Source organism: Lithobates pipiens, unplaced genomic scaffold (assembly GCF_037356315.1).
Source record: "Lithobates pipiens isolate NorthernLeopardFrog02 unplaced genomic scaffold, aLitPip1_a1.2 Scaffold_18, whole genome shotgun sequence".
Taxonomy (NCBI): Eukaryota; Metazoa; Chordata; class Amphibia; order Anura; family Ranidae; genus Lithobates; species Lithobates pipiens.
This window is the reverse complement of record NW_027507758.1, coordinates 521,896,533-521,968,621: the sequence shown is the minus strand read 5'-3', so window position 1 is coordinate 521,968,621 and position 72,089 is coordinate 521,896,533. Positions and strand designations below refer to the sequence as shown.

Genomic DNA, 72,089 nt, shown 5'->3' with positions numbered 1-72,089 from the left:
TAGTTACAGGGTCGTTTTAAGGGCATTGTACACTTTCAAATGTTTTTGTAATTGGGTATTAATGTAGTTATATTACCTGTGTCATTTGTTTGCCTTGCCTTGTAATGATGAGCTCACATGATGTGGATGTGGCTCCAGTTTGTAGTGTCATGGCTGTATTATTCCCTTATGCCAGGCATGTCCAAAGTCTGGCCCGTGGGCCAATCACAGCCCACGGTCCGGTTTTGAATGACCCGCCTGGTTATTCAAACATGTATATCTTTTGTGGCCCTCGCCGATCTCCCAGCCCCGGGGCCACAAAAGATATATAAGCTGGCTGCCTCGGAGGACGGAGACGGGACGAGCGCCGTGCACACAGGAGGAGTATTTCCTGTTTACACGGGAGCCTCTGTAATAGGAAGTCCTGTCTCAGGCACTGCCATTGGATGACTGTTCTGTCCATCAAAAGAGGGGGGACTTTCTCTTAAAGAGGCCGCTGTGTAAACAGGAGATTCTCCTGTAGGATGTCTTTGGTGCTCGTCCTGCCCCCTCCATGTCCCCTCCAGGACTGCACTAATGGTAATGGTGAGTGCATTCCTGGCAATTGTGGGGCTACATTCCTGGCAATGGTGAGCTAATTCCTAGCAATGATGGCTGCATTCCTGGCAAAGGTGAGTGAATTCCTAGCAATGGTGGGTGCATTCCTGACAATGGTGGGTGTATTCCTGGCAATGGTGAGTGAATTCCTAGCAATGGTGGGTGCATTCCTGGCAATGGAGAGTGAATTCCTAGCAATGGTGGGTGCATTCCTGACAATGGTGGGTGCATTCCTGGCAATGGTGAGTGAATTCCTGTCAATGGTGGGTGCATTCCTGGCAATGGTGGGTGTATTCCTGGCAATGGTGAGTGCATTCCTAGCAATGGTGGGTGCATTCCTGGCAATGCTGGGTGCATTCCTGGCAATGCTGGGTGCATTCCTGGCAATGGTGAGTGCATTCCTGGCAATGGTGGGGCTGCATTCCTGGCAATGGTGGGGCTGCATTCCTGGCAATGGTGGGGCTGCATTCCTGGCAATGGTGGGGCTGCATTCCAGGCAATGGTGAGTGCATTCCTGGCAATGTTGGCTGCATTCCTGGCAATGCCGAGTGAATTCCTGGCAATGGCGAGTGAATTCCTGGCATTGGTGGGGCTGCATTCCTGGCAATGGTGAGTACATTCCTGGCAATGGTGGGCGCTGCATTCCTGGCAATGGTGGGCGCTGCATTCCTGGCAATGGTGGGCGCTGCATTCCTGGCAATGGTGAGAGCTGCATTCCTAGCAATGGTGAGCAATGCATTCCTGGCAATTGTGGGTCTGCAGGTGGGCACTGACCCTTATTTTGCTTTACAGTTCTTTATTTCAAATTTTAAGGGTTTTTTTCCTGAAACGTCCCTCTTAAAGTGAAGGTGCGTGCTATATGCCAATAAATACGGTATATCCAAATAATACACCTGAGTTCATCTCTTCACCACACACAGCCACAAAGGCAAGAGAATTCTTGTTGGGCAGTGTATTAGTGCTCAAACGAACACACTTAGACTGAATTTTAATGGTTCAAAGAATGTCAGGCAAAATGGTCGACCCTCGCGCATGTTCACTTCATCAAATCTAGCCCTCTTTGAAAAAAGTTGGAAACACCCCTGCCCTATGCCCATGTATTCATTGTATCGATGAGTGACCTGGTCAGGTCACGCATCATCCAATTCATGCCTCACCATACCTCCCAACATTTTAAGATGGGAATTAGGGATACCTACTAGCAAATGTATGTAGGCATAGGACACGCCCCCTGTCACACCCCCTTAAAGGAGAATTAACCAAAAAAAAGATTAATTAAATCCACAAGGGCTTCTTTTTACCACTACTATTCCGGTATATTGGCTTTTAAAATTTACAAATGCAGACATTTAGAAATTGGATGAAAGGTTGAGCTCTGGGAAACCCTTTTTGAAAGATAAAAAGTGCATTTTATATACAAATATATAGATCAGACCAAAATGGGGGACAAATGAGGGGGAAAGAGGGACAGAGGGACATTGCTCCAAATGGGGGACAGTCCCTCCAAATCAGGGACAGTTGGGAGCTATGCCTCACCATTTTCTATATGCACATTGTAAATGTAGGAGTGCTAAGGTGATCAAAGCACATCTCTTTCAGCAAGTTGATCTCTTTGTGAATGCTCTGCCTGCAGGTGGCTGTGTTCGATCTAATTACATTGCACCAGTGCTAGACTGAGAGACCAAGGGATTGTGGGATATGTAGTGTGTTCACAGGGAGTGTTAGTTCTTAGACTACAGACAGGGGTCATGCATTAACCTGTGCTATGTCAAGTTGCAGACATCATGTTTGAACACAAGCAGAAACTTCTAAAGCCGTAATGTGAAGATTTAGGCCGCGTACACACGGGCGGACTATCCGTCCAACTAAGTCCGTCAGACAATCCGACAGACAGTCCGTCCTACTTTTGAATGAACGGACTTGACCACACACGACGAACAGACAGTCCGCTGAAAGCTTGCGCGATGACGTGTACAGCACGTACGACGGGACTAGAAATACGACGTCCAATACACTGCAATGCAACCTTCGGCCGTGTAAATCCTTTCTGAGCATGCGCCATACTTAGTCCGTCGAACTAGCCTACTCACGAGCGGACTGTCCGCTGAAACCAAGTTTGGACGGACAATATTACGGAAATTCCAAAAGACTTAGTCCGCCAGACTGTCCGCTGAAGCCCACACACGAGCGGATTGTCCGCTGAAACACGTTTCAGCGGACCAAGTCCGTCAGACAGTCCGCCCGTGTGTACGCAGCCTTACTCTACTATAGGCTGTGCGAGCAGGGGGAACAATTGACACTACGTACAGTGCCTTGAAAAAGTATTCATACACACTTTTTTCATGTTACAACCAAAAATGGAAATGTATTTTATTGGGATTTTATGTGATAGATCAACACAAAGTGGCACATAATTGTGAAGTGGAAGGAAAATGATAAATGTTTTTCAAAATTGTTTACAAATAAATTTGTCAAAAGTGTGGCGTGCATTTGTATTCAGCCCCCCTGAGTCAATACTTCGTAGAACCATCTTTCACTGCAATTACAGCTTCAAGTCTTTTTGGGAATGTCTCTACCAGCTTTGCACATCTAGAGAGTGACATTTTTGCCCATTCTTCTTTGCAAGATAGCTCAAGCTCTGTCAGATTGGATGGAGAGCATCTGTGAACAGCAATTTTCAAGTCTTGCCACAGATTCTCAATTGGATTTAGGTCTGGACTTTGACTGGGCCATTCTAACACATGAATATGCTTTGAACTAAACCATGCCATTGTAGCTCTGGCTTTATGTTTAGGGTCATTGCCCTGCTGGAAGGTGAACCTCCACCCCAGTCTCAACAGTTTTTCGTCTAAGATTGCCCTGTATTTGGCTCCATCCACCTTCCCATCAACTCTGACCAGCTTCCCTGTCCCAGAGCCATCTTTAAGGCAGGGCAAAAGGGGCAGCTGCCCTGGGCCTCACCATTTGTTGCGGGGCCCAGGGCAGCTGCCTTATACTTGCCAACTATGCCAGTTTAAATTCCCTTGTCCCTTGAAGTTTTAGTCTCAAGCTGTGTCCCAATATCTCAGTGTGAAATTCTGTTACTAATGCTGCCCAACTCTGCCCTATTGCCGTTTACAGTTGACTCACCTGCAGACCCTGTGTTTACCAGTAAATAACCTGCATTGACCTTTGTTAAAAAAATAAAAATAACCTGCATTGATATGTAAATAGCGGTAGCATTAATATGTAAATTGCCACGGAACAGCAGCCTTGATATATCATGCCCCCTTAGGTCAAATCTACCTTTACTTCTGCTGAATGCTGCCCACTAGGGAGTTAAAGGGGCATGCTTGAAAGTACTGCCTACAAATGTGGTCATTAATTATAACATAAGACTGTTCTGCAAAGGTAAGCAAATTGGAGGTGAAACCCTTTTTTTAAAATAACACGGTGCAACAGCACCGTGAATTTTGGTACATGTGAATACGCACATCTCAGCAGATGCGTGAGGGTGTCATTAACAATTAATGCCACTGTTGTGTATCTGCTAAAGGGTAGTACACTTCTGCAGTGCCAAGAAAGCAATTTTGCATGTATTCCCGACACAAAGAAATGTGAATGCAGGCTAAATGTCTCAATTACATTGGTGGTCAGTATAACTCTTCTCATTACATTGGGGCTTGGTGTCCTTTCATTCACACTAGTGGCCAGTGTGAAGGTCCCCCTTACATTGGCGGTCAGTGAAAATTCTTCATTAAATTGGTGATCAGTGTACATTTCCCTTTACAGCGGTGGTCAGTGGTGGTCAGTGTAAATCCCCGTTTACATTAGTGGCCAGTGTAAATCACCCATAACATTGGTGGTCGGTGTAGAAGTGTCACCTTGTATTGGTGGTCAGTACACATCTCCTTGACAATGGTTGTCAGTGTAAATTCCCCCTTACATGGAGGTCATTGTATATCCCCCCTTACACTGGTGGTTGGTGTAAATTTACATTGGTGTCAGTGTATAAATCTCTTATTTTTGGGGGGTGGTGTAAAATCCATCATTACAAGGTGGTCAGTGCAAATTTTGCCTCACATTGGTGGTCAGGGTAAAACCCCCCACTATATACTTGCCAAAGATTTCCAGCTTTACTCTACATGATTCAGAATTTGCCACAGTGTACTGCCTTCTAACTAATCCCATCCTCCCCACCACTGCCACTGATCCCATCAACCCCCCAGCATTTTCACTGATCACACTCTCCTCCCCCAGGATTGCCACTGATCCCAGAAGTCCTAGGATCCATAGGAGTTTTCTGTCTATTGATGGGTTCCCTCATCTCCCCAGTCCATGATGTGCAGGCAGTGAGGAGATTATGTACTGTTACCTTTGCAAACCAATCAGTGAGCAGTAATGATGTGCACTAACCTCTTGCAACCAATCATTGAGCAAATATTCTGTGTACAGAACATCTACAGGTAGCCATATTGCATTTTACAAAAAATTACAGCGCTGCAGATTGAAAAAAAAAAGTAAATTTTTAATAACATTTAATTACAATATAACTTGTGTCACAATTGTATATGCTATATCTTTATTTTGTATTTGCTATTTTTTTCCCCACGGTTACCCTTTAACCACTTGACGACTGTATACAGTAAATATATGGTGGCAAGGCGGCTCTCCTGCGCAAGATCACGTACCTAGTATGTGATCCGCACGCCAAGGTAGGGAGCGTACCCTGGCTGTGCTGCGATTGGCTGCAGCAGAATCCAATCAGCGGGTGCCGGCCACTGATAGGTTGCCGGGACTCGGCAATTGGCTCTGGACATTACTGAAGAGAGCCTGTGTATGTAAACAGCGGGCTCTCTTCCGACAGCAGCAATGTGCACATTGTTTAGTAAAAACAGCACACACAGTAAAACATGTTGGTAACACATTTAACCCCTTGATCGCCCTATATGGTAACCCCCTTCCCTGACAGTGTCTTTAGTACAGTGACAGTGCATATTTGTAGCACTGATCACTGTATTGGTGTTACTGGTTCCCAAAAAAGTGTCAAAAGTGTCAGATTTGTCCACCGCAATATCTCGCTCCTGCTATAAGTCACTGATCACCACCATTACTAGTAAAAAAAATCATTGTATTTGGATGCTATAACTTTTGTGCAAATCAATCAATATACGCTTATTGGGATTTTTTTTTACCAAAAATATGTAGCAGAATACATATTGGCCTAAACTGATGAAGAAATTAGATTTTTTTATTTTATTTTATTGGATGTGTTTTATAGCAGAATGTAAAAAATATTGCATTTATTTTTCAAAATTGTCAGTCTATTTTTGTTTATAGCGCCAAAAATAAAAACCGCAGAGGTGATCAAATACCACCAAAAGAAAGCTCTATTTGTGGGAAAAAAGGGCATAGATTTTATTTGGGTACAGTGTCGCACAACCATGCAATTGTCAGTTAAAGTAACGCAGTGCCATATCGCAAAAAATGGCCTGGTCAGGAAGGGGGTGAAACCCTCCGGAGCTGAAGTGGTTAAAACAAGTTCCATGGAGACAGCATCTGAAGCAGGCATCCTCAAACCACAGCCCATTCCTGCATTTTATACAGCCCAGGGCTAAATGAGCGAGTTCCGCAACAGCTCCAGTGCCGGTTAGCACTTGTGCGATGCGATTCCGATGCAAATTATTGCTATTCGACAGTGCGAGATTCCATTGCGTTATTTTGTTATTAACAGCGCGATTGTAATGCGAGTTTAATGCGCTTACCATGTTAATTAGGCTAATATGTGATTTGTGCTCAGGCCAATCAAAAATACAAGCAAAAAATTGGTGTTAACTTCCTGTGCATTTGCCTTTTTTTGTGGGGAGAGTAATGTTGGTGAGGAGTGTGTTTTTTTGTGAGCTGTCGGTGAGGAGTGTGATTTCTGGTGATTATGTTTCATCATATGCCTTTGGTCATGGTAGCAGTTGTTACTGCTACCACTGCAGTCCTCTATGGACAACGCCAGGAGGAGGAGTAGGAGGAGACCGATGAGAACACAAAGATATTGGGTCCATCCAATTATTTAAAATAGAGAAGAGAGAGGCCAGTTCAGGACCCTCTATAACAGCCTTTCTCAACCTTTTCAACACAGAGGAACCCTTGAAATTGTTCTCCAGTCCCAGGGAACCCCTGCTAAAAATTAAAAACTCATGATACATTAGTGTGATGGTCAGTGGGAAGAATGGTCCTTACACTTGTAGTCATTGGGAAGAATTACCTCCTTACAGATAGCTAAAAAGATCAATGGTGTCAGTAGGAACTTATCTGAGAGGCAGAAATTGCCCAATGCTGAAGGAACCCCCAGCAACCTCTGGAGGAACCCTGGTTGAGAATCACGGCTCTATAATGATCTGTTCTCTGGCAACATGAAGAGAAGTTTTTCCACTATTCCTGGATTTCAGTAAATAGGTTAGTACCTGTACCCCTCTTCCTTCCCCCCCTTCCTCTCATCATCAACCTCCTTCCCACTCTCCCTTCTATCTCTTTTCTCCTCTCACTAGCACTCTTACCATTCTTTGAACACATTTCACCCTTAGCCTGTCACTTACGTTGGTTTTATGTTTTTATTTCTTAGTTTTGATGAATTACTTGAACTACTTGGTACCCGTTTGGAGCATCAAAACACCACCTTCTGGAATAGTGTGGAGCCAGCTGAAAGATTGCTTGTTACATTGAGGTAAATTTCATTTATTTACTTTGTGAAATTTCATGTTTTGCACCATAGTAAGCAATACAAGGAATGCAGACAGATATCACACCAAAGTTGTCTTCCAAAAATTATTTATTAATTTTTTTTTTTTTAACTTGTAATCTGCATATAATTACATACTTTTCAGAAATATCGGGGAAACAATCAAATGTCTTACATAACAAGAACATCATAATGAGGAGACAACACTCTTCTTCTCCTTTTATATTTCCCTTTCTCTCAACTTTCATGCTCTTTCTTCCCCTCATCCTCCCACTCCATCTCTTCCTTCACTCTCCAACTTCCTCTGGCCCTCTAACTTCCTCTGGCCCTCTAACTTCCTCTGGCCCTCTAACTTCCTCTGGCCCTCTAACTTCCTCTGTCCTTCTAACTTCCTCCCTTTGACCCTCTTCTTCCCTTTGACCCTCTAACTTACTCTGACTCTCTAACTTGCCACCTTTTCTTCAAGCCAAACCGGAACACTTTAGCCACGCACAACATGGCACCCCAACCGCGGCATGATTTTGCCACGATTGTCACCTGACAAATCGCTGCAAAATCACGTTAACCGAATCATGGGATGCCTGTTTCCCAAAAGAAGTTTTGCTTTGTTTTTGGGGTGCCATTATCCCCATCCCCTCCTATTACAAATCTTCTTCCCCTACCAACACAAATCCTCCTCCAGCCAATACCACAGGGCCCCAGCACACAGGGGGGCCCAGACAACAGGGAGATCGAAGCAGTAGGCGGGGGGCAATTACAGAGGAGTCAAAACATAAGTGAAAGCGAGAGGCGACAGGTAGCTGCTGGTGCAGTCGTTTTTAATAAATTAAATGTTTAAAAACAATCCACTCATTTGGTGGGCATGTCTGTGTATTCTGTGTATTCTGCTGTTCCCCTCCAATCCACGCTGCTGTGATCACTGAATTGCTGGCGGAAACAGAGAGCCGTGGGAAACGCATGTGAACTGTCAGCCTCTGATGATGGAGGAGTGGTTAAGCATCCGGAACGTTTTGATTGGTCACAGCGTCCCAGGCTATCTGACAGCTCACTGCAGTTTTCCCACAGCTCTGAGTCCTTGGCTTCCTCCAGCGATTCAGTGAAACAGCAGCATGGATCGGGAGAATGGGGCAGTGGACTTCACAGACTGACATGCCAACAGCTTTGACATGGAGAGTGTGTGGATTGTTTTTAAACTGTAATTTATTAAAAACCTCCACAGCAGCAGTTGCGGATTTTGATTGCGGTTGCGGTGATTTTGCTCTCTCTCTTCCTTATGTTTTGACTCCTCTGTAATTGCCCCCCTGCCTACCACTCCGATCCCCCTGCTGTCTGGGCCCTCTACAGGAGGCTCTGTGGTATCCCGTCAGTGACTGGTGTCTGGCTGTCAGGCAGAGGGAAACCCAGCCACAGCATTCTAAACCCGTACTGTCCAGGTCAAAACTGGACAGGTGGCAACCCTACTCTGACTCTCTAACTTACTCTAACTCTCTAACTTATGCCCTCTCTCTACCTCTCTGTCTCTCACCCACTAGCACTATGGAACAGCACAAACCAATAATTCCAAATCATTATCCATACTGAAATCGATCGCTTGAAGTTGCCTCAGCCATGCCTCCACCCTATCCACAATATGGGATCTGGGGGTCTTATACATGCTAGAGTGTTCCTCAAAAATAGAGGGATAAGGGTTTGACGGAGTGTTTGAGGCTGAAGAAACGGGAGTAAATATTTGGGTACTAGGACTCTCGTGCATTGGCACTGAAACATGGTGTGGCACAGTGAAGGGATGTATGCAATATGTTGTACTGCAATCCTCATATCAAAGTAAAGGTCTGACAAGACCTCTTTGAGAAGGCAAACATTGTATGAGGACATTGATTTGTTCACTGATCCCTGTCACTATGTGGAGTAATTTATTTGTCTGGTCTAGGTCTCCAACCTGTTCTGCTGACCTAATGCTTTCCTTCCTGTGGGAAGTAGATGCTTGCCTTCGCCTTCTGCTGGAAGGTGTAGAAACTAGAAACATCAGTATCCTCATTATCTGGCTCCTGAGCAGATGACTCATTCTAGGCCTGTACCTCGATCGCCTCACCCTGTACCTCCATAGATGAATCCTCTTGATTTATGCAAGCAAATGATACTCCTTTTTCAACGTCAACAGTAGCAGCATGTTCCTCCTTCTCCTCCTCCTAACTTGCTTCAGTGCTGCAATACAAAAAATGTGAAATTGTAACTGCAAGGTATGAAGATGATAGGGGGAGAAGTGAAGGTTAGGGGGAGGACAGGTTAATGAGAGAGAGTTGGCAGAGTGACCGATTCTTGTATGATAACTTAATTCCTCAATTCTAGAACTGGCTTCAGAAAAAACATGTATCTGGTGAAGGCATAGGAATGCTTTGGGGGGGGGGGGGCACTAGACCCACTTCTTGCTTCACGTCCAGTCTCTGGTGTCCTTGAAGTGTGTCCTTGAGGCCCCGCAACCTAGTATGTGTGAGTCCTGTAATAAAAAATACAAAAACAACAAATTAATTTTCTATTTTTTTTTCAGGTACTTAGCAAATGGAAATACATTTGCCAGCTTCCATTATGAGTTTAAATTGGGAAAATCTACTGTGAGCACAATTGTGCGAACACCTGTATAGCCATCTGGGAGGTCCTAAAAGATGTGATCATGAAAAACACAAAGAGGAATGGAACACTAAAGCGGAGTTGTTTTGGGAGCGCTGCAACTTCCCTAACTGTGTTGGTGCCATAGATGGCAAGCACATCAGGATTGTGAGGCCAGTAAAATATTTTTCATTCGTTCTGCTGGCAGTGGCTGATGCAAATTACTCCTTCGCCTACATCGATATTGGTTCATATAGGAGCAGTTCTGACTCCAGCATTTGGAAAAATGATTCGGAGAACACACTCGACCTCCCAAATGAATGACCACTCCCTGGAACATCTCAACCCTCTCTCCCATTTCTCTTTGTTGGTGATGAGGCTTTTTCGCTCTCTGAAAACATGCTCTGTCCATATGTTAATTGGTCACTGTCTGTGGAAAAAAGTGTTTTTAATTATTGGCTAACAAGAGCACAATGAGTTGTCCAGTATAGTTTTGGAATCCTGGCAAACAAATGGTGATTTCTTTATACCCCAATAACTCTAACCATGAATAACGCCATAATTGCTGTCAAAGCTGCCTGTCCACTCCACAATTTTATTGGGGCTAGAGATGGATACCTGTTCGAGGACTCGTTGATAGATGACATGGAAGGTGTAGAGTTGACCAGCACAAGGGGCAATTATAGAGGGGCCAGCATTCATGAGGAATTAACAGACTACTTTAGTCCTGCCGGTCAGGTATCATGGCAGCTTGATGCCATGGAAAAAGACAAAGATCATCTTTTTTGCGGTCAATGCTGCATGATTTATTATCTGTTACTTTTTTCAATAAATTTTCTAAAGTTATATTGTTCAATAGTGTGTCATGTATTTTTTGCGCTTTCTGTGCTTGGTGCTGGTGGTCAGTGGGGAAAATACTCCTTCCATTGGTGGTCAGTGGTATGCATGCCCTTACATTGGTGGTCAGTGGGAACAATGCTCCTTACATTGGTGGTCAGTGGGAAGAATGCTCCTTATATTGGTGCCAAGTGGTATTGGTGGTCAGTGGGATGCATGCCCTGACATTGGGGGTCAGTGGGAACAATGCTCCTTACATTGGTGGTCAGTGGGATGCATGCCCTTACATACTTACGTTTACGAACTTGTAAAGGTGTCAGGTCACCTTGAGGTGAGGTGACAGGTGCACACCGTAGGGATCAAGAGTGCACCGCAAGGTCGTGAACCCTACGGCTGACTGCTGCAGACGGGGGACAGATCCCACTGGGGTTAGAGCGTAAGATTCCCTGGGGTGCGGAGTCTAAGAGCCAGCAGGTGTTCACCAGCACCTCTGGTGGTGAGGATGGACTTGGCTGCAACTGGCTCCAGGTCGCAACCCCCAGGGTCCCCCAGCTCAAACCCACAGTAGGCAAAAGGAGGATAGGGATGGTGAGGGACAAAGCCAAGGTCGGGGCCACAAGCAGACAAGAATAGTCGGGTACACACCAAAAGGTCAGGATCACAGGCAAACAAGGATAGTCAAGACACGCCAAAGTCGGTAACGGAAAACAGTAGCAGAGCACACGGCAGGAAGCAGGAAGCTAATACACAATGGTTGATCAGCACTGTTGGCTTGCAGTGCACAGGTTAATATAGGGCTCCCTGATAGGGCCTGGGGTGGAGCCATGCTTAGAGGAGAGGTTATAAAAACCACCAGGTGGAAGTGGCTGGTCTCTTAGTCTGAAGACATGAGGGGAGGTAAGCAAACACAGGAAGATCACTGCATAACCATGACAAAAGGCTTCCCAGTCTGCATACAAACTTTTACAAAGTTCATTATTTTTAGATTCTGGTATACGGCTGTCCCATATATATGGCTTGGCAAGAACAAGTATGGTGAGCTCCTCCTTGCTGATGCTAGTGTTCCAACGCCTGGGGCTATGATCTTGTCCGTTTGCAGATGGACACAGGAAACAGGAAGTGAAGGGGCAGAACTGGGAGGAGGAGCAGGAGATGAAGAATTTGCACATATCTTAACCAACAATGCGATTCCAGAACGATTTACATTGATGTCTATGAATACTAAATTCGCAACACAGTGCTGTAAACTCACACAGGACCCTTTTTATTGTCGCATCGCATTCGTAGAGGAATTGCAACGCGTATATGTGAACAATGGCCATTGAAAACAATAACTTTTTGAATGACATGCAAATCTAGGTTTTTTGTGATGCATCACATTCATTAACCGAGTGTGAAACGGCACTCACAAGAAAAACACGAAGAGCTTACTAAGGACTAGAGATGAGCTTAGGCAACCTCGGATCTCAGAAGAAACAAAGTTACTAGAGCGCAGGAATTACTAAAAACATTGTAACATTTATATAAAAAAACATATCCACACTTACAGTAAAACAGAAGAACAGCAGCTTAAATGTAAAGGGAATGGTGAAGTAGACAGATGGAAAGCCTGCAGTTGCTAATGGAGGACCGCTAATGGTACTGTGTAGCCAGACCCATTAAAGTCACCAGCTAACGGTGAGGTCTATGGCTGTCCTCTATGTTCATGGCAGCACCAGAAACAAGGAATGAATGGGCCCTACACTTTTTAGGGGCTCTGCCCCCTTTGTCAACTTAACCTTACCTCTGTTCAAGCTGCACTTCTGTTTCACTGAACGTGTGCATATGTTTTTTAAAATAAACGTTACAACTTTTTTACTAAGTCCTCTTGTCATGGCATCTTTGCTTCTTCTGCATGCTGTGGATCTCTCCCTGATCTGATGTACTAAGTAGCTGTGGATTTAAACCATCTAACCCATAACCCATGATCCATCCATCCATCTGTCCTCATCTCACCACATCAGTCCCATCCGATGGACTACTATAGGAGTCTGTTCTATGGAGTAAAGTACTATGAGCTATACATTCCTATCTGGCATTTTACCTTTTCAGCAGATCACCTGTTGCTTTTAGCTACCATTTCCTTTTTATCACTGTGGACTTTCATTTCATTACATATAGATTAGACTGTGAGCACTGAGAATCTTGACTTTTTTAATTTACGATCTCATCTCTATCCCAAGTCAGACTTTTTTTTTTTTTTACTCCCATCAGCTGAGCGGAGCAAACTGATTGTTGCTACAACCTGACGCTGTCATTGTTTATTATCACTGGTGTTCTGCTACACATTCAGTGTCCGGCCATGGCAGAAGTCCAATGGAGAGCACAGGTCACACAGATATGTGTGCTATAGGCCAGGAGTTCTCCAAGTCTGCAGTCACAGGTGTAGGGCAGGTGCCAGTGAAAGTTGCTGTGTGCCAAGCACATACAAAACAGGGCAACCTGCACATATAAAACAGAGCAACTTGCATACATGAAACAGGGCAATTTGCAACTGTTGCAAGCTATATAAAAGCCACGAGTTCTGCCATTTTCTTGCCTGTGTATCCAGCCTCCATTTTTCATGGGCTGGCATTTTGCTTACAAAATTAAAAGGATAAGTCCACCTTTTGCAAAATTATAATAAATGCACATATATTCACAGGAGAAAAAGGTTTGCATTCATGATTTTTTTTTTTTTTTTTTCAAATGAGCTGCATGCAAAGCATTGCAATGTGATCAGTGGATTGTGGATCCAATTTCAGGCTCTTGCAGACACTTTCTCCAACTTTCTGTCAGTACCAACAGACTTTCAGTTAAAAAGCTGGAGGGGACTTTCAGTTAAAGAGATGTGCAGTCCGGACTTGTAGTTTAATCAATCACAGATTACTGTGAATAAATGTCATGGCTGTGTGGGCATTAATTTCAAACCTGAGAGCTGCTGCGGGGAAGAAAATCCCCTGCACACTGCGGGGGGTCATTTTGGGTGGGGTGTAACATGGTCTTACAGGTTGAGTTAGCCTTTAAAGAGGAAGTAAAGGCAAAAAATAATTAAAAAAACAAAAAAAACACACCCTGTAAGGCAAAGGCATAATGAGCTAGTATGCATAGCATACTAGCTCATTATGAATAACTTACCTGAGAACGAAGCCCCCAAAGCGGTCCTCCGTCTTCCTCTTCACCGCTGCCATGTATCCCGGAGCCACTTCCGGGTCTCACTGCTCCGGCGCTGTGATTCGCCGGAGCAGCGATGACATCACTCCTGCACATGCGCACGGGAGCCGGCACTCACGGCATATCGCCACGATCTGCGGCTTGCCCAGTGCGCCTGCGCGCCGATGTCTACGGGTAAATATCTCCTAAACTGTATAGGTTTAGGAGATATTTCTTTGACCTACAGGTAAGCCTTAATCTTGGCTTACCTGTAGGTCAAAGTGGTTTGTAAGGGTTTACAACCACTTTAAAAGACCCCTGATCTATAGTGAAGGAATCCTTTACTGGTGGCTGGTGGCCATGAGCGTGAAAATTCATAGTATTGGGTATAAGCTCCAGTTCACACTGGTCTGATATGTCAAAATCAGTGGTTCCCTATAAGAGCCATCCTAACTGGTCCAGCTTTGAAAATGCTTCCTGCACTACTTTGGTCCGACTTGGGCATGATTTCAGCCCACTGATTTGAATGGAAGTCGGGATCATCATCTTAACTGATGTGTCTGAGAACCTTGAGGGAGAACCCCGCGCCAAAATTTTTAAAAATGACATAGGCAGTTCCCTGTTCTGCCTCTGTACACCGTGATCGCAGGTTGCCAGCAGACATTGAGTCTGTGGAGCCACGGGCACGCTCCCGCTAGCCTCCCTGCAAAGACCGACGTACACCTATGGCGGTTTGCGCAGGAGAGTCGACCTGCTGCAGTATAATGAAGGCAGCTGGTTGGCAAGAGGTTAAAAAGTACTTTTCAAAAACCATCTCTTGTTTTTTTGTAATACTACACTTCTATTTTTTGTGAATGGGTAGGGGTACGATGCCATACGAGGACGAGGCGTACGACCCCATACTCATTCACATGGGGGGGGGGGGCAGGATCTGGAGGACCCTTTGTTAAAGGGGGCTTCCATATTCCCATAAGCCTGCTGCCTGCAGACCCCCCACAACCATCGCCCAGGGTTGTCAGGAAGAGGTCCTTGTCCCCCAGATCCCTCCCCCTGCCCCAAGGCACCACACCCCCATGTTGAGAGCATGTGACCTGGTATGGTCCAGGAGGAGGGGGGGCCCCGCTCCCTTTCCTGACCTGCCAGGCTGTATGCTCGGATAAGGGTCTGGTATGCATTTTAGAGTGGGACCCCATATATATATATTATATATATATTATATATATATTTATATTTATTTATTTTTATGTTGGCATGAGGAGTTCCCCCTCTAAATCTATACCAGACTGAAGGGTCTGGTGTGGATCTCGGGGGGCGGACGCACGCCATTTTTCTTTTGATAAATTTGGTGTGAGGTTTCCTCCATGCCAGAAGCAAAGGAATCGTTTTAATTGGTCAAAGGACAAGTTGTATTCATCTCAAAGCTGAATCAAAGTTGGATCCTGTTCATTAAAGCGGGAGTCCGCCGTTTTTTTTTTTTTAAAACCAAGCAGCTACAAATACTGTAGCTGCTGACTTTTAAAATAATGACACTTAGGCCGCGTACACACGGGCGGACTGTCCGCCCAACTAGGTTCGTCAAACAGTTTGACAAACAGTCCGTTCAAAATTAGCATGAACGGACTTGACCACACACGACGAACAAACAGTCCGCTGAAAACTTGCGCGATGACGTGAACGGCACGTACGACGGGACTCGAAAAACGACGTCCTATACACTGCAATGCAACCTTCGGCGTGTAAATCCTTTCTGAGCATGCGCGGAACTTAGTTTGACGAGCAAGCCTACACACGAGCGGACTGTCCGCTCAAACCAAGTTTCAGCGGACAGTCTTACGGAAATTCCGAAAAACTTTGTTCGTCAGACTGTCCGCTGAAACTGTCCGCCCACACACGAGCGGACTGTCCGCTGAAACACTGTTCAGCGGACAAAGTTGGGCGAACAGTCCCCCCGTGTGTACGCGGCCTTACCCGCCCAGCGCGCCCGCGATGTCGTCACCCGAAGCCGATCTCTCGATCGTCTCTCAGGTGCTGCCACCGCCATCTTGGGTATGGGAATCAGGAAGTGGAGCCTTTCGGCTTCATTTCCCGGTTCCCTACTGCGCATGCGTGAGTCACGCTGCGCAATAAGGATGGTCCCCGCTGTCTCTGGGATCCATGTGTTTCCCAGCAGGCAGCGGGGGACTTTCGGAAAGGGGCGTAGATTCTGCGGAAAGGGGCGTACCTTCTGCAGAATCTACGCTGGAAGTGGGTGCAGATACCTGTACTGTACAGGTACCTGCACCCCCCTCCCCCCTGAAAGGTGCCAATTGTGGCGCCAGAGGGGGGGGAGGATTCCAATGAGCGGAAGGTCCACTTTAGGGTGGACCTCCGCTTTAAAGTCGATTAGAAGTCGGACCTGAAGTACCAGGGCAAAGTGGGATCGGAAGTCGAATGACTTTTGTGTTGGAGCAGTGTGAACATAGCCTAATGGAAGAATTAAATCCAAATGGTATGATCCATCAAAGCTCATGAGACCACCTAAAGTGTTACTAAAGTAAAAAAAAAAAAAGTTTTATTAAAACAACAAACAAACTTACTTGCTCTGTACAGTGGTATTGCACAGTGTGCCCCTGGTCCTCCTCTTCTGGGATCCCCGGCAGTGATCTTGGCTCCTCCTCTTTTTCTTGGGACTACTATAGCCAGCCACTGGCTATGGGGAGAGCATAGTATGCGCGTTCCCGACCTGTGTGTCTATGGAGCCATGCTCCATAGAATCACACAGCAGGACTTAGGCCTGCCCCCTCCTCACTGCATCTGCTTGACTCGAGTCCTGTGTAAAGAGGAAAAGAGGGGGGAATGGATACAGCCATGCACGGCGCTGATCTCTTCTCTCCTCTCTTCCCCTTCACACAGGGAAAAGGGGGGGGGGGGCACAGAGAAAATTAAAGTTTCTTATCTTAATGAAAAAAATGCATTAAGGTTAAAACCTTTTTTAGGTTTAGTAACACTGATTACTAAACAAAGTGATTGTAAAGTCTCAATTTTTTTTTCTTTAAAAATAACAAACATGTTATGCTCACCTGCTGTGTGCAGTGGTTTTGCACAGAGCAGCACAGATCCTCCTCTTCTCGGGTCCCTCAATGGTTCTCTTGGCCCCTCCATCCTGTCGAGTGCTCCCACAGCAAGCAGTTTGCTATGGGGGCACCCGAGCCGCAGCTCTGTGTGTCCATTCAGACATGGAGCTGAAGTTCAGCCCTGCTCCCTCTCTCTCCTGATTGGCTAAATTACCTAAATTACTAGCAGCAGGAGTCAATGGCAGCACTGCTGTGTCTCAGCTAATTAGGAGGGAGAGGCCCGGACAGCCAAGGCACTTTTCGTATAGAATGCATTAAGATTAAATAAATCTTCTGCCTTTACAATCCCTTTAATCGGAGCAACACAAACCAAAAATGCTATTTAATTCGTTTTTATTATTCAAAGCAAACTTGCCCATCCATTCATGTCTCTGTGCTTTATGTTGTTGAGAAATCACATAAAAAAAACATATCCTAGCATTTCTGGGTAGTTTTGAGTAGGGGCAGATGATTCATGTGCATTTACTTCCTGAAATCCACCTACCCTTAGCTCAGGAATGCTTAAATAAGAGCCTCCTACCCCACTGAAGACCTCTGGGATGTATGGAAACCAAGAAGTAATTGAAGAAATGTGAAAAAAAAAAAGTTAAAACTGGCAAATATGATATACTTTCCTATCCATTAGCAGGGTAAGGATTGGAAATAGTCAATGTTGATTCAGAGAGTAAAATTCTGCTTTAAGACTCTTATAAAAACACTTCTAAGACCCTGTTCAACACCTTTATGTTTTAAAAATGCATGTGTTTTAGTGTGCACTTTAATGTATGTTGACCCATGGTTTATATGCATCGTGCATCAAAGTACACAAAGAAGCATAAAAACACATAAAACACATCAAGGTACACCAACATTCAAATTGGAGCTCAACAAATCACATTTTTGTCTAATATAACGAACAGGTAATTATACTAATAAAAGTAAAATCACATAGAACAAAGAAATCTACATTCTATTAGGAACGCTCACAAGTCCTAAGTCTGCTCGTCCTCTTTTGATTTGCTGTGGGATGGCATTTTGTGTTTCTAGCCGGACCTGTTTCACCTGTAGTTTGTCTGTGGTTGCATTCCATTTCTCTACAAGGAGAGACAACTGTCTGAGGAAGTGCTTATTCAGCAAAATGTTACTTACAATTGGCACTGCTTCTAACTAAAAAAGATGGAGTATAGAGTATGTCTTATGCCGCGTACACACGAGCGGACTGTATGGCGTACTTAGTCCGTCATACAATCCGACGGACAGTCCGTCATACTTTCGACTGAACGGACTTGACCACACACGGATACCCAAACAGTCCGTCGAAAGCTTGTGCGATGACGTGTACAGCACGTACGACGGGACTAGAAATAGGAAGTCCAATACACAGCAAAGCAACCTTCCGCCGTGTAAATCCTTTCTGGGCATGCGCCATTCTTAGTCCGTCGAACTAGCCTACTGACGAGCGGATTGTCCGCTGAAACCAAAGTACGACGGACAGAATTTCGAAAAATCCGAAATACTTAGTACGCCAGACTGCACGCTGAAAAAGTCCGCTGAAGCCCACACACGAGCGGACTGTCCGCTGAAATGTGTTTCGACGGACTAAGTACGCCATACAGTCCGCCCGTGTGTACGCGGCATTAGATGCCTTTGCTAATTACCAATTTGCCTTCAGTATTTTATGTTGCTTAACCACTTGCCGACCAGCCGCCGCAGTTATACTGCGGCAGAATGGCTCAGGTGGGCGGAAAGACGTTATGTAACGTCGTTTCGCGCTGTGTCCACTAGGGGAGTGCTCGCGAGTGCCCCCTGCTCGCCCCCCGCGGTATAAATCACCGACGGGCCCCCGAGAGCGCTCAGGGCACATGGAGATCCGGGATCTGTGTGTGCAAACACACAGTTTCCAGTTTTCTGAGGGGAGAAATGACAGATTGTCTGTTCATACAGAGTATGAACAGTGATCTATCTCTTCCCCTACACAGTCCCCTCCCCCCTTCAGTTAGAATACACAATAGGGAACACATTAATCCCCTGATCCCCCCCTAGTGTTAACCCCCTTCCCTGCCAGTGATGTTTTTACAGTAATCAATGCATTTTTATAGCACTGATCGCTGTAAAAATCCCAATGGTCCCAAAAATCTATCAAAATTGTCCAACGTGTCCGCCGTAAAAATAAATAAATAATAATAATAAAAACGGTACCCTAATTTGTACACACTATAACTCACTAACCAATCAATATATGCTTATTGCATTTTTTTTTACCAAAAATATGTAGAAGAATACATATTGGCCTAAACTAAGGGGAACATTTTTTTTTATATATATTTTTGGGGGATATTTATTATAGCAAAAAGTAAAAGCAGTTGCGTGTTTTTTCAAAATTGTCTATAGCGCAAAAAATAAAAACCGCAGAGGTGATCAAATACCACCAAAAGAAAGCTCTATTTTTGGGGGAAAAAAGGACATCATTTTTGTTTGGGTGTAACGTCGCATGACCGCGCAATTGCCAGTTAAAGCGACGCAGTGCCGAATCGCAAAAAGTGCTCTGAACAGGAAGGGGGTAAAATCTTCCGGGGCTGAAGCGGTTAAAGAGACACTTGTCATCTTGTGCATGCAGATCAAGGTAACAGAGTCTATAGAAGGAGCTTCTCCTAACCCCCATGTACTTACCTTACCTATATTCCCTTGCAGCTCCTGAAGCTTCACCTATTTATGGACTTCCTAGCCTAAAACTAGTTTAGAAAAATTGAATTATTAGAACAAGAATTTCTGTGGGAGAAGATATTTGTACTGTTTGAAACCTTAAAATGGGCCTATAAGCTGAAGTTTTCTTTACTTCCATGCATTCTATGAATGAAAAAAAAACCTTCAATGTGCAGCCCGCCCCTCAGCTCCCCTAATACTTACCTGAGCCCCATTGTGATCCAGAGCTGTGCATGGGAGCCTCAACTCTCCTGGGTCTCCCTCATTGGCTGAAACACAGCAGCAGGAGCTGCTGCTGTCAATCACAGCCGAGTAGGAGTGAGGGAAGGGGGCAGGACTAAGCCACGCTCTGCATCCCATAGACAGACAGAGGCAGCTTGGGAGTGAGTACACGTGAGTGCCCCCAGAACAAGCAGTTTGCTCTGGGGGCTCTCGGCAAGGGGTATGGGACAGAAGCGTGGGCGGGGGGCCCTAAGAAGAGGAGGATCTGAACTGCTCTGTGAAAAACACAGAGCAGGTAATTATGACATGTTTGTTATTTTTTTTTCAATTGGAATTTTTCAAATCACTTTATATCACATGATACCCAAATCTAAGCATGCAGTCCAAGAGCTGAACTGATGCCTTGCTATCAACATCTGAATCCGATAAGTGCTGACTATGTACCTTACACTCAATTTGCCAATTTTCATTGACCCACTGCAGAGCAAGGGCCAGCCTGAGTGCATACAAATTGAGACGATTACCGATTTTTAAAATGCCTTATTTAAAATGCCTCTTACTAAATATCTTGGAATGTCTTCTTTCCAAAAAGGGGTAATTTGGGGGGTATTTGTACTTTTCTGGCATGTTAGGGTCTCAAGAAATGAAATAGGCCATCAGTATTTCAGGTGTGATCAATTTTCATATATTGGCACCATAGCTTGTGGACGCTATAACTTTCACAAAGACCAAATAATATACACCAATTTGTACTTATTTTTACCAAAGATATGTAGCAGTATAAATTTTGGCAAAAATTTATGAAGAAAAATTACTAATTTGCTAAAAAAAATTTTAACAGAATTTTCGGTCTTTTTTCTTCATAGCGCAAAAAATAAAAAACCCAGCAGTGATTAACACCAAAATAAAGCTCTATTTGTGTGGAAAAAAAAGGACAAAAATTTCATATAGCTACAGTGTTGCATGACTGAGTAATTGTCATTCAAAATGTGAGAACGCCGAAAGATGAAAATTGGTCTGGTTGGGAAGGGGGTTTAGGTGCCCAGTGGTCAAGTGGTTAATGGGACGTCCCATAGCAATGGTACTTGAGGGGAAGGAGACACAACCCATAGGGCAACCCCAGACCTAAGGAAGCGATATCCTCATTCCTCCTTACATCCACAAATTTTGTGAATGTTTGCACTGAATACTAAGTTGTGGCCTTGCAAAGCTGAGCCATGGAGGCCTGGTGACGCACTGCCCAAGAAGCACTAACCAACCTGGTAGATTGCACCTTAACTTGAAACGGGGGAATTTTACCCTTTAAATCATAACCTTGAATTATCACCTGTCGGATCCACCTAACGACAGTGGATTTCGACGCTGCCTGTCCTTTCTTAGGACCCTATGGCAGAATAAAAAAAGACATCAGTCTTATGAATCTGAGCAGTTGTCTTTAAATAAATTTTCACTGCTCTCACCACATCAATACAATGTAGTGAATTTTCTTCCCTGGAACATGGTTTTGGAAAAAACGATGGCAGGACAATATCTTGGTTCAGGTGAAACCCTGAAACCACCTTTGGCAAAAAAACCTGGACGAGGGTGTAACACCACTCTGTCCTTATTAATAATCAAATACAGCTCCTTACAAGAAAGAGCAACCAATTCTGAAACCCTCCTTGCTAAGGATATAGCAACCAAAAATAACAGCTTCCTAGTCAGAAGGACTAAGGTAATATGCTGTATCGGTTCAATTGGCTGTTTTTGTAACACTGACAAAATTAAATTCAAGTTCCAGGGGCTTAAAGGTGATTTAACTGGCAGATTAATCCGCATCACCCCTTGCATAAAAACCCAGACTAAAGAATGTGTAGCAAGCGGTCTTTGAAATGAAATAGATAAGGCTGAGACTTGGTCCTTAATAGAGATGGCCGAACGGTTCACCCGGCAGTCGTTTCGCTGCGAATTTCGGCTGTTCGACGTCCACCCGATCGGCGGACTATTGCCGCCGTTCGCCCGGCGGACTTCCGTGTTTACTGTGTAAAAGAACTTTGACCTATGATGACACATCCATCATAGGGCACAGGACAGCCAATTGAGACATTACAGCACATGGACACTTGGACATTCCCCCTAACTTATAAATAGACCCGATCCGGCGGCCATTTTACATTCTTTCTACTGTCACTATAGGGAGAGGTTGCTGTGTGGAGCAGGGAGAGACTTCAGTGACCCAAATCGCTAGCTATTAGGTCCACAAAAGTTCGTTTAAGGACTGGTATCATGGTATAGGTGTTAGGTGTAATTCAGGATATAGGTTTGAGGCAGTGCTGTGCTAGTGATTGTTGCAGCAGCCTGAGTGTCTTTTGTCAGTGTAGAGAAAGGGACAGGACGCTGTGTGCAGCAGGGACAGTCAGTTTAATCATTAGCTGTTACTATTAGGTCCACAAAGGTTCTTTTCAGGACTGGTATGGTAATAGGCTTGTACACGTATAATATTCTTTCTTCCAAATAAAGAAAGAATATTATACTTGACTGCTGCCCTTCTGCTGCAGTAGTCCTTTATGAGTATAGGGACTGAGGTACAGTCTGCTAATCATTCACAACCTACTAGTTCCACAAAGGTCCTTATAAGGACTGGTAAGGTCTAGGGTACTACAGTACATAGGGTTGAGTGAGGTACAGTCTGCTATTCCTTAAGGACTGGTATAGGTCCACAATATATAGGGTTGAGGTGCACTACTGCTGACTGCTGCCCTATACTGCAGAAGTCCTTTATCAGTATAGGGACTGAGGTACAGTCTGCTAATCATTCACAACCTACTAGTTCCACAAAGGTCCTTATAAGGACTGGTAAGGTCTAGGGTACTACAGTACATAGGGTTGAGTGAGGTACAGTCTGCTATTCCTTAAGGACTGGTATAGGTCCACAATATATACGGTTGAGGTGCACTACTGCTGACTGCTGCCCTATACTGCAGCAGTCATTTATCAGTATAGGGACTGAGGTACAGTCTGCTAATCATTCACAACCTACTAGTTCCACAAAGGTCCTTATAAGGACTGGTAAGGTCTAGGGTACTACAGTACATAGGGTTGAGTGAGGTACAGTCTGCTATTCCTTAAGGACTGGTATAGGTCCACAATATATAGGGTTGAGGTGCACTACTGCTGACTGCTGCCCTATACTGCAGCAGTCATTTATCAGTATAGGGACTGAGGTACAGTCTGCTAATCATTCACAACCTACTAGTTCCACAAAGGTCCTTATAAGGACTGGTAAGGTCTAGGGTACTACAGTACATAGGGTTGAGTGAGGTACAGTCTGCTATTCCTTAAGGACTGGTATAGGTCCACAATATATAGGGTTGAGGTGCACTACTGCTGACTGCTGCCTTATACTGCAGAAGTCCTTTATCAGTATAGGGACTGAGGTACAGTCTGCTAATCATTCACAACCTACTAGTTCCACAAAGGTCCTTATAAGGACTGGTAAGGTATAGGGTACTACAGTACATAGGGTTGAGTGAGGTACAGTCTGCTATTCCTTAAGGGCTGGTATAGGTCCACAATATATAGGGTTGAGGTGCACTACTGCTGACTGCTGCCCTATACTGTAGCAGTCCTTTATCAGTATAGGGACTGAGGTACAGTCTGCTAATCATTCACAACCTACTAGTTCCACAAAGGTCCTTATAAGGACTGGTAAGGTATAGGGTACTACAGTACATAGGGTTGAGTGAGGTACAGTCTGCTATTCCTTAAGGACTGGAATAGGTCCACAATATATAGGGTTGAGGTGCACTACTGCTGACTGCTGCCCTATTCTGCAGCAGTCCTTTATCAGTATAGGGACTGAGAGTTTTGTCACAGGGTCATTTAAAAAATGAGAGGCAGAGGAAGAGGCAGGCCCTTCCGCAGGGGTGGTAGGGGTAGGGCAGGAGCAACAGGCTTGAGCCAAAGTGGGAAGTTGCAGAAGGTGCGTTCAATTACTTTAAAGGACGCACCAGACTTGGTTGAGTGGCTCACTCAGCCTTACTCTTCTGCACTCTTCTCATCCTCTCGATCTGCACCCTCTTCTTCACTCTCTGCTATGTGCACCCCCAAAGACACTACCACCAACACCACCACCACCACATACCTTCCGCTTGAGTCACAGGAATTATTTTCCGATCCATATCAAGACATTTCTGATGCACAGCCACTCTTGGTATTGGACCAGGAAGAGGAGGTAGACACAACCGCCACTCAGCAGTCTGACGACAGTACCCAGATCAGCCCAAGGAGGAGGTTGGTCCCCGATGTTGCTGCCTACTCCGAGATCTCTACTTATAGCGGTGGGGAAGGTGACGTCGATGATGACGTGTCTAGTGATGTCACGTGGGTGCCCACAAGAGAGGAAGAAGAGGGGAGTTCAGAGGGAGATATGGACCAGCAGATAGGGAGGAGAAGCAGGAATAACTTACATTGCACAGGAGGGACAAAGCAGACTGCTAATGTATCAGGAGCGAGTCATCGACCATGTACGGTCACATCTGGCGCTCCCAGGACGCCGGCACATGGCTCCGCAGTGTGGGCTTTTTTTAAAGTGTCCGCTGCTGACAATAGCGTTGCCATCTGCAATCTTTGCAGTCAACGCATTAGTCGCGGTAAGCCCAACACTCACCCAGGGACGACCGCCTTAATGAGCAGCCATCACCAAGCCCAGTGGGAGCAACGGAACACACAAAGCCACACTCCAGGCTCTCAACGTCCAGCCTCGTCTTCTACTTCTCCTCTCTCCTCACAATTGTCCTCCACTCCACCTTCCATCACGCCAAGCTCACGTTTTTCTGCAAAAAGGCAGGCTTCCGTGGGCCTAATGTTCGAGCGTAAAAAAATGATGACACCGGATAACCCTCTTGCCCAACGGTTGACGGCTGGCTTGTCAGAACTGATAGCCCGCCAACTACTGCCATATAAACTGGTGGACTCGGAGGCCTTTCAAAAATTTGTGGCCATTGGAACACCACAATGGAAAGTCCCAGGAAGGAAGTATTTCTCAGAGAAGGGCATCCCAGTGCTATATGGCCATGTTCAGTGGCAAGTGAATGTATCTCTGGCACACAGTGTCGGTGCCAAGATACATCTGACCACAGACACGTGGTCTAGCAAACACGGGCAGGGAAGGTATATCACTTTTACTGCCCACTATCACGGTGCAGGTGTCATTGCTGTATGTCACGCTGCTGATGTCAGTGCTCTCTATCACGGTGCTGGTGTCAGATGACTCTATCACGGTGCAGGTGTCATTGCTGTATGTCAGGCTGCTGATGTCAGTGCTCTCTATCATGGTGCTGGTGTCAGATGACTCTATCACGGTGCAGGTGTCATTGCTGTATGTCACGCTGATGGTGATCATCTCCTGCACCCTCTTCTTTGCCTACCCTGACCTTCCCTCTCCTCCATTGCCTTCATGCGCTCCACAGTCCTGAATTGTCACAACAATTTCACATATAAAAAAAGAATGCTTGTAGTTGTCGATTCCAGATTCACCTCATACATGTATTATGTCATTGGCCATGTGGTGGGACTATGTTTGCACAGCTAGTAATTATTTTGTGGCTGCAAATTTGACCTGTAGGTTTGCAAATTGCAAAGTCCGTCTCCCATTGAAGTCAATGGGGCCCGCCGCGAACGTTACGGTTCGCAAACTATTGGCCGCGTTCGCGAAACGTCCCGTCGGAAGTTCGTCCATCACTAGTCCTTAATAGTACTCAGGGCCAATTTTATCTCTACGCCTAATTGCAGAAAGGCAAGAATTCTGCCTATGATATATCTCTGAGGGTGCCAACCCTTGGATTCACACCAGGAAACATAAGCCTTCCAAACTCTATAATATATAGTTCTGGAAGCCGGTTTCCTTGCATTAATCAAAGTAGAGACAACTGACCTGGAAAGCCCATGTTTCTTTAGAATGCAGGTCTCAATAGCTGGACTGTTAAATTTAGCGTTTGTAAAGTAGGATGGAATATCGGCCCCTGTGAGAGCAGGTCTGGCCTTAGTAGGAAAGGCCACGGACCCTCCAATGCCATCTTTATGATTTCTGTGTACCATGACCTTCTGGGCCATGCTGGTGCAGAATTACTGGCTTTCTTAGCAGCTTAATCCTGCAAAGAAGTCTTGCAGCAAATGAATGGGGGGGGGGGAATACATAGATCGATGAGAACTGATCCCACGGGGTTACCAGCGTATCTGTATGGGAGGGGTTATATAGAGGATCACTTCCTGTCTAAAGAGCTTTGGCCTACCAGTGTCCATTCACCTGGAGATGAAGTATAACCTAGCAGGTAATGAATATAAGAACGACTTTGTGTCCCATGATGTAGGAAAAAGAAAAAAAATTTGCCTATAGTTCTACTTTTCTTTTTTTTTAAGTGTAGAGTTTTATTAAAGGTTTTACAGGGTATACAGGCAAGACAAAACAGGGTATAAGAACTTAAACACCACAACAGCAGTTACTTATATCCACAAGAATAAAAGAAGGGATAATCAGAGTCTGCAGTATAACAGCAAAGTGTGGTTCCATTACAAAACAATAATAATATGGCCAATGGAGGTTGAATACTATTCAAACACCAGCAAGGAAGGGAAGAAAGGGAGGGAAGGCCGGGAGAGCAAGAGGGTCACAAGCACGTAGGAAGCCCGCACCATAAGGTTACACAACAGGCCAAAGTTGGGCATGAATTAAAGTGTCAACCAACAGCTTCAGATCTTATCAAACTTGTTTGGACAGTTTCTTCTAGCGTAGGTAAACTTATACAAGGGAAGGGTATTGGTAAACTCTGTACTTCCACTTGTGCCTACAGGCAAACCTATAAAAAGTAGGGATGCACCGAATGGGTTTTTTGGTGCCGAAACCGATACCGAAAATGAAAAATACACTAGGCCGAAAACCGAAACGGATACCGAAACAGCAACGATACCGAAAATGACTGTTTTTAAAAAATATTTTTATACCGGAGGTGGTAAGAGACTGGGGACATGGTACAGGAGGTGGTCAGAGACTGGGGACATGGTACAGGAGGTGGTCAGAGACTGGGGACATGGTACAGGAGGTGGTCAGAGACTGGGGACATGGTACAGGAGGTGGTCGGAGACTGGGGGCATGGTACAGGAGGTGGTCGGAGACTGGCGACAAGGTACAGGAGATGGTCAGAGACTGGAGACACGGTACAGGAGATGGTCAGAGACTGGCGACACGGTACAGGAGATGGTCCAGAGACTGGCGACACGGTACAGGAGATGGTCAGAGACTGGCGACACGGTACAGGAGATGGTCAGAGACTGGCGACACGGTACAGGAGATGGTCAGAGACTGGCGACACGGTACAGGAGATGGTCAGAGACTGGCGACACGGTACAGGAGATGGTCAGAGACTGGCGACACGGTACAGGAGGTGGTCAGAGACTGGGGACACGGTACAGGAGGTGGTCAGAGACTGGGGACACGGTACAGGAGATGGTCAGAGACTGGGGACACGGTACAGGAGATGGTCAGAGACTGGGGACACGGTACAGGAGATGGTCAGAGACTGGGGACACGGTACAAAAGATGGTCAGAGACTGGGGACACGGTACAGGAGATGGTCAGAGACAGAGGATGTGGTACAGGAGGCATCCCCCATTGCAGGCCAGTGTGCCCCATTGCAGGCCAGTGTGCCCCATTGCAGGCCAGTGTGTCCCTTTTTGCAGCCAGTGTGTCCCTTTTTGCAGCCAGTGTGTCCCTTTTTGCAGCCAGTGTGTCCCCTTTTGCAGCCAGTGTGTCCCCTTTTGCAGCCAGTGTGTCCCCTTTTGCAGCCAGTGTGTCCCCTTTTGCAGCCAGTGTAGGGAAGAGAGCCGCCTCCGCCGCCTGTTTGATCACAGTGTCGGGAACATCACAGCTTTCATTTCAATAGCTGTGTGTTCCCGACCACGCGCCGTCACACGCAGCCCCCCCTCCTTGTCCGGGCACTTTGATAGACAGATCATCCGTCCAATCCTGCGGATGATCTGTCTATCTAAGTGCCCGGACAAGGGGGAGGGGCTGCGTGTGACGGCGCGCGGTCGGGAACACACAGCTATTGAAATGAAAGCTGTGATGTTCCCGGTGCTGTGACCAAACAAGCGGCGGAGGCGGCTCTCCTGCGCTATACACCCCCCTATGATGGGCGTCACCAGGGGTGGAGCCCCGCCCCCACCCAGGCCACGCCCCATTTCCGGCTCCATTATCGGCCGTTTTTTCTCTTTCGGCAAATTGCCGAAAAGGGCATTTTCGGCCGATATGTTTCTGCGGCCGAAATTTCGGTGCATCACTAATAAAAAGGCTTACCTGTAGGCAGGCACTGTGAAGATCTCCTAAACTTACAGAGTTTAGGAGATATTCAGAGTACATGCACCAGATGACATCATCGGCTTATGTGCTCTGAGGGTCCGGCTTACAGTGACAGACCTTTATAGCCCATGTCGGCCAACCACATAGCCAGAGCTTGTAAACCTGGATGACAGACAGGGGGAGCATGTCAGCCCCCTCAACGGTGACTTTACAGAGCTGGAGGGCTTTGTTCAAAGGTTAGTATTTCATAATGTGCATGTTTGCATAGCATACTAGCACATTATGCCATTGCCTTGCAGTTTTTTTTTGTTTTGTTTTTATTTGGCAACTTACAACTGGTTTAGTGGTTATCTTCCCTCCAGACACAGTGGGAGGCATTGAAGCTTTCCAGTGTAGCACCCTCTACCATAGGTAGGTGCTAGGCTAGAGTGAAGATTTTGTAAGGGAAACTGTCAGGGCAGGCCTATGCTTCAGGCTAGGCCTACTTGTTTTGATCTGGAGTGAGGGGAGTGGTTAGTGCAGCAGTGGGTGTGACCACCTGTGCTTTAGTTCTGAGGCACCTCTACTACTTCCAGGAAGAATGATCTAGAAGAGGGGCAGGGCCTGGGACTGGAGTGGCAGGATGCTCATGTGAGGAACTCTGACCAATCCTGGGACTGGAATTGGTAGGGGGCAGGCCTCCCATATAAGCCGAGGTAACAGCCCACTAGGGGGGTTGTTGTCGGCTGGGAGATGTGGAGAATGGAGTGCTAGGCAGCAGCAGGGGCCCCATCCCCAACTGGGAGGGGAGGGGTGCGTGGCCTAGCAGAGAAGCTTCATCTTTACACCGCTATGAAGTGTTCTGGAACAGAAGGGCTGGAGAAGCTGCCGGAATGTATGTCCAGTTAACGTTCTCCATCATGGACGCAGGGCAGAAGATTGGCGAGTGGACCACAGTGGAGTTCTGGATGAGGCATGCCAGGAGATCTGGGTGCTAGGTCAGAGCAGAGACTGTGTGAAGAGTGTCAAGTCACTGCAGCCTGAGGGCACAGGATTTGCAGGCTGGACTAGCTGGGAGCAATAGTCCACCAATCAACACATGCTACTAAATTACTAGGTCGCCGGGGAGAGGTACTGTAGACCTCTGGCTTAGTAACAGTGTAACCAATTCTAGCCAGCAACTGAGACTGGACTGTTCAGAGTGGTCTCGTTTTTCAAAAGAGGACGATGTGAGAGGAAGAGGAATGATCTACAATGGAAGTTTGTGCAGGAGGGTGGAAGTCCTGGGAGCAACAGACTGCAGGAGATCTGCAGAGGAGGAGAAATAGTCTGCATGGCGTTATGCAGGGGAAGCACCTGTAGATATTATGTGTACATCAGTACTTCACGGCTCAACCCTTTGTTCTAATTCTTAAATATGATGGTAAAGCAATTGTTCTATAGGCATCCCATATTTCCTTCTCCCCAACCAAGTTATATTCCCCCAATAAACAAAAAAACAACGCAAATGACTGTTCATTGTCTCAGAAGGCATAGATAGAGGTCTGGCAGGAGGGTGATATTGTGGATGTTAGTTACTAGTAGCAACCAAGTACTACACCAGCATAGAATTTCTCCACATGCATAGTAGAACACAGAGTCATGTGCATCTGGCAGGTACCACCACCCAGTAGGTGGATCCAGTCACTTGGCCCAGTAGCCAAGTAACTGGATTAAGTGGAAGAGAGACCACCCACGTCAGTAACTGTCTACCACACCTTTCCAGTAACAATCGCAGAGCCGAGCATGACCAAAATACATGGAAGTAGGTGCCCACCTCTGTGCCACAATGAAGGCAAGTGTCTGAAGTCCCAAGGGTGTATGCGAGACAATCGTTAGGGTACAGAAAAAACCCTATGGAGAAACTTCCATTGAAGAAACCGATCCTCAGAAAAGAACATAGCTTAGTCTTTCCAATGATCATCTGTCAAAGTAGGGATATCAATGTCATTTAGTATATAGTTCTGTCATTTTGGGGAAAGTCATAATTCTACTTTACAGAAAATCTGCAAGGTGAACTTACACTGGACCCCCTCCCTGCTGTACCTGAGGCCAGTGAACACCTCCTAGGAGACATTGGGTCGCCGCTTCACCGGTCAAGGGATTTGAAATCCCACCGGCTTAATCTCCTTAAAGTACCTCATAAAGGTACATATAGGAGCAATGCTAATTGGTCGGTGATGACCAATCAGAACCCGCCTAGCCTGTCCACGAGGGAGAAGAGAGAAAGCCATAGGGATTTCAAATCCCTGGACTGGTAAAACGGTGACCCGAGGTCTCTTAGCGGGTGATCCCTGGCCTCAGATACAGTGGAGGGGGGGCATCCAGCGTAAATTCACCTCACAGATTTTCTGTAAAGGTGAACCTACACTTTAAGCCAGCCATAGATGGATAGATTTGCTTTCCTGCGATTGCAGGAAACCTCTCGATTCCCCATCAACATAGTCTTTGTTGATGGGGGGACTCCCTCGAGCGGAGCTATTGTGTTCTCCCGATGGGGGTGGATGGGCGTGGTGCTCGGAGAACACAGGGATTGCTGATAAAATCTATAGCTGCTAGGAAAATATAAATCCAACAGTCTGGTTGATCGATCGGGTACAATCAGCCTGCCCATACATGCTTCGAATCTCAGCCAGTCCCTGCTGAACCAGACAAGATCCGGTCTATGGGCTTTAGACCAAGAGTAATCCCAGACAGAAAAATGATGCAACCACATTGCAATGTCCTTCCCACGTGGTGCACTGTGCAGCAGCCTGGACACCCCTTATACACAGATTCCCATCATGCATCTGCGTGAGCACACATTGCATGGGCACAGATAAGCCTTGGCACTAGGCCACAGCAATGACAGTGCAGCAGAGCACCCTGCACTCGGTGCTGGTCAGCACACACAGGCTCAGGTAAAGAATCCCCCTCCGCTGCAGGAAACCCGCACCACGCCCTGCCTTCCGAGCATGAGGAGCCAGAACTAAGAGGAAAAAAAAAAAAACTGCAACTCTGTTCCCACAGCAACAGTGACGTCATGTCCCCTTGCACTCAATTGGGGAAACCCCGTGCACCCAAGCCTTGTCCTTCAACCTAACCCAGCCCCTTTTAGCCCAGCCTTCAGCTCCCGCGCTAAGTTCTCATTGGCTCACGGGGCTGAAGGAACACGGAATTGGCGGGTGTCCACCTCGGTGGTGATTGGCGGAGGCCTCTTTACTCCCACGCCCCTTTGGCCAACGCCTGGTAATTGGGTTAGGTAGAGCCAGGAGGATTTCTTGTACGCTGTGTGTGTGGTGTGGTTCGGTTCCATCCTGTTCTCTGTCTTTTCCTCACAGCGCCGGCCAGCGGCTCACACGGCGAGGAGCGCCCACCAGGTGAGTGTGTCAGCGCGGCTTCCCTACATTCCTCCTCCGTCTTCCCTTCGTGGCCCTGCGGTGGGAGCGGCACGCCTTACACCTCGCCGCTATGTGCGTGCGCCAGACGCCATTACCGCCGCCGCCTCTAAGCTGGGACCGGACGTGGTGCCCGTGTAATGGCTGTGCTCACCGTTCCGGCTGTGCTCACCGTTCCGGATACTCCTTGTGTACAGGGGGACAGCTTATATAAGAACATCACGGCCTTCTAGGACACACGCCCATTGTGTCCGATAACCATCAATGGCCGCCTAGGCCGGGGGCCAATGTGGAGCGTCCTTGCTGAGGATATAGAGCAGTGTGCTCCCATAGGGCCCTTTTCTCCGCTCTTTACTGGCTATACTCTCCTCCTCCTGGCTGGGCTCTCTCCCTTCTAATATAACGTGCTGCCCACATCTACCCCTCCCCATGGGGTCCCTATGACATCTTCCTGTGCTGGAGGAAGACAGGGATCTGGCACTAATGGAGGTGTATGGAGAGGGGGATCTGGGACTAATGGGGGGTGGGGGGTGCTAATAATGGACAGGGAATGGCTGAAGCAGTAGTAAATCCCCAAAATAAAATATTTTTATTTATTGCACCTTAATTCTTACGTGATGGCTGCATTTAGTTTAATTTCTTCACCTTATTTTCATCTTTTGATCTAGCCAGTAAGTCTGTCAAAAGGATGAGCTGCTATGCAGATGTAGCGGAGGCGAGACACTTTTTTTTTTTTTTTTTTATCACTGATGGGGATGCTTGCCATGATCAGCTTTCATTCATATAGAACTGTGTGACCCCCCCCCCAAGAGGGGAAGACAAGACAGTCTGCTGTAACTGATTAAAAGGGAGTTCATTTTCAATTTTGCTAGTGTTTAAATTTGTTAGTCTGTCCAACTCCTCCCCCGACAATGCTGCTGTCAAAGGTGGGGCACTGGTAAGATCACCAGGTGTGGCTGCAAATGCAGATCTAATGTTTAGTAGGCTGCTATATCTTGCATCTTTGCCTTTGTATTGAATGCTTTAGCTCCCCTTTCAGGTTTGCAGTGTTTTCCTACCCACCCCCCACAGTCCTGGTGACCACTGCTGCCCAGACAGGAAGTAATGGGAAGATCCAACACCTTAGTGGTGTTACCGGAGAAGAGCTCCCATACACAATACATTTTCGTACAAACACCTTTTTTTTTATTTATTTTTTTTTATTGGGGAGATTAGTAGGGTCAAATTGGTTTCCAATGGTAGTGATGTGAAAAATGAGAAGCAGTATCATAAATTTTGTTTTTCCCCCATGCGCAAAATCCTAACTGAGGCTTTTGTTCAGCTTGAAAATGTATTATTTTAATGAAAAGTAGTACATCTGTGGTTCCATTCAGTGAGGAGTGGAGGGAATTTGGGGGCTGTCCCATCAAAATTGAATCTGATTGGGGGAGAGAATGTTCTGACAAACATTTTATTCCACAAATGTTCAAATGGGTGTTCCTTTTTTTTATTATAGATCAAAAATGGGACTTCATTATATCTCTGTAGGTGGCTTTTTATGGACTGGATGTGGGAAGATGCACATCCACTTCTGGGAATTGCACAGGCCTACAGGGATGTCATGTAGAAGACCATTTTTATCTGACTCTCCAGAGGATTGTGCTAGGGTCCATTACAGAGGAGGGCACCCATGTGAAAGTGGCCTAGGGCCTGTTCATCAGTCTGGGGTACCCTAATGAGGAGGGATGGAGTGAGTGGCCTTGAAGGAGATGGGAAAAGTCTCCATTGGGGACAAGTAACGACTTTGATTTGGGGAATTCTAGTGTGTGAGATTTCCTGTTGGGTTGCAAGGACAGGAAGTGAAGAAAAATTCTCAGGGTGGACACAAGCAGATTAAACAGCACCCTGATGGGTTGTTTTTTTTCTCTTGCCCTCTCTAGCTAAAACCTGAGTGTTTACATACTTTTAACAGCCCTGCTTGATGTGTTTGGAAAATTAAAAATGTTTAATTTTCGAGAGCTGGACTTATGGTAGCCAGGACACCTTGGAAATATTCTCTGGGTGTAATGTTCAGATTGCATGCCAAACCTGTATCCCTTCAAGCTAAACGTGTAGCTTTTTGTGGTTTCTGTGGGATTTCGGGTTGTTCTCGGCTTGTCTGATGTTGCACTAGGATGTTGGTGAGGCTGTCTGACATTGGAATACTTTGCGCCTTCTGTCATATGTGACACAGGCAATTCTCTGGTTTGTGCATGGCTGCCTCTGATGGATTGTGGGTTGGTGTGGGGATCTCCATCTCTGGATTTAGTCGCTGCCTCCAGTGGTAGGAGGGGGGATTCCTTTTCTGTATAATCCTACATGTAGAATATTCCAGTCTGCCAATCATTACAGTTTTTATGTTGGATTTTGCTGCGTGGGCTTATGCTGGTTGTGGAGGGTTGGCACTGTGCATCAGATTTGCAGGTAAATCACATGTGGGGTGTGAGCGATGCAATCTGTTCAGAAAAGAGGTATGACTAATCACAAATCTCTGGTCTTTTAGCTGGAAAGCAAACTGATCATGTCTGATCTCTATATTTCATAAGTGATGTGAAATCTGCTCACGGGGACTTTTTGTGGCTCTGCGGTGATACAAAATCATTGTGTGTATTTGGTTACTATCCCCTCTTTTTGTGTGTGTATATAGGTTACATGTATATTTTTGGTGCCTGTCTACTGATGGTAGAATGGCAGCTGTTTCTTTTGCAGGACTTGGTGTTTCCCGCACTGTCAGCCCTGCATGTTTGACGCTGGTAGCATGTTGCTGGGATGGGAAGCTTGGCTCCCCTGAGGGGTGGGAGGAATGGTGGAGGGAGAGGCAGGGCGGAGATGATTCAGGGAGCCTGGAGACAAAAGGCAGGGCAGTCAGATTCGTTTCTGCTCTCTAGTTCGGGTTTAATTTCTGAGCTCCTCCTGCTTTTGACTCATGCTTTTAACTCCATTTACAAGCATACTTTTTTTTTTTTTTTTTTGGAGGATTTTGGTCTATTCCAGCCTGATTTGCTTGACTTCTAGAATGCTCACTATGCTGTGAGGTAACTTTAGTTACTGTTATAGGTATTCTATATAGTACCAGCAATATATGTAGTGTTTTTTACCTACTGTACAGTCACAGCAGTTCTGCCCTCGAGCTTACAATCTAAGGTCCCTATCATGCATGCATAACGTACACCTTTTGGGGCAGATTTGGAAAGGAGCCAGTTAAGACACCAGCGTGTCTTCAGAATGTTGGAAGAAACTGAGGGAAACCCAAACAATTCAGGAAAAGATGCAAGCTCCATGCAGATGGCAGGCTGAAAAGGAAGCTCTAAACAGTCGTGTATCTTTTACATGCTGGGTATTTAGGTTAACTAAAATTGGCACTATGATTGTCAAATGCGGTTTCTTCAGTGTATTATGTGCATAATTCTACCAAGAACTGATGGTTAAGTCCTAAAACCTATTTAAAGAAGTTCATTAAGTAGTTTGGAAGTGCCTTTTTTTTTTTTTTTTCTGTTCTTTGCTTGGTTTAATGAAACTTTTATTCTTACAGGTTTGGCTTCCTGCTTGTAGTCCATTTCCAGCTACAACTCCTCACTTGCATCCTTCACATCTCTGATCTTCCTAATTTTATTTCCATCTCTTGTGTATACCAAATCACACAAAAGCCATGGCAGAAAGAACCGATCTGATCCAGAGGGCCAAGCTGGCAGAGCAGGCAGAACGATACGATGATATGGCAGCCAACATGAAGGATGTAACAGTATGCGGAGCAGAGCTGTCCAATGAAGAAAGGAACCTTCTTTCTGTTGCTTACAAGAATGTGGTTGGAGCAAGGAGATCTTCTTGGAGGGTCATTTCCAGCATTGAGCAGAAGTCAGGTGAATCGGAAAAGAAGTTGCAATTGACTAAAGAATACCGGGAGAAAATAGAGGGCGAGCTCAAGAGTGTTTGTGACACGGTTTTGGTAAGTTGGTCATTGAATTGATGGAGAATAGAAATTGCTTCACAAGCAATATTTTTGCTTATTGTAGTAAAGGTAATGACTCTTGGACATATAGTTGGTCATTACTTCCAAAGTGATTGTCATGGACTTAGAGTTCCGGGTATGACAGTTTTTACATAATTGCAGCGTGTGTATATATCATACTTGTAGGACATTGCTAGAAATCTCTGTAGAGGGACACTACTCCAGTGATTGCCACTAGCTTCCATGTCCCATTCTGAGCATCTGCCTTGTAGCATTGATTGGCTTCTCAGTGCAGGCACTATTTTGCTAATTTACATTCTATAATTGTGACATCACCTCTCCACCTTAAGGCCGGGTTCACACCGCTGCGGGAACTCCGCAAATCCGTGGCGTTTTCCCGCATCGCATGACTCCCGCCGGCAGTTCACACTGCCCTATGCGGACGGCTGGGAGTGTCAATGATATGTTAATGACACCCCCAGATCCGTCCGCATATCGCAGTGCGATCTGCCGACTCGCACAGGAATCTGATCGCATGGTGTGAACCCCCATGCGATCCGATTCTGTTGCGGACCAAAAAAAGGGTCCTGTGCGAGTTTGCTGCGGGAGCGATGCGAATTCAGCCATACTATCTGTATGGCTGAACTCGCATCGCTACGGAGATCGGATGTGATTTGTGGTGCGAATCACATCCGGATCTCCCCCCCCGCAGCAGTGTGAACCCAGCCTTAAGCGGGAGTCCGCCTTTTTTTTTCTTTTTTCTTTTTTTTTTAAAGCCAGTAGCTACAAATACTGCAGCTGCTGACTTTTTTAAAATGACACTTACCCGCCCAGCGCGCCCGCGATGTCGGCACCCAAAGCCGATCTCGGTTGCTGCTGCCACCATCTTGGGTATGGGAATCAGGAAGTGGAGCCTTGTTCATTTCCCGGTTCCCTACTGCGCATGCGCGAGTTGCGCTGCGCAATAAGGATGGTCCCCGCTGTCTCTGGGATCCGTGTGTTTCACAGGAGACAGCGGGGGACCTTCGGAAAGGGGCGTAGCTTCTACAGAAGCTACGCCGGAAGTGGGTGCAGATACCTGTACTGTACAGGTGTCTGCACCCCCTCCCCCCCCCCCCTGAAAGGTGCCAATTGTGGCACCGGAGGGGGGGGGGTTCCAATGAGCGCAAGTTCCACTTTAGGGTGGAGCTCCGCTTTAATCAGAGAATGCTTTACAACAATTTGAAAAAATGCAAGGCTTTTTCTGGGTGGTGCACAGTGGATTACCTCCTGCCTTCACAATGCAGCAGGGCAGCTACTTGGTACAGAACCAAAGTAAAAAAAAAAAAGTGTTGTAATAGGGTGTGCCTACTACAGTGACTTCCACCTTACAGAAGGATCCCACAAGCTTGGTATACACATGGCTATATTGGTCCAAGCTGGGCCTATGTAATATGCCATACCTAGAATTCACTTTTACAATTCAGAAACCCTAAAATCTTTTCTAAGTTTCTTTTAAGGTGTATGTACAGTAGAATCACAACCTTCTTCCCCCACCTCCCCTGTCCCTTTCCAGTAATTCAGTGTTTTGGTAGGAATGTTTATTTTTTTTATCTGGTCATTTTGATTTCCCTATCTGACTTGTTAGATTGTCATGTGCAATAGGTGACAGCTGCACACAAGGAGCTCTTGAATATTTTGTGCAGTACTTGTACGGCAGCATGGGGAACAATTATGAGGGCAGGGACATAGAATAAACCTTTTACAGCACCATAATTCCACTAATTGCTCTTCAGTATCATTCCACTGTTTGAAGTAATGTCCTGTAGTAGTGTTATCTCAGATTATTAACCCCAATGCTAGCAGCTCTATGAATCTAATTTTTCAGACCTTTCTGAAAAGGGTTGGAAATTCTTCTGGTGTTAAAGTGTGTGTGTGTGTGTGTATATCTATATCTTCTCGGATATGATGGCTACAACAGATTGTGTGTGTTTTTTTTTTTTTTTTCCTGCCAGTAATGCGCCTCTACTTGCTGATTTCAGCATCTGCAGAGCAGTATTGTCACTTAGTTGCCCTCCTGATTTGGACCAATACTCCCTTATAATTGCATACAGAGTAGGTGTGTTGTATTTCACAGAAGATGGCTTGGAAACTGATATTGTGATAAATGACATTTCTGTTCCTGAGTTTGTATCCCATCCTTGACAGTGTATATTTGTCTAGGCATAACTTTGTAGCCCAGTTATTCTATCAAAACCTGCATTCAGGATTTCCTGCTGCAGATTTCTACTACACGAGTCTAGGGCCCCTTTTTACAAAAGTGATCAGACCATCCATTGCCCTCTATGGGTAGGTGGATGTAAAGAGACATGTCTGTTTTACACTGGCCTGCATCTGATCTGCCTAAAACGGATGGGGATCCATTCCCCATCCCTTTGACTAAAACAGGCAGTCCATTTCCATCTGACCACCCCATAGGAAACAGCGGGCTTTGTCTGCCCTGCTAATGCAGAGTGGACACCGACCCATCATCTGCCTGATCAGTGGACAGATCCCTTGCTAAGCAGGTGGATCTGCTTGACTGGGTCTGCCCCATCTGAAAAGGGCCTTATTCTGGATTTTTGCAACTGTATTAACCAGTGATTCTGTACAGTTGTGGCTGTTGGCTTGTATAAACAATGATGGGCTAACAGAAGCTGCAGCTGTTCACAAATCTGCAAACATATTTGCACATTTATCAATTGCCTGTGGATCTATGATTAGTCCTGGGGGCTGACTTATTGTGTCCATGGATGCTCATCTGTCCCTAGCCACAGGTAATTGCTGAATTATGTTGGGCTTGCCCTTGTTTTGTACAGTCTGGGAAGCTGCAGTTGTCTGCAGTCGCCTGTAATTACAGCTGTAAGAATCCACTGCCAGACCTAACATCACCAGTGTAAATGCGGCCTTGGAACCTGTTTGTATTGCTCTCTAGTACTGCTGCATACTTGCCTTGACTAATATCTCACCACAATAGGAACAAAGAATGTTTTAAAGGTACAGCAAACAGTACTCCTTACTACCCCCCCTCCCCAGCTAGGCCTCAGCATAGTCTGTAGTAGAAACCTAAGGGTTATAACATCCCCATCTTGCTGTCTGGTGTAACACTTTAATGCAAGTGATCGAGAAGTGTGAAAATGTACAATACCTGTAAGACCCCCTTTCACACTGATGAACTGATCAAAGCAACCTGTCAGTTTTTTTTTTTTTTTTTCGTTTGGACCATCTATTGCTTCGTATGGGGCGGTGGATGTCAGCGGACATGTCTGACACTCGCCGGCACCCATTCCATCAAAAAGACGGATGGTTCAACTGATCTGATTTGTATGGAATGACAGCTGGATAGAAACTGACCTCATGTCTGCTTCCATCTGACAGCCCCATAGAGAACAGTGGGCTGTGTCCTGCAGAGTGTAAATGGACCTGTCATCAGCCTGCTCGGTGGGGAAGAGCGGAGACATTCCCTGCTGAACAGGTAGATCTGCTGGATGGCATAGGCCCCATGTGAAAGGGGCCTAACACAGTTGTCTTTACTTTTCTATCTTGAGGCATCTTTTTACGTTAATACCTTTTTTTTGTGCTCTCATAATGTATCGGTTTACCAAGTTTAGATCTTTTGATTGTTTAATTCAATTTGCAACAATTGGCTTATTTTAGTAATTTTGTAATCTATAATCTCTATTTTCCAAACAGCCTTTTTCTGCTCACGTTTTTTTTTTTTTTTTTCTCCATAGGGGTATCCTAATTTAAACTGGGACCCTTCTAGGTCAGGAGTATATATAATATAAGCTAGTTACTCCTGCTTTGAGGCTTCAATTTGCAAAATTGATTAAAGCTGCCCATCGATGGAGTGATACCAGCATTTGAAGGAGGGAAATCGTTTGTGATTGCTAGTGGCTAGAATAGCTGTTAGCAATGATCGCATGTAAAATTTAACAAACTGGTTGTATCAAAGTTGCTAAACAGCCTGTCTGGTTAGAATTTAGGCCAGGTATACATACATATGTATTCCAGAATTCATCCATTTCAGTATGGGGGGGGGGGGGGTATTTTTGGGTTGGGGGTTAATTTGATAAGATAAAACAAGGAGGGGGGGAAGGTGAGGTACTGATGAAGTGCCTTAAAGCCCCCGAATAATGATAGAAGTAGAAGATGATAGGTAAAGGTTTAATTAAAAGTGTTTTTTATGTAAATATGAATTCACCTTTAATGTTAAATTGATTTATTTGTGACAATGTTTTCTTCACCACCCTTAAAAATAAAATGTGAAATGGTCAGGTTTATAACCATCTATGGCCATCTTAAGGGTCATTAAACTCCAAACCCGATGTTCACACCAAATATTCAGTGGCAGTACACCTTTGTGGCAAGTGTTTTTTTTTTTTTTTTTTTTTTTTTTTTTTTTTGATTGACAGTGAATTCCACACGTTTTGCTTTATACATTTGTGCCAATGTCTGACCTTTTTTTGATATTAGAATTCTGCAAAGCTTGTGGATGGGGCTGTGAAGATTTGTCAAACAATGCAAATTCAGTATATTATAGTCCATAAAATGGAAATTTTTATCTGCACCTGTTTTAAACTGCATGTTTGCTTCAAAAGGGTGGCTCTGCAGTTTGGTTAAAAAGGCTATTGGCAATGTATTGCAGCTTACTGTCCTGAGATGTGGTGGCTGCTTTAAAAAAAAAAAAAAAAAAAAAATCACCTGGTGATCCATTAACTATTTCCTGTTTTTAGAGGACTGTCCACTTGCTGTATCTATGGAGGAGCTGTATTGTTGCCCTAGCATAGGAAGTTGAGACTAAACTCCATGACACATGCAAAGGTCCTAATATAGTCCTAATATATACTTTCTAATGACGTTCTTTTGAGACTGCAGCATGTACAGGATTTGTCAGAACCAACAGGTACTTTTTACTTATCAAGCAGATGTAGGAAAATGCTTTTTCAGTGGTAGTAGCCCGACATGGAATAGCAACTAAAATTATTTAAGCTTTACACCTTAATATTGTTATGTGTTTTTTGTGTGTAATGCTAGCAGTATTTCTAGACCCTTTTTGCTCATTGAACATCATAGCCAAGCTTACAGGACCCCCCCACAGCTGCTGCTACCTTGAAGCTGAACATATCCTTCAAATGCCCTCATTAAGTTCTTGCGTAGCTTGATATAAAGGCATGATGAAGATGGCAGACTTTCACATTTTTTGTGAGAGATTGAACCTCGATGATGAATTATGGCATTTAACATCCAAAAAAAACTCCCCTCTACCTCCATGTTCTGGCTACTCTATAATACTGCATTGTGCTGACTGCCTTCATGTGAGCAGTGCAGTAGTGGTGCCATGTGGCCTTGCTGGATCAATAATCACTGAAGCTCTATAGATCCTGCTGCCTGTGGCACTGCAAACAAGCATGCTGCAGATATACCATGTCAGCAAACCTTGCAGCAGAGTACTGCACTGGAAACCTGGGTGTGTCATGTCCGAGACTTCTAAGCTGCCTACATTGCTTTATTTAACCATTTCACCTCTATTATTCAGATTTTATTTTTTGATGGAACAGTCTTCCCCTTTTGACTTTAACTTGTTTGCTTTGCCTGTTTAGGTGTAGAATTTCTGTGCCACTTTAGTCATGATTAGCACATGTTCCTTGGAATTTAAAAAAACAGACGCAGAACTTTTTTTTACCAAACGTCTCTCATGCATGTCAAGTGGTACAAAATGCTGTAAATTCATGTGCCTGTCTAGAACTTTTACTCAAATTTGCCGTACAATGCACAACTTTGGGTTTTCTCCTGTATACCAAGAGCTGGTCCTAATTATCTCCACTCTTGTAAGATATTAAGTCCATTTAATTTCGAGTTTGTGCATTTATTGTCACAATGTGAATTTGGGAAATGCCTGAATTTTGTTGTAAAACTCACTAATAACAACAGTGTCAAACTCTTCATGACTTTGCAATACATATCAATACATAATTTGCGCCATATCTACCCACACTTTTTAAAACGCTTTATTCCAACCAGATCAGTTGGAAACATTTGGTAGAGGCAACACCCATTTATTTTTATCTATTTGCACATATAACTTCTCCATAGCACAAACCTATCTCTCTATTTTTCCAATTTGCAATACATATATTGACTTCTAGGAAAGCAATGGCTCAGTCAAATAAGATTACAGTACAGGCACCTAGCAGAGAAAAGGGAGTTGCACAGACAACATACTGTAGTGAGTGGTGTGTGCAAACAGTGGTAGTGGCATAAAACTTCAGATTATGCGCAGGAATATGAAATGTACAGTGTGGTGTCAGGAGTAGATAACCCAGATTGCAGAGGTCGGATGTGTGTGATGTATGTAGTGCAGGGTTCAGAAGTGTATACAGGCCAGCACCTTCTAAAGGCCCGTACAGGCAATCAGACTTTTTGACAACAGACATGCAAATTAGCTGTTTTAAGGCTGCATCACCTTTTCGGTTTTCATCACTTTTGTACAAACACATATGCTCAGAACCAATGCAAAAGATCAGTCATCACCTCCTCCCATACCCGCATCCAGGACTTCTCCTGAGCCTCGCCCATCCTCTGGCACTCACTACCCCAATCTGTCAGAATGTCTCCAAATTTATCCACTTTTAGGCAATCCCTGAAAACGTTCCTTTTCAGAGAAGCCTATCCTGCCTACATCTAACAACTGGACTATTTTCTCCATGAGCTCATACCCCCCCCCCCCCCCCCCCACAGCTATTACCCTTCTGTATAACTTGACCCTCCCTCCTAGTTTTGTAAGCTCTAACGAGCAGGGCCCTCTGATTCCCCCTGTCTTGAATTGTATTGTCTGCCCTAATGCTGTAAAAGCTCTGCGTCAACTGTTGGCTCTATATAATACAGAAGTTTACCAAAGGTGGCGGTAAAGAGCAGAAAAACCACGTGATTTGGCCAAAAACGTCCTGTCGTGTGTATGCAATACATGTTCACGGCCGACGCCCTTTGTACAAACTTACCCATGGATTTTTGTACAAAGTCCGATTGTGTATGAGGCTTAAGACTGGTGTCCAAACTTTCCACCTTCCTGGGTCTCATTGGAGGAAGTCTTGGGCTGCACATAATGTACACTAACTATAGGGATGGCTGATGAGCAGAAAGTCTGGCAGGTCACTAGTTCCCCATTGACAATGTCGCATGACGAAACGTGTCTGGAGGAGGATACTTGTGCAAGTCGCCACGCTGTCTCGCCAGGGCATGTTTTGTTTGTGGCTGGCTCTGCTGGTTTTATGCACAATTTTAACTTTTCTAAATGTAAGTGCAATATAGTTTTTACACAAATTACCGATTTGAAGAAATGTTACACTATAGTTGGATTTTCTCTCCTTGCGTACTGCTGAGTTAACTGCTGAACTTGTGGTCCTGGATTGTATGGCACCACCTATCGATTTAAAGCTTAGCTATGATCTTCTATACAAGCCAAGGCCTTGGCTGGGCTATAGCAATCTACCGGTTTTGCTTGCCGTCTGGTAAGCAAGTTTTTCTTTTAAGGTGGTCGTTTTGGAATAGAACTGACTAATATTTCATCACAATCTGAGACTTTTTTTTTATTTTTTTTTTTTTTTTTTACAAGCAATTGACAGTAACTTAGTGACTGTGCCACCCCAAAAAAAAGCTTTCTTCTTTTTTTTTTTTACTCTCCTCTAAATACCTGTTGCTAGGGGGTCCCTCGTAGTTTGCCTCCTTCAGTGCCTGGGCTGGTGACATCACTTCCCCTCGGCGCCGCACAGTCATCTGGGACCTGTCACGTGTCCCAGATAACTGTGTGGCTTATCGCAGCGCCTGGATGTGAAGCCACAGCTGGGTGCCCACAGTAAGAATGCTGGCGGAGCAGGGAACGAGGGGGGCTTCGTCCGTCCTGTCCCCAACATCCACCCCTCCGCATAGCTGGACCCTGGGACAGGTAAGTGTTCCGATTTTTAAAAGTCAGTAGCTGCAGTATTTGTAGCTGCTGACTAGGGCCGAAACAACTAATCTATTGTCGATTAATCGATCGGCCACTAACATAATGGGGTTAAAAAAAAACTAACATTAGCCCTTTATACTAAGCGCAAATCGCTACTGTAAATATTACTTTCACTGTCCCATAGTAAAAAATGAACCCCTTATGCCACGTACACACTATCGGAATTCTCCATCAGAGCTTTTTCCGACTGAATTCGGCTCAAGCTGTCTTGCCTACACACGGTCACATCAAATTCCGATCGTTTATAACGCGGTGACGTGACTAGAAAAAGGAAGTTCAATACCCAGTAGCCAATAGCTTCCATCTCTCGTAGTTGAATCTGAGCATGCGTGATTTTTGGCGTATCAGAATTCCCGTTTTTTCCGTCGGGAAAATTGAGAACATGGTATCAATTTTTGGCTGGTAGAAATTCAGACAGCTAAATTCCGATGGAACATACACACGGTCGCATTTTCAGATGAAAAGCTCTCATCTGTCTTTTTGTGGCCGTAATTCCGATCATTAGTACGTGGCATTAGTTGCGATTATTTGCTCTTTTTGTACAGTTTTTTTTTATTTTTTTTTTTTTTTTTTTTAACCCCATTATGTTAGGCCTTGGTCACACAATGGGGAACTTGTGACCTGCCAGACTTTCTGCTCATCAGCCATCCCTGCATATTTGGGAAAAGACGAGGACTTTATTTTTTTTTTAACGCAAGATGGTGCTATTTTGGTTTTTCGGTTCAATAGACTTCAATGGAGAAGCTGCAGAAAAGCATGTAATAACACAATTTGTGTTTTTTTAATCTGCCCAACAACAAATTGACCAAAAAAAAGTAAAAATGCTAATCGCAGGAAATTGTTTTTTTTTTTAAAGGTTAGTAACAGATTAATCGAAACAATCGGCCGCCTAATCGATTATGAAAATAATCGTTGGTTGTAGCCCTACCGCTGCCTTTTTTTTGGGGGGGGGGGGCACCGCACTTTAAAGCTTAAAATGAGCGCAGCTTCTCCTATTTTATATTTGGGTCACAAGTTAACGATTAGGGGTGCAACGGATCAAGCTCAGGGATACGATCCGCTAATTTTTCAGATCAAGACAAAACAAATCTTGTTACACCCATCGTGCTCCGTTTTTGTGTTGACAGTAACTGTGAAATCTAAAACTCCGGTGGGTGTAACAAGATGTCCGCTTGCCCCCTTCTCACTCTATCATTACTGTGCAGGAGTGTGGTGTAGCAAGATGGAGATGAAACGTCACTTCCAGGCGAGACAGCGGCTGCTGGGTGTACCAAGATGGCCACAGCTCCGGAGCTAGGCCAAAGCCACGCGATCAGCGGAGCGCTCCACGTATCGTGTGGTAAACCAAAAAGGGTGACCTATTCGGATCGGGAACGATCCGTTGCACCCCTATTAACGATCACTGATTTGGATAATGTACCTATCTGAGTTCTACCTACGTTACTTTGTATTTCCCGCTGTGCGCACACCACCTGCAGAGCTCCGTGGACTCTACCGCCACGGGGATACCCGCAATCGTGTCACGGAGCTCAAGAACGGCATCTCCCTGGTCTGCCTAGTGAAAGCACACTGATCCTCTGCTCCCTGTCAGCAGTGATCGGTGTGATGTTACACACAGCGACGCCCCATACCGCTAGAAACACGCCCCTAGGAACACCTAACCCCATTCACTGTCAGTGACATTTTTACAGTAATCAATGCAATTTTATAGCATCGATCGCTGTATTTATGCCAATGGTCCCAAAAATGTGTCAAAATTGTCCGTGTCCAGCAAAATGTCGCCACGAAAAAAAATCGCAGATCGCCGCCACTACTAGTAAAAAAATTTAAAAAAAAACTATCCCCTATTTGGTTTGCGCAAGAGTTATAGCGTTTACATATCAAATACTTATTATGATATTTTTGGTAAAAACATTTTTTTTCAAAAAGTAGTATGCACATTGGCCTAAACTGAGGGAAAACATGTTTTATATACTTTTGTGATATTATAGCAAAAAGTAAAAAATGCTTCCCCCCCCCAAAATTGTCGCTTTGTTTATCGCAAAAACTAAAAACCGCAGAGGTGATCAAATACCACCAAAAGAAAGCTTTGTCTGAAAATAGGATGCCAATTTTGTTTGGGAGCCACGCCGCACGACCGCACAATTGTCAGTTAAAGCGACGCAGTGCCGAATCAAACTCTGGTCAGGAAGGGGGCAAATCCTTCTGGAGCTGAAGTGGTTTAAAGGGCAGCCTTTAAACTAGTGATATTTGACACTATTTTTGAAACTGTATGTAGCAGTGATTCTCAATGTGCTCATTGGATATTTTGGTTCTAATTTTGCCCTTTGCTTCATCCTTTGAAAATGCTTGCAGATATAGGTGCTGCTAGAAACTGCATGACATAAGGGGTGGTTGGGAAGAGTGGGAGATTATTGCATGTGCATAGGGCACAAGATGCTTGCAGGCTGGTCTTGCATTGCAGAGGTCTGGGTAAATCTGCTTTGACCAAGTCCCATATGAGTAGTTAAAGGTGGTTGGTTCTAAAGGCTGTTGTGTGGGTAAATTCCCTACTATTTCCTTCCCACCCTTCGCCTTGTTCAGTTAAACTTTGAAATGAGATTCAATGCACAGCTTCTCCAGGTTTGACAAATTCCCCTCATAACATTGTATAGCCTGGACAATCCAAAATATTGTGTGCGTTCATCCTCCCTCGCCAAGCTGAAGTACTTCTCCAGTTGCTTGCCTTTAGTTTCCCTGCTCCTTTCATGAATCGCCCAAAAAGGCTGCACTCTAGATATGTCACTGCAAGAAGAACCTGTTTTTTTGGGAATGTAAAATGTGGTGGGGTCCCTCCTGTTATGGCAGGGGTACTTTGAGGCAGAAGTATAAGTTTGCCATTACCGGTCACTTCATAACAAGTAGAACAGAACACAATTTGCCTTGTTTTATAGGGCATGTCTAGAAATGTTAAAGGTGCAAACCAAGATGGCAGGACGAGACATGGAAGACAATGTAGAAGATAAGATATTGTGACTAGTTATTTGCTTGCCTTTTTTGAACACTGCTTCCAGAGTTTTTGTCTAACGGTCTCACTAGTGTACTCCAGATGTCTGTGCAAAATCCTATGTGACATTCTATTGACCTCATGTGACTTTTTTTGGTCTCGTGGGTCAGTAGTAAGTATGACATGCATGTAGCCTTAAACTCTTGTAAATGGGGGAGGGGGGGATGATATGGTGAACTTGGTTGGATGAGGCACTGAACATTTGTTGTGTTTTAGGATACTTCCAGGTTTTAAGTTGTATGGTGATTTTTAAAAAAATTGTTTTTTTTCTCTTAGAATCTGCTCAAGGACTTCTTAATTCCTAAAGCCACGCAACCAGAGTGCAAAGTATTTTACCTGAAGATGAAAGGGGACTATTACCGATACCTTTCAGAAGTGGCAAAGGATACTGAGAGAACTGGTGAGTATTTTTAGAAGTCACTGAAAGGGTGACCTAAATGGTTTCTGCTTTCACTTAATGGCAAAATAGGGCCACGGTCCAAATTTCTTTCTGGATAAAACCTGTTTTTAATTGTCCATAAAAATCGCATTGTTTAATATTTGGCAACAGGATTAGATGGTTACTAAGCTGTCTGTGTGATGCCATTGCCATGGGCCTTCTAGGAAGTCTTCCGTTGGGTTGTTATATCTTTACTGTAGGGGACACAGGTGGGATATTGATAGAACTTTGCTCAGCTGCTATCTTTCAGGTGATTGAACGCTGGCAAAACTTTCCGACATACCCATCTTGAGTGTACCCCTACAACCCAATAATAGCGGTGCATACAGATTTGTGTGGGTACAGCCTCTGAGCAGTGGATCTTGTTTGGGCAATTGGTGCAACGTCATGTAGTTAGCCACAGGGTTACTATACAGGTCCAGGGCTGTGGTCCATTACCAAGGTTCCCAGGACCTAAAGACCCCTCCAGGGATATTCCCTTCATGCAAGGGGAAGCCTGGTCCCATACAGGGATTATAAACTTAAAAAGGCAAGACAGATTAGTCTTTGCTTTCCCCCTATTTTAAGACTAATATTTCCGCTACTTGCAAAACTGTTTCCTGATTTGCGATTTCAATACACATGTCAGTGTGGTGTGGCGCAAGGGCAATAATTCTTTCACCAGACCACCTTTTAACGCTAAACTGGTGACCCGTAAGGAGTTTTAAAGTGGCACCTATGAAAAATACAGGGTACTGACATTTTAACAGGCCCACACATTTAGGGATTGTTTTGGATACTCATTCAGTGCAACCTCGCCCTTTTTTTTAGGTTTTACAAAAAAATTGAGAATTTGTTTTGGCCCCCTAACTTTAGTGTAAAATGTTCTTTTCTTCTTCTTTTTTTTTTTTTTTTTTTTCCAGAAATTTTGCATTTCATAGTAATGTGTGGCATAAATTGGAACTACCACTGCTTTAGTCTAACATGTCTGCATAAATGGTAGCAATGGTGGTAACCAGGCACAAAGGCAATCGCAGCAGAAGCTCCTCCTAGCAAAGCACTCTGCTCAGTGGCATTGCTTTTTCTTGTATCAGACAGGACCGTATTTTAACACCAGTGTCTATCTGATTCTAGCTTTTGTCTCAGGCATGCAACTCGAGGCCTACCTAACCAAGGCAGATTTCTCCAACTATTTCAAAATGTATTTGGCAACTGAAGGCTTATAAGCACCATGCTCTTTCTCCACCTCCTAGATGACAAAGTGGAACTACATCCCTTGGAGGTAGAGGGAAAACTTTGCAGGAGACCCAGAGATAGTTACTGCTGAAGAGTTCTTCCACAGCCCCTCATATACACTGTTACCAAAAGGATTGGGATGCCTGCCTTTACATGCACATGAACTTTAATGGTATCCCAGTCTTGGTCCGTAGGGTTCAATAGGGAGTTGGCCCACCCCTTGCAGCTATAACTGCTTCAACTCTTTGAAGAGTTTGGGGTGGAGGAACTTCACTGGTCTGCAGAGTCCTGACCTCAACCCTATAGAACACCTTTGGAGTGGAGACTGCGAGCCAGGCCTTCTCGTCCAACATCAGTGCCTGACTCCACAAATGCACTTCTGGAAGAATGATCAAACCTTCCTACAGGCACACTCCTAAACCTTGTGGACAGCCTTCCCAGAGGAGTTGAAGCTGTTATAGCTGCAAAGGGTGGTCCAACTCTAGATGGATGCCATTAAAGTTCGTGTGTAAAGGCAGGTGCCATACTTTTGGTAATCTAGTGCGTTGGTTCTCAACCATGTCCTTGTCCTCGTACCCCTGACAGTCCATGTTTTGGGAATTTCTCTTAGATAAAATAGCTGTCCAAAATACCAAGTCATTAACGGATTTAAAGCACCTGTGCAAGATGAAGGAAAACCTGCAAACATGGCCTGTTGTGGGTACTTGAGGACAGGGTTGAGAACCACTGATCTAGTGTACCTGATGAGATGCCTTTGTGCAATATGCTTGCCCATATAGGCCTGCTCACTACTGCAGTATTCTCAATATAGTTGCACTTGATTTTTCTCAGTCTCGCCAGGCTCCTATAACTGCGAAGTCTAAAGACTTTCCTATTCGTAAACAGACTAGCTGATTTATGATTGGATTACTACTCCTAAAAAGGTTTACCCCATGCTAAGCATTGCTGAGCTAAATCCAGTGGAAATAGGGAATTTTAAATGTTCCTGTAGTGTGAACCCTGGTGTGTCTTAAACATCTTGGGGCACTTTCACACAGATGTGCATAGTTAGAAATGCGGTGCCTTTTGGACACTAGTGTGGGGCTTTTAACCCCTGCTAGCCTTCCGAAGGGTTCAAAGCGGTGCTTCCCATTGACTTCAAGCTTTAGGAGCTTTAAGGCGCCTCAGATGGTGCGAGCAGGGGTGGTGGAGGAGCAGTGGTGTATAAACCACCCCAAAGATGCTGCTTGCAGGACTTTGTCCTGCAAGCGCACTGCCCCAGTTTGAAAGCACTTGGACTTTCATATTGGGACTGCAGATGAGGCATTTTACAGCGCGCGCATCTTAAAGCTACTTGTATAATCTTTGACAGAAGTCACATGAGAAAGGGAGGGCCTTGCCAGTAGAAGGCTTTGTGTGTGTGTATATGTATATATATGTGTGTGTGTGTGTCCCTCCTGCCTTCCCTGTGTCTGGATTTTCTAGGGCCTTATCGTAAACAAACATGGACTAGGCAAAGGCTTTCTGACAAATGGGGTGTCCTTTAGCAGCTTGCTCCATGAGATTCCTAGGCCTTATGGTTGCCTTGCTGAAAGCTGTTCCACTCAAGACCCCTCCAACACAACATTCTGCTGGCCTGGGACAAACTCTGTCCATCCTTAGACTTCCTATGCTGCTTTCTAGTCGAGCAAACAACTTCCTTGCTTGGATTACCAATTTAGCATGTGGACGTGGGGAAAGTCCCTTCTTGGGAGGTGATAAGATACCCGCTGCACAAACTCCCTTCAGTGAGGAATGTTTAAAGTGGCAAAATTTGCCTTCCAATTCCCCCAGTGCTTACCGGGACAAGGGTGACTTTCCCCAGTGCAGTTGAACCATGTGAGCAATGTTTGTCTTAGATGGGGGGTTGTCCTCAGCTTTACTTGTGCTTTAGCAAGTTTATTTCATACAGTATTATGACCTAATTTAAAAAGAAAATGGTGTGTGAGGTCCCTGGATTCTGCCAATCTGTTGCTGCCTGAATTGGATACACTTTAACACTACAGCAGTACACTTGAATGGTATCAAAATGTATTGCTTTGACTCCTTTCTTGATATCCAAAAGGATGATCATGGTACAGTTTATATTTATAGTAAAACCTCACATGGTGTAGAATTTACTGAATTACCTGTTGCCCAAAATGTTTTTAGGGAAATCTGCTATGAAAGAAGCTAGCATTACTTTGACAATTTGCTTGGTTGATCTAGGTTTAGCGCCTTTAGTCACTGCTAGAGGTGTGTCCTAGCTGCTTTGTGTGTGTATTTATTTATTTTTTTTTTTTCCTTGTTTGCCTAAAGGAGGCTCAATGAGCCTTTTCCAAGCTTGCTCATATTTAATACAATGTGAAATACTTTCTGTATCATGCTGTAACTGCATATTTTTTTTTTTTTCTTTTCCCTTAACAGAGACAATCGACCTCTCACAACAAGCTTATCAAGAAGCATTTGACATCAGCAAGGAGAAAATGCAACCAACCCACCCCATCCGCTTGGGCTTAGCCCTAAATTTTTCCGTATTCTATTATGAAATTCTTAATAGCCCAGAAAAGGCTTGTTCACTGGCAAAGACTGTGAGTATTGACCTGCAAATATTAAAATTCTAGCTAATTTTAACCCTTTGGGAATTTTTTCCCAGGCTTGCAGGTCTTGAGTTTGCAGTTGAAGCGCTCCCGTTCTAATGGGGTTTTTTTTTGTTTTTTTTTGTGGCTCGTATAGTGAGGCATCTACTTGGCTGGAATTGTCGGTTGCAGTGTGGGGAAATTTTCTGCCTGTAGTATCAGGCATGAATAAAACATTTTCCAGGAGTTCTTTAATGCATTAAAAACCTTGTAAAGTCTGATTTAAGATGGAAGTGGAAGACTGTATACCTGTCACGCGGCATATCGGTTCCTTTCTCTAACCTCCTATTTCACTTCACAAAATATTCTTCGTTACCAGGATGCTTATTTTTCTCCTGCAGGCCCCATTCATCTTTAAAATATTGCATGTAACCCCAGTATGGATGTGTTGGAGAAGCACTTTCACTTTATAGTCTGTTCATTACATTTATTTGTATAGCATGCAGCGCTTTACATAGATCATACGTTCACATTAGTCCCTGTTCTCATGAAGTTCCCTAAAACTCCTTTCACATATTGAGGTAGTTCATTCATTTCAGTGTGGCTTTTCACACTGGGGCGGTGCACTTGTGGGACGTTCTGAAAAGTCCTGCAAACAGCATCGTTGGGGTGGTTCAGGAGCGCTGGATACAGTGATACAAAATCGTCCTGCCCATTGAAACGAATGGACAGTGCTGCAACACGAGCACTCCACCACCTCCCCTCTTGGCGTTAAGTGCACAACTACCACTGAAAAGTGGTCGGCCCCAGTGTGAAAGCGGTCCAAAGCTCATTCATACAAAGACTAGGCCAATTTAGACAGGAGCAAATTAACCTACCAGCATGTCTTTGGGGTATGGAAGGAAACGGGAGTACCCAAATAAAATCCATGCAGGCACAGGTAGAACTCCAAACTGTTGTAATATCTTCATTTATGACTTGGGCTTGACATTCTCCCCCCCCCCCCCCCCAGGTCAGCTTTCTAAATGTAATCCACCCAGATTTCGTTGTGTATCAATCCTATTATAGTTTAACATTTTTTATTTTTTTTGACAAAGTGCTAAAATATTGGCATTTCTCTTGATAGGCATTTGATGAAGCCATCGCAGAACTAGACACGCTCAATGAAGACTCTTACAAAGATAGCACTCTTATCATGCAGCTACTTAGAGACAACTTAACAGTAAGTCTTGTGTGTGTGTGTGTGTGTTTTTAAAAAAAAAAAAAAAAAAAAAAAAAAAAAACTATGGTTGTCATGTTTGAAATACTTGGTCTTCTTGGACTTTTTTTCTAATAGTTCAACTGCAAGCTTTGTCACTATATGGGCAAAGATGTGAATGAGCCTTGCACTGTTGTAATCATAGAAAACTTTTTTATTTATTTTTTCTCCCCTCCCTCTCCAGTTATGGACGTCGGACACCAATGAAGGTAATGACGGTGGTGAACCAGATGAGGCCAACTAACTGGTGCAGCAGACACATCTTTCCCCGAACAACCCTTTTTACACGTCTCCATTCCTAATCGCTCCACGTGGATTTCCTATAGCAAAGAGTCCATCCATGTGTAACGGAAATAAAGTTTTTAGTTTCTTCACGCTGCAGCTTTGGGAAACTCTTTTTTTTTTTTTTTTTAAGGTCGTTTTTTGACTTTTTTTTTTTTTTGGTGTGCGGTTACTGCTGTAGAGAAGTATTAATGGTTTCACTTCATGTTAAAATTTAAAAAATATATATATATAGAAAATGCACATAAGTAATTACAGGACACTTATGTCAAGGACTTGAAATTTTTCTGATATTTAAATAGAAAAATTTGAACCACCAGTTTCTGCAACTGATGTGTTGTGTATTATAATGTACAATGTAGAAAACTGCTGCAGCCAATTCTGGTTGTGGTAATTACCTTCCCCCTTTTTATTGGTTGGGCCCACAATACTTTTATTTTGCAAAGCTTTTTTTTTTTTTTTTTTTCTTCCCCCTCTCCACCCTGTAAAAACCCAAAGTTGTACATTCTGGGGTAGTGAAGGTAATTAATAAATATTGGGTGTGGCTATTGAATTAAATGTAATTGCTGTTAGCAGGTTCTGTGTACTTTCTATCTAGCAGCTGTTCATTGAAATCAGTGGCTGCTGACAGCAAATGTGGGAAAACTCCTCCTCCTCCTCCTCTTCCTCTCGTTTTCCTCCTTGCTGCTGTTCAGTTGACAAACCTGTGCCTATTCCAATAAACCCATCATTACACTCCTGGCCTTGTTGTCCTGGTGTTCACTTAGCATGTAACGGATGCATGTTATGCACACAGTAATCTGCGGTGTAATCATTTCAGTACACTGGAACTTCAGGGTTAAAGGAAGCCACTTAAATAGTTTTTGAATGACACGTTTATTTTTACAACTTCCAGATGTATTCCTGTAATGAGGGTGTCGCATTTTATCCTGTGATTGTTTGAACACCTCAGTTGGCTTGTTTCTTGTCATTGTAGTTCCACATGAAAAGAGAAAAATCTTGTGCAATTTATCCCTTCTGTTATTGGAAATTATGTATGAAAATAAAAAGACATTTTGTAAACCACGTCTTGTTGCAAATTGAAGCCCCCCCCTTTTAAGAGGAAGTTCCTAAGATGATGGCTATGTGGTGTGTAAGCAGAAGGAAAGGCAGCACATGTATGATGGTCCCTCTTTCATAATTATGTTAAGTTTTTAGAACCTCTTTTGAATTACTATTTTTTTTTTTTTTTTTTTTTTTTTTGTACAGCCACGTGCCCACTAACCCTCCGCTTGGAGTGGCAAGTAGAGCTTTCAGTGGCTGAAAACTAGGTTACCACCAAGCTGTAAGTGAATAAAGGCAAGTGTGCAAATAGGCATGTCTGATCACTGTAGGGCTGCAACTAAGGATTATTTTCATAGGTGATTAGTTGGCCGATTGTTTCGTTTAATTGGTTCATATCCTTTAAAAAAAGTGTGTCAAATTCACGTTAATTTTCAACCACAGTGACAGGAAAATTTGGAAATAGAAAACTTCTTAGTCAAAGGAATTTTCAGACAGTGTATGTGGTTTTTGTTCAGAAATTACATTCATTTTAAAAACGGAATGTTAAAAAAGTGAAAATTTCAAACAGATTTCTTTCATTCAACGAATGTACAAAGATTTTTCGCCTGAATTTTTCTCATCTGAAAATTGATCCGTGTGGCCAGCATAAGGCTCGGTACACACCTATGCAGCTTGCTTTTGATCTGTTTCTGTAGTGCTTTTTGCTGTACATTTTTCATTTTTACACAGGTTTTTACTGCAATTTATATTTTTGCATTTTTTTGGGCAGATTAAAAAACACAAATTGATGCAAAAATGCATTACATGCTTTTCTACAGCTTCTCCATTGAAGTGTATTTAACCAATAAAGCACCATTTTGCGTTAAGTCTGACCCTTTCAGATGTGAACGTGTCCCATAAAATGTAAATGAACTGTAATGCCTTTCTGCAAAAAGCACAAATAAACACATAGATGTGAACCAGATTTAAGACGTTTATTAACGGTGTTAAAACTAAAATTGGCACCTTTATAGTAGAAAACAAATCCCTACTGTAAGGGGTTTGTTTTTTTTACTGTAGAACAGTGGGTAATATTTACAGTAGTGATTATTTGCGCCTGTACTATAAAGGGCTAACTTTTTTTAACCCCATCATGTTGCTGACTAATTGATTATGAAAATAATAGATTACTGTTTTCATAATCTATTGTCGATTAATCGATTAGTTGTTTCAGCCCTAGATCACTGAGCTATGTTAGAAGATGCATGCACATTAAAGACCCCAATCTGATGGGTTAAGATTGGGCGCCTCGAGGACTGGAGTTGAGAAACACTGGTCATGTTTTCAGGCTTTCCATTATTTTGCACAAGTAAATTAAAAAAATGTCACTGCCTTAGTAATTACCATTTCATCTGAGGTAAATCTTGAAAACATGACCTGTTGGTGCACCTTGACTGGATTTGAGAAACGCTGGGTTAAAACTGAAATGTGACAATGGTCCCAGGACCCAATAATGCTCTGAATCAGGCGTTTGGTGACTGAGGGATGCTGTTAGACTGGGACAGAATAGGAAGGGAGAAGGCAGGTGCTTGAGGTATTAAAACACTAGCATAATGTTAATTGATCTAAACAGGGCTTCCAGTGTTCCAGGATTTACAATCCCAATTCCACAAAAGTTGAGATGTTCCGCAAAATCTATGTAAAAACAATGCAATGACTTGCAAATCATTTTATTCACAATAGGAAACCTATACATTTTTAAATGTACCATTCTTGAAAATTTAGAAATTGGCAACTCTTCTAAAAGTTGGGACAGGGCAACAAACTAGCAAGACAAGTGGTACGAGCAAGTGGTTGTAAGAACGTTTTGCAACAAATTGGGATAATGGGTCAGTAATGTGATTGGATATAAATGAAGCACTTTAAACCTGCCATACATGGGTCACATTCTGAAAAAATCTTCTTTAGCTAATCTTAATTAGGAATTTTATTCAAATTTAGCACCATTAGGCCTCATGCACACTGGACATTTTTTACAGCTGCTGTTTTTGGCTTAAGACATTTTTGTTTCCTGCAGCCAGAAAAATCCTACTCGGCATATTATCCTATGTATCCATGCACACATGGGCTGTTAGCGGTTTTTGGTATGGGGTGTTTTTTGACTGGAAGAAAACTAGGGCTGCAATTAACTATCATTTTCATAATCTTAGCTGGCTGATTTTTATTTAGCTTAATTGTTTAAACTTCTAAAAAGTGGTATTTTAACCGCTTGCCAGCCGCTCATGGCAAGCTCCGCGAGTTGGGTCGCGGAAGGAAGAATGGGGAGATGCTAATATAAACAAGCATCTCTCCGTTCTGCCTAGTGAGTGTCGCTGATCTCTGCTACCTGTAATCGGGAGCAGAGATCAGTGATGTCACATGTAGCCACACCCCCAGTTAGAAACAAGCCCCAGGACACTTAACCCCTTAGTGGTTAACCCATTCACTGCCAGTGTCATTTACACAGGAATCCGTGCATTTGTCTAGCACTGATTGCTGTATAAATGACAATGGTCCCAAAAATGTCCTATGTGTCATTATCGCCATTAATGTCGCAGTCACAAGAATCACTGATCGCTGCCATTACTAGTAAAAAATAAAATTGAATAAATGCCATAAAACTATCCCCTATCTTGGTTTGCGCAAAAGTTATAGCTTTTACAAATCAAGCGCTTACTGCATGGTGTGTGTTTTGTGTTTTTGTTCCCCCCTCCTCCCAAAAAAAAGGTAACTCCGTTTTGGCTGATACTTATTCTTCTTTTTTTTTTTTCTTTTTTTTTTTTTAATGTATAAGTATCAGCCAAAACTTTATTTTTACACAAAGAAAAAAAACAGGGGTGATAAAATGCCACCAAAAGACCTCTGTGGAAAAGATGTGAATTTTGTTTATACTATAACATAGTATATACAGTATGTTATAATAGTATATACTATTAAAGAGTGAATCTGGTAAATATCAGACATGGATCAAATTTTATTTTTTTATTTAACCACTTAAGGACCAAGCCCTTTTCAGACTCGGTGTTTACATGTTCAAAGCAGTTTTATTTATTTTTTGCTAGACAATTACTTAAAACCCCCCAAACATATATATTTTTCTAACACCCTAGAGAATAAAATGGCAGTCATTACAATACTTTTTCCACACCGTATTTGTGCAGCAGTCTTACAAGCATACTTTTTTTGGAAAAACACTTTTTTGAATAAAAAAATAAGACCAGTAAAATTAGCCTTTTTATATTTTGCAAGATAATGTTACACCAAGTACATTGATACCCAACATGTCATGCTTCAAAATTGCACCTGCTCGTGGAATGGTATCAAACTTATATACTCAAATCTCCATAAGCGACCTTTTTTTTTTTTTTTTTGTTGTTAAACAGGTGTTTATTGAACAATATTGCAGAGATAACAATCACAACAGAAGGCACCGAACATTCAAGAAGTGCTGCACCATAGCCATAATAGTACATAAAGAAATATTTCTACAGCGCAATAGACAATAGGTATCATAGCTGAGCCAAGTTACATGATAGACATGTCATCCATTTCAACAGTACTCCAAAGTTCCTAATCACATGTGCCAGCCTCTTGCAACCACCTATCCCAGATTTTATTGTATTTAGCTGGGCATCCCCTATTTTTATTCCTATTCCTCCTGCAGTGTTTGGAACGTTTTAACATTTCCACGTGAATCAGGTGATGCATGTAGTATATTCCCCTTGAGACCCATAACTTAACACCCTGGATTTTTTGAAGTTCTGGCAATTGTTTGTTATGACAAAGTGGGATATAGTCATTTGGTGACATTATATTCAATTTAGTTAACACTATTTCCCAGATTCTCCTGTAGTGAAAAAGCATGGAGTGTTTACCTGGTCCTAGTGTCGAGCCCCCGACTCCTATTGAGATAGCGGCTATCGGATCATCAGCAATTTGCGCCCAAGGGGGGCAGAGAAGGGTAAGAAAGCGTTGTTTCAGTCTTGTCCACATGAAAGAGTTGGTACAATTGTGAGGCAACGTAATCGTGATTTAGATCGGGAAGGGCCGTACCACCCATATCTGTTGGGCTTTTCAGAGCCTGCCATGCAAGCTTGTGCCTATTAGTCCCCCATACAAAGGGCCTAAGAAGACTTTCAAGGGATTTAAAATATTTTAGCCGTAGGTATACCGGGATGTGCCACAGCATATATAGTATTTTAGGTAATAAGACCATTTTAATCAAATTAATACGCCCCCAAACCCCAAGGGGGAGACAAGACCAGGCTTGAATTTTAGTGCGAACTAGGGAGAATAAAGGTTCTATAATTAACGCTATATAATCTGCTGGATTCCTAGAGACATATCCACCCAGATACTTAATGGTTTCAACCCGCTGGAGAGGCAGGCTGGCCTGAGATTCAGACGGTGGAAAACTGTCAATGGGTAAGATTTGGGATTTTCCCCAGTTTATGCGAAGACCGGAAAAGCTACCAAACCACTCGATCATGCGTAAGGCTTTTGCGAGGGAGGGGCCAGAGTCCGCTAGGTATAGCAGCGTGTCATCTGCATAGAGACTGATTTTTTTTTCTGTCAGATGACCTATCGTCAGTCCCCTGATCTCAGGGTCTGCACGGATCGACACCGCCAAGGGTTCTGCAGCCAAAGCATAAAGTAGTGGGGAAAGTGGGCACCCCTGCCTCGTACCCCCTACTGAGGCCAAACGCCTGGGAGGACCATCCATTTGCCACCACCTTGGCTGTTGGGTGTTGGTACAACAGCTTCACCCACCTAATAAAATTGGGTCCAAAGCCATAGCCCTCCAGGCACCCCCACTCCACTGAGTCGAATGCCTTGGCTGTGTCGAGCGACGCCACCACCCGCTCACCCACTTCCTCATATGTAGCCTGTAGATTAATATATAGCCTGCGTAGATTGAACGACGTATTCCGACCCGGCATTAATCCCGCTTGATCAGCCTGAATCGGGGTAAGGATCATGCCGTTCAATCGAGCAGCAAGTACCTTGGCTAAAATCTTAATATCTACCTGCAATAGGGAGATTGGGTGGTAGGATTCTGGGAAACCCGGGTCTTTGCCTGGTTTGGGTATTAAAACGATCGTTGCTTCCCTCATAGAGGGTGGTAATGTCAGGGTATCAAAAAGACATTTGTAGAGGGCCAGAAGCTTTGGCACCAGTATTTCTTGTTAACGGGAATAAAATTCAATGGGAAGACCATCTGACCCCGGGGATTTGGATCTTGCAAATTCCGCAATGGCACATACTATTTCATCAGTAGTTAGAGGAGCCTCAAGAGCCTTCACCTGTTCCTCAGCTACTTGGGGGAGGGAAACTTGTGCTAGGAATCTGTCCATCGAGGTAGTGTCGTCGGATACCATAGTGGTGTATAAGTCCGTGAAGAAGTCTCGAAATCTAGCTGTTACCTCAGAAGGATCTGTTTCATGTTGTATTTGGGAAACTACCCTCGACTGTAGTCCGAGTGCTTCCATGTTCGCCGGAGATGGATCTGTTATGTATGTGTGTTCTATGGAGCTTAAGTCCGCCCCATAAGCGACATTTAAAAGATTCTACAGGTTGCATGTTTTGCTTTACGGAGGTCTATGGCTAGAATTATTATTCTCGCTCTACCGATTGTGGCGATACCTCACGTGTGGTTTGATTACAGTTTTCATATGCGGGTGCTACTCACGTATGCGTTCGCTTCTGCGCGTGAGCTCATCGGGATGGGGTGTTTTAAACATTTTTTTCTTATTTTACACTTTTTTTTTTTTAAGATCACTTTTATTCCTATTACAGGGAATGTAAACATCCCTTGTAATAGAAAAAAAGCATGACCGGTCCTCTTAAATGAGATCTGGGGTCAAAGTCCTCAGATCTCATATTTGGACTTTAAATGCAATAAAAAGTCCTTTGAAAAGATGACATTGAAAAAAATGTTCCTTTTAAGAGGTATAGGTGGAAGTGAAGCTTTGACATCGCTTCCGCCCTCCTATGGTATAGAGACAAGTGGGGGCCATCTTAAACTCACTCGTCTCCATACCCAGGCACTGAAAGGACCCGATCGCCTCCGTTGCTACTGACGGCTCTGGTAAGCGGCGGGGCGTGGCACATCTCCCGCCGCCAATAACTGATCTTACGGTGAACCCGCTGTGCAGACCACCATTATTGTTAACGCCTCCGCCTCCTGTAAAGATAGATATCATGGTTGTGGCAGCAGCTGCTGCCGTTACCGAGATATCCCTCTTCAAAGTGCCAATGTATATGTACAGGAGGCAGTGGGTAAGTGGTTAAAGCCTGCCTTCAAAAAAAAAAATATGGAAATTTTAGTGTTCCTTGGATTTTTCTAATCGTTAGTAAGGGCAAATCGGCTTTAATTTTCAAACACAGTGACGGGAAAATTTGGAAATTGAAAATTCGTTTGACCAAGAAGAATTCGGACAGTGTATGTGTGGTTTTCGTTCAGAAATTGCAATTTTCACTTGTTTTTAAAATGAATGTAAACAAAATTCTTCAGTGAATGTACAGATTTTTTTTGTATGAAAATTGATCGCTGTAGCCATCGTAAGACTCAGTACACGCCTATGCAGTTTTCTTTTGATCTGTTTCTGCAATTTTTTTTTTGGCCAATTTGGAGATTAAAAAAACAAATTGCAGCAAAATGCATTACATGCTTTTCTGCAGCTTCTCCATTGAAGTGTATTGAACCAAAAAGCACCATTTTGTGTTAAAAGTACCTGACCCTTTCCAAATACGCAGCGCCTGAAAAAGCATAGATGTCAACGTGTCCCATAGAAAACCATGTAAGTGAACTGTAGTGTGTTTCTGCAAAAAACATTTAGATGTGAACCAGGTCTAAGACTTCCAGTAAGATAATGGAGTTAAAAAACCGAAGCCCTTTATAGTACAACAAAGCAGATGATTACTACTGTAACGGATTCATTTTTTTTTTTACTGTTGCACTGAAAGTAATATTTACAGTAGCCATTTGCTCTTTTGTACTACAAAGGGCTCATTTTAGTGTGTGGTGTCTTTTGTTTTACCACGTTACTGGCTGATCAATTTATGAAATCAATAAATTACAAATTTCATAATCTATTTGTTTCAGCCCTAACAAAAACCCAGAACTGGTTTGGTTTTAGAGTTTTACAGCTGTAAAAACACTCCAAATATGATGAAAGCCAAGTGCAGAAAAACCTGGCTATTTGCTGTTTATCAGTGTTTTGTGCTATAAGCTTTTGTTCTACAGCTAACAATATTGTCCAGTGTGCTGCAGCAATGGTCTGTTTTTGTGCAGCCATTGAATTTGAGGGGGGGGACGACAGAAATAAGTCTAATCAATGACGGGAGCGTTGAGATAAATAGTCAAAAATGCTTGAGCTGTGACGTGGAAAGAGATTCCTGGCTACAAATTATTTTTGCAGCAACATGAGGTGAAATTGAAGGCTTAATTGTTCGACGTTCAATATCAATGGTGGCATTAGCAGATCACAAGACTCGCACAATTTCTCAAGATGCAAAAGAATTATTTTGTAATTTGACCCATATAGGGCCTGCATTAGTGTCAGTGGGGTTTATTTACTAAAGGCAAATCCACTTTGAAATGCAGTTGCTTTAGATCTGAGGGGAAGCTCTGCTGATTTTATCATTCAATCATGTACAAGCAAAAATGCTGATTTCTCTTATATTCACCAACCGACACAGCTCCTCTGTAACAAATGGGTTGTTAGCCTTATCACTAGGAGAACACTAGGCATCTTTGTAATACAACACTCCCTTGGTAAAAACCCTCCCGTCTGCAGACAGACCTCAGTTTTATTTTTGCCTAGTGAAGGAAAAGGAACTAGGAACCCTGCGGGCCCATCGGTCCGTGCGTTTTTCTGCAGAAGCTTGGCTTTTTGTGCAAGATGAATGATCCTGTGATCAGCTATCAACAGCCGGCTGGGTGATAGGCTGGATACCCTTATCCTTGTAGTCTCCCCAGTCCAGCCATCGAGTGTGTGCAGGTCACAGCTACAGCTCGGCAGGCCATGACAAAACCTCAGCTCCTGAGGTGGTTGGTGAGCTTTTATGCTCCGGGGCATACATATGACCGGGCTACTGATGTCTGTGTCACAGTATGCCAGGCCAGCAGCTACCCTGTACTGATCAGTGAGTGGTTCTGCAATGGAATGTCTCCCTGCTCTTCAGGACTGGTAAGTACAGCTCTCCCTGCCTCTGTGGGGCTTGGCATTGCCTGGGAGGTCGATTCGGGGGTTCCTCACCTCCCTCTCTTCTCTCCTCTGTCCCTATCTCTCTCTCCCCCCCCCCCCCCGGGGGATGCTGCTGAGCGGTGTATGTGTGCATCTCTGTGGGCCCTCATGGAGCTTCTGGTGGCCATTTTAGGTGTAGGCGAGGGCAGCATGCCTTCCTGGGCTTCAGCGGCCGTTTTCAAAGTGATCTCCTATTCAGTACACTGGCGGACATTTTCTGGAAGCCTGCACACGTTTCTCAGTGTTCTATAGCAGCAGCATAGCTCATGTGCTCTCACGGTCATTTTTCCCCTTTCCTGTCTGTGTACTGGATGCTGTTTGCGGCCATTTTATTGAAGCCTGAGCACTTTTCTGGAACATTTTAGCCCTCATTCTGCCACCGACTGCTTTTGTTTCCCCTGCACTTGGGAGCACTCAGGAACTACAGGTACTACTTGTGAACAGCGCAGAACTCCTCAGGGTGATGAGTCCGGCGGGAAAGAGCCCCTCAGTCAGGACAGTGACAGTTCCACCCTCCTTGCTGCTGCTAAGTCCCCTTCGGGAGGCAGACAGGGTAGGGTCAGCAATGGCTTCAGAAACTAAAACCAGGCAATTGCAACCGGGTTACCTGCGGATTACGCAGTGCCCATGGACAGCCTGACGGCGGTCCTCAATTTGTTCTTTGCCAAGATGGAGGCGGTGCGTGGGAGGAAAGGTGCATTAAAGAGGCCCCTGCACCCCAATCCTCTGGGGAGAGCTCTGACACAGACTCGGGTCCTGCTGAGGCTGGTGACCCCTGTCTTGTCACGATGCTGACCAGGACCTTTCAGACAGTGAGGATGAGTCCCTGTCTGGGCGCGACAAATCGTTTGTTGGAGCACTTATCACAGCTGCGCATGATACCGTGAAGATTCAGGAGCCAGCGGATCCCTCTGCTGATGTACCGCTCCCTTTTGGGTCCCGCAAGCCAGCACATTCACCTAAGGTGTTCCCCCTATCTGGCTTATTTTGACAAGTTCATTTACAAGGAATGGGGTCGCCCGCAACAGACCTTTTCGGTCCCCAAATACTTGGCGGTGCGTTACCCTTTTGAGGAAAGCCTTCTCAAAAAATGGTCTGCTCCTCCGGTCGTGGACCCCCCAGTATCCAGGTTAAATAAAGTAACCACGATCCCGGTTGAGGGGGCTCCTGCATTCAAGGATCCCATAGACAGGAAGGCTGAGGCAGTGGCTCGTTCCTTGTTTACGGTTGTGGGGTCACCCGTGCGACCAGTACTGGCATCCGCACTTGTGTCAGACACTGACTGAGTGGGCAAAGCTTTTGCACCACGAATTGGGAGAGCAAAAGGCTTCTCCTGTCTGCGTGGAACTAGCAGACAAACTAGTGTAAGGCCTTAAGTACGTCTGTGACGCAGCTCTGGATACTCTCCCTCTGTTCTCTAGGGCTTCAGTGTCAGCTGAGGCGCCTGATTTGGCCAAAATGCTGGTCTGCTGACCAGGCATCCATAAAAACCCTGACGGATCTTCCCTTCCTTTGGCAACCGGCTCTTTGGAGCCTCATTAGATGACATTATTAAAAATGCCACCGGTGGTAAGAGTACACTACTCCCACAGGCCAGGAAGACTAAGGAGCCACGCCATAGGCAAGGGCCCTCTTTTTCCACTCACAAACAGTTTTTTGTCTGCTCAGAGCTTCGACAAAATGTCCCCAGCCCGATATGGATGGTCAAAAACGTCCTTGGAACCGCAAGCCTAACAAGCTTGCGAATAAAAGTGCTACCGCATGAAGGTTTGCCCACCCACCCATGACTCTGGTGGAGGGGTTGCCTTTGGGAGTTTGCAGCCCGGTTATCCGACCAATTGGTCTGCAATCTTCCCCTCCAGCATACCCGTATCCCCGCCTCTCTTGGGGGCGAGAAGGGATTTGCTGAATTGTGGGGTGATTGTACCAGTCCCAGAATCTGACTCTCTTCCAGGCATTCCACTCAAATCTGTTAGTGTTTCCTAAGATGGAAGGGGTACGTCTGATCTTGGACCTAAAAGCCCTAAATCGCCTAGTAAAAGTGCAGAGGTTCAGAATGGAATCGGTTCACTCAGTAGTCCCTGCACTCCATCAAGGGGACTCCCTGGCGTCCTAGGACATCCAGGATGCGTACCTGCACATACCCATATGCCTTCAGCATCAAAAGTTTCTGCGGTTTGCAGTCGGGGAAGCCCGCTACTAGTTTGTGGCTCTTCCCTTTGGTCTGGCTTCAGCCCTCCGAGTCTTTTTACCAAGGTATTGGCTCCGGTTTTAGCGTTGCTGTTGCAACGTGGGATTGCGATCGTGGGATACCTAGGCGATCTCCTGAGGGCATCTTCCGCCTCAGAATTAGAGGAGGATGTGGTGATCACCATGCAGACCCTGCAAGAATTGGGGTGGCTGTTGAACCTAAAAAAACAAGGATTGTGCCGATCCAGCATCTGGAGTACCTAGGCTTGCTGCTGGACTCCAGGGGAGCAAGATTGTTTCTCCCTTCAGACAAATTGCAGACTCTCAGATCCTCTGTAAAACTGCTGATGAACCGCTTTTGCATGCAAGTACTGGGACTCATGGTAGCCTCCTTCGAGGCAGTGCCTTATGCCCAGTTCCACACCAGAGTAATGCAGAAGGAGATTTTGACAAAATGGGTCAAATCTCAATTGTCCCTGGATCGACAGATCCAGGTGAGCCAGTCAGAGACTCACTGATCTGGTGGTTGAGGTCCCTGGTGATTCAGCATGGGAAATTGTTCCTTCCTCTGAAATGGATGGTGATCACAACGGACGCCAGTCTATCTGGCTGGGGTGGAGTGATAGGGGTTCAGTCGGCTCAGGGTCTCTGGAAGAATCCAAGTTGCCGATCAATCTGCTCGAATTGAGAGTGAGCCGGCTGTGCCTGTCCACATGGTGGATGAGACTGCAAGGATCCAGTCAGACAACGACACGGCTGTGGCATACGTCAATCACCAAGGGGGAACAAGAAGCTCAGCCGCTGCACAGGAGGTCGCTCGCATACTTCGGTGGGCAGAGCGACACGTACTGGCCCTGTCAGCCATTTACATCCCAGGAGTGGAGAACTGGCAGGCGTACTATTTTAGTCTACAGATGCTGGACCCAGGAGAATGGGCATTGCTTTCTGAGACGTTCAGGTTACTGTTCCTGAGGTGGGGCACACCAGACGTGGATCTGCTGGCCTCCCGTAGTAATCGGAAGGTGCCAAGATTCGTGTCCAGGACGAGATCAGTGGGCCGACGTGTCAGACATGCTGGTGACTCCGTGGGATCAGTACCAGCTGATCTACGCCTTTCCTCCACTGAAACTGTTACCACGTCTGCTTCACAGATTGGAAGCCGAGGGGATCCCAGTGATACTGGTTGCCCCAGATTGGCCTCAGCGTCCCTGGTACGCAGACCTGGTGCGCCTGGTGGCAGACGCTCCCTGGCGACTGCCGCTGCGAGAGGACCATCCTGCTTTACCATCACTGGCTTTACGGCATGTCTATTGAGAGCCAGGTGTTGAGGAACCGGGGTCTGTCTGACTGAGTGATCCCAACTATGTTGAGAGCACAGAAATCTTCTTGGAAGATATACCATCCGCGCTTCTTTTCCATATCCAGGATCCTGTTGTTTCTTCAGCAAGGAGTAGACTAGAAATTGGCATTAAGCACCATTAAAGGGCAAATTTCAGCCTTGGCTGTCTTTTATTTATTTTTTTTTCAGTGACCGCTGGCATCTCACGCCTTGATGAGTACCTTCGTTCAGGGGCTACGACATGTAGTCCCTCCACCGTTACCCCCTTGGGATCTGAACCTGGTGTTGTCGGCGCTTCAAAAACCGCCATTTGAAAATATCAGGGAGATTCCCCTGTTGACTCTTTCCCAGAAAGTAGTCTTCCTTGTGGCCATCACATCAGCCAGGAGGGTTTCGGAACTGGTGCTTTGTCTTGCAAGTCGCTCCATCTGGTTATCCACAAAGATAAGGTGGTGTTGCATCCGCAACAGTCTTTTCTACAGAAAGTGGTCTCGGCTTTTCATATTAATGAGGACATTGTATTGCCATCTCTGTGTCCGAAGCTGAAGCACGCTAAGAAGGTGGCCTTTCACGCTCTGAATGTGGTTCGGGCTCTTGAGGTGTATTTGTCTGCCACGGCTCCCTTTCGGAAGTCAGACTCACTGTTTGTTTCGGTGGCTGGTCCAAAGAAAGGCATGGCGGTCTCGTCGGTCACCATTTCCAGGTGGATCAGACAGATTGTAGTACAAGCCTACGCCTTGAAGGGGCAGGTGCCCCCTTTTCCGGTCACGGTCCACTCCACAAGGGCAATCGGAACGTCTTGGGCCGTCTGACACCAAGCGTCCGCCGCTCAGGTGTGTAAAGCGGCGACCTGGTCATCCGTCCACACGTTTACCAAGTTCTACAAGGTAGACGTCAGTGTTTTGGCCACAAAGTATTTCAGGCGGTCGTGTAGTTGCAATTGAATGTGCAATATATATTTTCTGTTTTTCGATAAAAACACAGTGCTGTTATGTTAATGCACTGTTGCATTACTTCTGCAGTTTGGTGCGGTTTTGGGTGATCACTCCTGTTGAGGATACCCTCTTTTTTGTGGTGGTTTTTACACACACTGTTGTTTTTTGTGGGTAAAGTTTAACTATTTCCCACTTTCCATGGTGAATGAAGTTTTGTGCTGTTTTCCCACCCCTCATTTGGCACTGCTTGGGGCCATCCCATTTGTTACAGAGAGGAGCTGTGTCGGACGGTGAATATAAGAGAAAATAGGGTTTTTTGTACTCGCTGCAAAATCCTTTTCTCTGTAATTCACCGACCGACACAGCACCCGCCCCTCCTTTTATCTTTACGTTATACTGCTTGTTGACGTACTGAGGTCTGTCTGCAGACGGGAGGGTTGTTACCAAGGGACCGCTCCCTGGGCGGAACTAAGAGTTCTGAGTGTTGTATTACAACCATGCCTAGTGTTCTATTGATGAGGCTAACAAGCCATTTGTTACAGAGAGGAGCTGTGTCGGACGGTGAATTACAGAAAAAAAGGATTTTACGGTGAGTACAAAAAATACTATTTTTTTTTCCCCCTTGCATGTCCCCCTCAGATCTACAGCAACTGCACTTCCAAGTGGATTTGCCTTTAACTTAAACCCAATGTCTCTGAAGTAACGATGGGCAGAGCTGTCTAAGAATAAAAAAAAATTGTGCCACTATTTCAGAGTAATGTTACTTAAGTTAAAATTGCAAAGACTGTAAATATATCCTACAGTGCATAACAGCAAGATTATGATAATCTAGAGATATCTATGTGCATAAGAGACTAAGATTGAAATGCAAAATTGGATGTTTGTGATCTTTTGGGGGCTCTGACGGCAAATGGACATGATTTTGTGATGGACAGTGCTGAATGGGCTCAGAAATAGTTCTAAAAATGTAACTGTGTGGACACAGCCTTGCATCCCAAAATGCAAGGTAAAGCTCTAAAGCCATATCTGAACGTAATCCAGAAACAGTCTTCTTTGGGCTAAGATTAATTTTAAAATGGTCTGTTGCAAAGTGGAAAACTGTGTTCTGTGGTCAGATGAATTGAAATTTGACATGCTTTTGGCAATCATGGATGAGGAGTCCTCCAAACTAAAGAGAAGGACCTTCAAAAGCCTGCAGCTCTGATGGTATGGGGGTGCATTAGTACGAAAGGAATGAGTAGCATCCACATCTGGAAAGACACCATCAATACTGAAAGATAATATCCAGGTTTTGGAGCAGCGTATTCTCCCAGCTAGACCATGTCTTTCAGGGAAGCTCTTGCATGTTTCAGCAGGACAATGCTAAACTGCATCTTTGCCAAAAGCATGGCTTAGTAGAAAAGTCTGGATGCTTAACTGGTCTCTCTGCAGTCCAGATGTTTCACCAATTGAAAATTTTTGGTGCTTCTTGAATGAATGAATGAATGAAATACTTATATAGCGCACAATGCGAACTGAATCGCCTCTAGGCGCTGTGGCGAGCTTTGATCATCTGCTAAAAGAGGAAGGTCTTGAGTTTTTTCCTAAAAGCCAGGTGATTTTCTTCCAGGCGGATGTTTATTGGTAGAGCATTCCATAGCCGAGGCCCTTGGACAGCGAATCTCCGATCCCCCTTGGATTTATACCGGGCTTTGGGCACGAGGAGGAGGTTTTTGTTGGCTGATCGAAGACTGCGGTTTGGTGTGTAATGATTTATTTTCTCCATTAGGTATTGCGGAGCTTCTCTATGCACGCATTTGTGGGTGAGGCAAAGGGTCTTGAACGTGATCCGATTTTTTACGGTTAGCCAATGTAAGCTCCTCAGTGAAGGAGAAATGGATTCCCAGGGTTTTTTTCCTGTTATCAGCCTTGCCGCCGTGTTTTGGATCAGTTGTAATCGCGCAAGTTGATATTGTGGTAATCCTATGTAAAGCGAGTTTGCGTAGTCCAGTCGTGAATTAATGATTGTTCCAACTACCACTGCTTTGTCATTCTTTGGGATAAAAGGGATGAGTCTGCGAAGCATGCGCAGCAGATGGTGAGATCGACTGACTACTGCTCCTATTTGCACATCCATTGACATTTGTGCGTCTAAAATAACCCCGAAACCAAACATGACAGACCCAGGACTGTTGCGCAGTTAGAATCCCATATGGGGCAAGAATGGGACAACATTCCACTCCCAAAACTCCAGCAACTGGTTTCAGTTCCCAGATGTTTACAGAGTGTTAGAGGGGATGCCACACTGGTAAAGGAGAAAAAAGAGAGAGAGGGGCGCCTCTGGGTGTAGATGTTTCAAAAAATATTTATTTTCAATATAAAAGCATAAGATTTTGCACTCACATTTAGTAGGCAAAAAATAGGCATTAAACACAGAGGGTCGTCTGGTATATCTGATTATGGGACGTCAGCCAGTAATCCGGTCCACATCTGTCATCTTTAGTGTTCCTGTTCCTTTCACATGGGGTCCACTACAGGTGTTTTTGCCGGCTTATGGTGGACACAAGATGTGCGGTCTTTGGAACGAGGCTTGGGAGGCAGAGATGACCAGGGCGTGGAGCTGTGACGTCCGAGGGTATGCGACGCGTTTCTTGAGCGTGCGGGTCGGGGTTGTCGTACGACCGCGCTCTTTCATCAGGCAGGATCAGAATAGAACGAAGGGAACACGGGATTTAAATAGGGGCAGGCGGTAGGCGTGGTTGGGAACGGACTAGGAACAGGTGAAGGGACGTGGTTACGGCCGAATGTGTGGGGAGGAGAAAGACGAACGAGTAGTGAGGAAAGGGAGGGGAGGAAGGAAGAAAAAGGAAAAGGGAGGAGAGAGGGCGGGGGCAGCAGCGGCTTGGCAAAACGAGGAAGAAGCATGTCTATGGGGGAATCTTATGTATACAACAATAAAAGGTTCTATGGTAAACCTGGCCCTGTCCAAACTTTTTTGAGACCTGTTTATCAATTTAAGTTACTTTTATTTTTCTATCTTAAGGCTGTACATTTACTTAGTTTTAAATATTTGGTGTTGTCTATTGTTAAAATATGAGTTTGAACTTTTCAAATCATTTTTCTAGACTTTACTTGGCGACCCAACTTTTTTTGGAATCTGGTTGTACTTGGAAAAACAGAGCCCATTCTTGCTCGTATTGTCAGTTTATACCACATGTGTGATTTACAGATTTTTTTTTTTAAAGTCATTTTACTATAGTTCTCCTTTAGTTGAGTTTAAAGCTGATAAGCTAATAGTTGTCAACTATTTAATTAGTGGTTTAGTTGGTAAGCATATGATTTTTTTTTACTTTACGTGTCAGTAAACTTGGTGCAGCATACACAGCTCAGTACACTATCCATACATGTCAGTATACACTGTGCACCTCAGTACATCGTTCATACATGTCAGTACGTGCCTGAGAACATGTGAATGTGTGAGGAGGAATGCTTCATGGGTCATGTAGTCCTGGGCATGAGAATGAAGTGATTCTAAAGGCAGAAGTGTTTTTTTTTTTTGTTTTTTTTTTGTTTGTTTTTTGTTTGTTTTTTGTTTTTTTTTGTTTGTTTTTTGTTTTTGTTTTTTTTGTTTGTTTTTTGTTTTTGTTTTTTTTGTTTTTTGTTTTTTAAACCTTAATGCATTCTGTGTGCAGCCCCCTTATACTTTCCTGATCCAGCAATGTGCAAAAGAGCAACAGCACTACTCACTGGACTTTCATGCAGCAGTGGGTACCATTGGCTCCGCAGGCTGTTAATCATAGCATCTGAAGAGGGAAGGAAGTTGGGATCAACAGTGCAGCTAGGGTCCGGGTACCCTCCTAGCAAGAGGTAGGAGCACAGGTAGTGGTGTAACTCGGGATGGTGTCATCATCACCCCCAATAATTCTTTTTTGTCCCTATATAAAACTGCATATAATGATAATATGCAAACAATATTCCTTATGTTATATATATATATATATATATATATATGTATATGTATATGTATAGATATGAATAAGCAGCGCTCAGAATAAATCTACACCGGGAAATTGACCAAATAAATATGTAGCCAATTCCCTCTCCCCCTCTCTCTCTCTCTCTCTCCCTCTCTCTCTCTCCCTCTCTCTCTCTCCCTCTCTCTCTCTCCCTCTCTCTCTCTCCCTCTCCCCCTCCCCCCCTCTCTCTCTCCCCCTCTCCCCCCCTCTCTCTCTCTCCCCCCCTCTCTCTCTCTCTCTCTCCCCCCTCTCTCTCTCTCTCCCCCCCTCTCTCTCTCTCTCTCCCCCCCTCTCTCTCCCCCCCCTCTCTCTCTCTCTCGCGCTCTCGCTCTCCCTCCCTCCCTCCCACAGTGTTTGTGACTCCACTCCGCTTCAAATCTCACCCTCACCAGCTGCATATGCCTTACACTTTCGTGTTTGGCTACAAGCGCTTTTGAACCTCTTCCTAGGGGTTAGATGGGGATCTCAGAATTCCAGTATAAACAGATGCACATCTCTTAAACCCTCCATATAATGTGTTCCATATGTAAATAAAAGAAAATGCTTCTGATAGTGTAATAAAGCGACAACACTTTAATCACAAATCTCACAAAAAAAGAACTCGAAACACACCTCAAGTTATAAAACCACAAATCTTCATGCATCTGTGACTGGATGTTAGGTGGTCAGGGCGGACCCCGAGTGTGCGAGCATAAAGAGCCTTATCTGACCACTCCTCATCCCCCACTGCACGCTGCTCGGTGAAAGGTATCAGACAGCGTCCTCTGCCTCACTCAAACGATCGCCAAGTAGCCATGCCCTGACATGTTTCGTCATGAATGACTTATTCATGGGATTGGCTACTTGCCGTGGTGATCTTCCCTTTTTTTTTTTTTTTTTTTTCCAAGCTCTGCCATTGGGCGGAGAAATCACAGCCGCACATGCGTACTCCCTGTGTCCCTGTCACAACGATACATCAGCACTTACATCCTGATGCTCACAAAGCCATAACTATTACAGCAATCGGTAAAGAGACAAATATCTAGAACTTGTACACAAATAATGCCTATAAGCGCAGACTATCACTAGTTTAAAAATCCATTACATATACAAGTTACTAAGCTCGCTTATGCTGTTAAAGTGGTTTGCACCAGTGACACATCTTGCTCAAACTCAAAGCTTTCTCGTATAACATAATGCTCTGCTATATCGGTGATCTATACAGCAGAGTAATGAATACATTTTAAAAATTCATATTTAAAAATGGAAAAGAGCTATTGGTAAAAAATAAAAGATAAATGAAAAAAATATGTATACTAGGAAATTAAAAACTCCATGGCTCAATAATTTCTATGCACATATACCTTAAAGAGACATATATAAACATCCGAAAAAATCACGTATATAACAAATATATATAAAAATTATAAATATAAAAAAATCATATATTTTAGAGATTATACATTCATCAGGCCGCGTACACACGGGCGGACTGTTGGCTCAACTTTGTCCGCTGAACAGTGTTTCAGCGGACAGTCCGCTCGTGTGTGGGGCTTCAGCGGACAGTTTCAGCGGACAGTTTGACGAACAAAGTTTTTTGGAAATTCCGAAAAACTGTCCGCTGAAACTTGGTTTGAGCGAACAGTCCGCCCGTGTGTAGGCCACTTTCGAAATGAGCAAACTGTTCCCGCTCGGAGGAAAGTCTGCTCATTTCGAGCGTGTGTGCAGGTAGGCGGGGCCCGCGACGGAGACGTTGCGGGCTCCGCCGCCTGGAATGGACTTAAAGGGGAACCCCAACGCCGAAAAAAATCGGCGTGGGGGTCCTTGTCCGAGCACGCTACCCGGCCGGCCAGGAAAGGGGGGCGAGCGAGCGCGCCCCCC

The 72,089-nt window shown here is 44.6% G+C and overlaps 1 protein-coding gene across 1 annotated transcript; it reads left to right on the top strand.

Moving 5' to 3' along the window:
* The first annotated feature begins 31,467 nt into the window (after window positions 1-31,467).
* On the top strand, window positions 31,468-53,521 carry YWHAQ (tyrosine 3-monooxygenase/tryptophan 5-monooxygenase activation protein theta). The gene is made up of 6 exons (XM_077488765.1): window positions 31,468-31,632; window positions 35,201-35,614; window positions 46,966-47,089; window positions 50,768-50,931; window positions 52,046-52,141; window positions 52,362-53,521. Exons 2-6 carry the CDS (start codon window positions 35,318-35,320, stop codon window positions 52,419-52,421), a joined length of 741 nt encoding a protein of 246 aa, XP_077344891.1. The 5' UTR covers window positions 31,468-31,632; window positions 35,201-35,317; the 3' UTR covers window positions 52,422-53,521.
* The last annotated feature ends 18,568 nt before the right edge of the window (window positions 53,522-72,089 follow it).

What these genes read in the sequence shown, in the direction of transcription:
- YWHAQ (XM_077488765.1), top strand. Translation starts at nt 35,318, where the DNA reads ATGGCAGAAAGAACCGATCTGATCCAGAGGGCCAAGCTGGCAGAGCAG. An exon ending in GTGTTTGTGACACGGTTTTG is followed by an intron (nt 35,615 to 46,965) that starts GTAAGTTGGTCA and finishes TTTTTCTCTTAG; the next exon opens with AATCTGCTCAAGGACTTCTT. An exon ending in CTTGTTCACTGGCAAAGACT is followed by an intron (nt 50,932 to 52,045) that starts GTGAGTATTGAC and finishes TTCTCTTGATAG; the next exon opens with GCATTTGATGAAGCCATCGC.